This window comes from Ipomoea nil, unplaced genomic scaffold, assembly GCF_001879475.1.
Source record: "Ipomoea nil cultivar Tokyo-kokei standard unplaced genomic scaffold, Asagao_1.1 scaffold1564, whole genome shotgun sequence".
NCBI classification, from domain to species: domain Eukaryota; kingdom Viridiplantae; phylum Streptophyta; class Magnoliopsida; order Solanales; family Convolvulaceae; genus Ipomoea; species Ipomoea nil.
The window spans coordinates 1125919-1198007 of NW_017617992.1; the positions used below are offsets into that span (position 1 = coordinate 1125919).

Genomic DNA, 72089 nt, shown 5'->3' on the forward strand with positions numbered 1-72089 from the left:
ACCCGGATGATTAAGATTAACTGTGAATAGTAAACGGGTTAGTCGGATAAGATAGATAGATAGAGCAAATTATGTAAGTGCGGTATGTAGAGAGGCAATTTATAGTGGTTCGGGAGTGGCGTAATCTTCCTAGTCCACTTTACTCCATTCACTTCTAGGAGTAATTCACTATTTTCCACACACAGTTACAATAGTGAATAAGTGCTACACAGGCACTTCATCCGGATGTCTTGCACACAGCTACACCCAACTCCATGTGTCTCGCACACAGCTACACTCAACTTCGAGTATTTTGCACACAGCTATACTCAACGCCAACCAAGTGTCTTGCACACGTACAGCTACACTTAGCAACTACGAGTGTTTTGCACACAGCTACACTCACTAGATTATTTTGCACACAGCTATACACTTTTTACAATTACAAATACAAGAGTAATTGTATCTCTCTCCAACTAGATTTGAGACTATTCAGACTAAGTCTCTAAGAATATATGAGCACTTGCACTTTTGAATTTGCACTTGTTTTTCCGTGTGTATTGCACCTCTACTTGTATCTTCAAGTCTTCATGGCTTTTTATAGGCAATCAAATATATCCGTTGGAGTGGGATAATTTGATATTTGAATTTTGAATCTTCATAGCCTGATATTGTTGACAATAGTAGATCTTCAATTTTGATTTGATTGTTAACTTGCCTGACAAAATAATATTTTATTACAACTTGATTTTCTAGTTGTTTCTTAAAATATTACTTTTGTTGTCAATTTGAATATCCAACGAATCTTTGAAATAAATTCATTTGATAGAATTTATTTCTAGGATAAGTTTTTATATTCATGTCTTCATAAATATTTTTCCGTTCTGATCAAATATCTTCAGGAAATTTTGGATTCTTGTGGCATGTGGGCTGATCCAAAATAAATTCCTTCGAATTTATTCGTTTTCTGAACATCTTGCTTCTTTGCCACATTGTGCTCCTTTGACTTGGGCACTTCTTGCTTGTTTGACTTGAACATTGTGCTCTTCTGATTTGGTCACATTGTGCTTGTTCACATTGTGCTCCTTTGGAGACATCGTGCTCCTTTCACACAATGTGCTCCTTTTCAGACATTGTGCTCCTTTTGAGACATTGTGCTCCTTTGGCACATCTTGGTTGTACACATTGTGCTCCTTTGAAACATTGTGCTTGTCCGCCTCGTGCTCTTTTAGGAACACTGTGCTCCTTTAAGAACATTGTGCTTGTCCGAAAATTTGACTTGTAAAAAATAAGTCCTTGGGGGGAATCAATCTCGGGTGTAATCATTTTGAGTAAGGACTTCTACCATTTCACCGTTAAGCTCATCCAATCATTTCTTGCAACGCCATTCCTTTATGCTTCTTTCTCGGATGAATACTCGTAGGACCAAAATTAATTTCCCAAATTAATTTTGTTCTTCCTATGGTAGATTCCCTTTTGACTCAATATTCTTATTTATGATGCATATACTAAAAGACCTAAAAACTAAGGGGATCTAAAGTATCATCAAAACTTACAAAAATATTCCTATCAATATATATATATATATATATATATATATATATATATATATATATATATATATATATATATATATATATATAATCGCACTCAAGTGTGAATGCTTCGCCCAGGCGTGAAATAGGAATGGATTCTGTCCGTCCACGTGTCCAAATCTAATGGATGAGAAACACTAATTTTTTTAAAAAATGCGCTAGCATTTTCGTAAATAATTAAACATCGAAGTGCAAGTAAAATGTATTACAGTGCATGTAAAATGTATTTGTTGGTCCCAAAAGAGCTAAGGTGAAAGTCTGGAGGGGGGGGGGGGGGTGAATAGACTTTCAAACTTTTTCGCACAGCACAACAATTGCTAAGCCAGAGAGATAAACCAAAACTCTTAACTAGATTGTTAGAGTATGATGCACAGCGGAAATTAAATTAAGATAAAGTGTGTGTGAGATTGTGTGAGGATATATCTCGTGTAGAGCAATTAAGTGAAGAACAGTAAGTAAAGAAAACAGTAAAGAACACAAGACAATTATAGTGGTTCGCGAGGTGGTGTAATCCTCCTACTCCACTTTCTCTTATCTCCAAGAGCAATTCACTATATCCACCACTTCTTGGTTCCAAGATACAATGAATTTCCGTGTGTTAGCTATAGCAATATCTTATATATTGTTACATTTAATTATATTATTTATTAGTCTTTGTAATAGTTACAGTCTTCTGTGGCTTACCTAATAGATAGGACTTATTTGCGTAGAACTGTTCATCTATTTGTATTGTATTTCCGATCCTATTGGAATTGAATCGACAAACTGTTATCTCATCTGGTATCAGTTAGACCGGGTTTGGGTTTCTCTCTCCACCACCACAATCAATTCTCGTTCCTTTTCGTTTCTCTCGATCGACATCCGCCATGTCTGCCTCTTCTGAGCGCACGATGTCCGCCGATGGTACTCCATCTCCGTCCCCAGCCCAAAACCCCCTAAACAGTGCCCATCATTTTGTTTCCATGAAACTCACTTACCGTAACTTTTTATTCTAGCGAACCCAACTTGTGCCTTTTTTGAACGGTCAGGAACTCATGGGATATATAACCGGCAAATTCCCGTGCCCCCCGGTGGTGATCAATACCTCACCGGCGACTGGTCAATCCACCACCTCGACTACCACCATGGTTCCGAACCCAGCCTATAAGGCGTGGGTTAAGCAGGATCAAACTCTACTCTCTCTCCTCATCTCATCCCTCTTAGATGAGGTGATGCATCTTGCGGTCGGGCAGTCCACATCCAAAGCTGTCTGGGACTCCATCAATACTGCACTTGCGAGCTCCACCCGTGCGAGATGTCTAGGACTACTCGGGCAATTCCATGCCCTTCGGCAAGGTGGCAGCAGCACTGCTGAATATTTAGGGCGTGCCCAATTGCTGGTGGAGGACCTCGCGCATGCCGGCCGACCGATCAGCCTCGACGAGCAGAATATGTTTGTTCTCAAGGGGCTACGGCAGGAGTACCGAGCCATGGCATCTTCTCTGACCACTGCCGGCACTCCAGTCACAATCCCGCAAATCGCGGACTATCTCCGGGCACAGGAGTTTTTGCTTGCGGAGGATTATCCAGCCGCTTCCGATCATCATTCCGCTGCTCCGGCCGCTTTTTATGCAGGACGTGGCCGAAACTCCAGCCGCAATACTGGCGGGCATAATGCAGGCCGCGGCGTTTCCGGCAATCCGGGTCGCGGCAGAGGAGGTGCAGGCGGTCGTGGTCGCAATGGTGGTCGCGGCCCTCGGTGTCAGATATGCCGGGCGCAGGGGCATACAGCCTTGTATTGCTTCAAACGTTACGCACCGCAGCCCGCACCTCAGACCAATATTGCCGTTCCAGGAGATGACACGGCCGCATGTTCGACCGCCTCAGGGTGGTTCCCGGATACAGGGGCCACGATGCATGCTACACCCGATGCGTCTATGCTATCGCAATCTGATGAATATAATGGTGGAGATGTCCTGCGTGTTGGTAATGGCGCAGGTTTGACAATCTCACGAATTGGTCATGCCTCTATAGCATCTATGTCTAAAGTTTCTAAAACACTAAATTTATCAAACGTATTATGTGTTCCCCAGTTATCTATCCCGTTATTATCTGTTTATCATTTAACAAATGATAATCCTGTCTACTTTGAATTTCACAAAGATTGTTTCGTTGTGAAGGATTCAGTCACTCGGAAAGGTCCTACGGAAGGCGGGTTGTACAAGCTTCCTGTTCCTCCGTCACATTATGCCTTTCTCACGTCCCGTACCACTCCAGTCATTTGGCACCGCAGGTTGGGGCATCCACATACACATGCCCAAAATCAAGTCTTAAAGTTGTGCCTAGTTTCACCTAATAATACGAAGTCAGCTGAATTATGTACATCATGAGAGATTTCCTATAAATAGAGTTACATCTTCTAGTGCAAATGTGTTAGATTTAATTTTCACGGACATATGGTGTAACACCCCGAAATTTTTAAACTTTTGAAACTTATATAATAAAGGTAAATTCTCATTAAATCCCAAAACATAATAAAAGAGTACGGGGTGCTAGGCCACACCTGAGCTGGAGAACTCAGGTGCACAGGCTCACTAACTAAAATCCTTGACAATATCAATACATAAATATGGCACGCAGGCCGAAAGGGAAACTATGTACTCTACGCTTCGGATCTCTAGCGCGCTCCAGTGTCTACTCGTCAGTGCCTGAAAGCCAAATATATCTGTTCAGCGAGAGATGCTGGTAACCCACTCCAATGCGTTGAAATACAATACATATAGGCATACATATAGATATGAGAAAAACCATTTTGAAGCGTGAAGATATATCCTAAGAGACTCCAGCTTTAAAAACAGGGAATAGACTCGACGGACAGAGATAAGCACGGTCAACAGTCATAACCAAGCATATACAATTCACTAGCATAGGGAACAGACTCGACAGGTAGAGATAAGCACAACTAATAGTCATAACCAAGCATATACAGTTTGCTAGCATGTATCCTATGGTCACGCTTTCATACATTCATAACATCAAACCATCCATATCTCATCCCATAGCACACTTTGATGGTGCCACAGGACCAATCGCATGCCTATACATGAGGGTCAGCGCATATAGCTCTGACACGGCCCCGCAGCACCCTGCCTCGTATTGCAACACGAAGGGGTCGATCGCAACCGACCGATGAACCGCAGCTCATCATAATGTCTGATCGCAACCAAACAGTGGACCGCAACCCAAGAGTAGTCATCTGACCGCAGCCAGGAATATGAACCGCAGCTCATGTAAAACGTTTGATCTCAACCAAACAGTGGACCGCAGCCCGAGAGTGTAAATCTGACCACAACCAGCTTCTGAACCGCAGCTCAGAAAATAACCAATTTGATCGCAACCAAATTGGGGTAACATGCACACATAACACATAGCAAGCACATGCAACCCACATTATCATATTGGGAAAGGGGAGAAAACGTATAACGAAACCTATGCGTGGTCATCCACATAATAGGAATAATCCTAAGGGGTTCATACTTCTTTCACCTAGGCCAACGGGATACCAATTCAACTAGCATGCGATATATAAGACCCATTTATCCAACGAACGGTACCAGAAACATCAAACTAGACTTAGGCACGATAAACGGAGTCCGTTGGGACACCACGGGGGTCAGGGGAACATCAAACGGGGAAGCCGGGATCCTGAAGTGGGATTATTTCGAGCGGGTAGCCGGTGGGTGAAGGGTCACCCGCAGGCTGCCCGCTGGCGACAAGTCTCCGGGCAGCGGGTGCCCGGCGGGCAGTCGCCTGCCCGCTGCCGGCGACGTCAATTCTGGCCGCGGATAGGTGGCGGGTCCCCTACCCCCCCACTGACTCTCTTTCACAATAAACGCCCCGGGATCCATTGTGGAACCCGAAACCATGCTTAGACACTTTTAAGCGCAATCGATGACACCACGTAGACAATTAACGGATCAAAAGCAAGAAACATACGACACGTATCCTATCATGCTTCCTAAACATAATTAACACCCAAACATGCGAATTCCCACCCAATACATTAAGAATAACACCATATGTGTTTCACGATACATCATAGGGCTCTAATCATATTTAAATCATCAAGAACATAACTCATCTTTTAATATCAAGAAACATCAAGATTCATCAAGAATATCACACAATCATAAAGAATCCTCATCATCATCAAGATTACCAAGATCACACATAAAATCATATCACCAATTATCAAGATCATATCATCAATATTATAAACGATTCATCAAGACACAAGAATATAGAGGGAGGCCTAAGATGGAGATCATAGCTAAGAATATAGGTTTTGTTGAGACGTGGGTTACCTCTTAGCCTTAATTGATTTCCTTGGCTATGAAGGGTCTTTCTCTAAGTCTTTCTTCTTTCTTGATTTCTCCTAGGGGAATTCTTAGAACTCCTTGTGTGGTGAGAGATTATTGTGGTGTGGGTTCTAGGTGCCTCTTATGTCCCCTATTTATATACCTAAGAGTCCTAATTAGGGTATAATTACTATAGGCTTGCTAACTCTATTCCTTTTAGGGCTAGGGGTTGGGTTTAGAGATGAGGGCCCACGGACTATGGTGGGCCTTTTCCTAATTAATTATTGTAATTTAATTCTTTCTTTGGATAATTGGTTAAATGATTAATTGGTTTTAGGGGTCGTAACACGGGGTGTTACACTCTCCCCCCCTTACAAGGGGTTTCTTCCCCGAAGCCCGGCCTGTTAATCCATTCTTTCACCCCTGGACGTCCCATATTTTGGCCTCCTGGTTAGGAATGCGGCCCTATGTTTTGTCTTTGCTGGGGTAGACTGGACTTCATCTCCATGTAAATGAGCTCCCAAACTTCATATGATATTCCTCTGGTTTTACGTTGAGTGGGAATATCTGGGTCTCTGTTTTGGTGTAGAATGGCTTCTCTAATCAGCTCTGAAGTGGTCTTTGTATCTTTGGGATAAAAATATTCTATAATTTAATCCCGTACTAGTTAGACTAGTATTTTTCCTTGTGAGAATATTTTCACTGTAAGTTCTTCTTCATTTCTCATGTCTGGGTGTTCTCAGACTTCAAAGTGGCTTTGAACTTCCACCCAATTTGAATTTCTCCTTTGTAATTGACACCCAATTTCAATTCGCTTATAATTGGCACCCAAATTGAATTTCTCCTTTGTAATTGGCTCCCAATTGACTTTGACTTGCAATTGACTTCCAACTTCTCCTGACTTTGATTTGCAATTGACTTCCAACTTCTCCCGCTGCTTCAATTACTTCTTACTTTGACTTGCAATTGACTTCCAACTTCTCCTGGTGCTTCAATTACTTCTGACTTTGACTTGCAATTGACGACTTTGACTTGCAATTGACTTCCAACTTCTCCTGGTGCTTCAATTACATCTGACTTTGACTTGCAACTTCTCTTCCGGGATTTCTCAATTTGACTTTGACTTGCAACTTCTCGCTTCAATTACTTCTCAATTTGAATTGTTCTCCTGGTGCTTCAATTTCTCAATTTGAATTGTTCTCCTGGTGCTTCAATTACTTCTCAATTTGAATTGTATTGACCTTGACTTCAAAATCTTCCACCCAATTCTCCTATGTAATTTGCTCCTCAATTTCCACTTGTAATTGGCGCCTTCAAAATCTTCCACCCAATTCTCCTATGTAATTGGCGCCCAACCACCCAATTCAATTCTCCTATGTAATTGGCGCCCAACCACCCAATTCTCCTATGTAATTTGCTCCTCAATTCTCCTATGTAATTGGCGCCCAACTCCATCAGATTAATTAAATTTGGCTTCTCAAATTTTACCTTGTAAAATTGTTGATAATGAGATTTGAACTTGAGCCATTTTGCATAACATATTAAACATCATCCACTTCGTCCATACAACTATTGATTAAATCTCCAATCATCTTTGGTGTACTCCTTTCTTTCCATAGATGCTTGATCTCCAAGTTAATTTCATGCATTCTTCCAATCTTAATTTTCTTCAACGAAAATTCTTCTGGGATATCTTTTGAGTAGCATTGACGTGAATATTATATCATTCATCTTCTTCTTCAATTTGCCATTTTCTCCAGACAAATTCTTGATTTTAGGCTTGATATCTTCTTTTTCCATTTTCATGCATCTTCCTCTGTTTTTCTCTTTTGCAACTTAAATAATTTCCCGATCATGGTCTAAGACTCTACTAGACCTATAAAATAAAATTGGGGGTTCTACAAATACATATTTGGCATATCAAAACCATTACACTTTATTCCTAACAGTATTATAGGTGCAAGTAAAAATTTACACTGAGCATCAATACTTAGTTGCACCTATAGTTTTAAGTAGTTGCACCTATAATTCTAAGTAGTTGCACACATAGTTATAAGTAGTTGCACCTAGGTGTATGAATGTTTGCGAGTGGTTTTCAGGGGTATTACTACCCGCTGAACTCAGATCAATGAATGTTAACAAGGTAAAATTACATGCAATTATAGGTCAAAGTAGGTGCATCTATAGTTATAAATAGTTGCACATATAGTTATAAGCACACCCAGGTGCATAAATGTTTGTGGAAAGTGAATGCTTTACAAGGCAAAATTACATGCACTTATAGGTGAAAGTAGGTGCACTTGTAAGTGATTTTACTTGCACTTCGATGTTTAATTATTTACGAAAATGCCACCGTGTTTTTTTTAAGTTATTAGATCTGGACACGTGTCGCGCGCTGATTCGTTCCCATATTCCTTCCTGGGCAATTATTCGCACCTGAGTGCTTCCCCATATATATATATATATATATATATATATATATATATATTCCCTATATATATATATATATATATATATATATATATATATATATATATAGGGAATATATATATATATATATATATATATATATATATATATATATTCCCTATATATATATATATATATATATATATATATATATATATATATATATATATATATAGGGTTGCGATCCATAATCTGGTTGCGATAAGATATACATAATAATAGGGATGCAGTCTACCGTTTGGTTGCGATCAAACGTTATGATATAAATGACCTGCAATTCATCGATTGGTTGCGATCAATCTCCTTGTGCTGCGGTACAAGCAGGGTGCTTCAGAGCCGTGTCAGAGCTATATGTGCTGACCCTCATGTATGGGCATGCGATTGGTCCTGCGGCACCACCATATGTGCATGCATGTCTTATTGTTGATTATGACTGAAATAGTAATTGGATGCTGATATGATTGATATTGGATAGTCTTGTGACCTTAGGATGCATGCTAGAATATTTGTGTGCATGATTTATTATATTAAATGTGCCTGCTATTGCTTGATTGAGTCTATCCTCGGTTTTAAATTAGAGTTTCATAAGTATATATATATTCCGGCTTCAAAATGATTTTCCTTATATATATCTACCTATATTGTACTTAACGCGTTGGAGTGGGTTGCCAGCATTATTCGCTGAACAGATATATTTGGCTTTCAGGCACAGATGAGTAGCTCCAGAGCGCGCTAGTCGGACCCGTGGACCTAGCTAGATTAGTTCTTTTATCGGCCTGCGTGCCTTGAAGTTGTACTAGATATTGATTTGAGGATTTCTGTTGTTTGGATAGTTTAGCCTGTGCATCTGAGTTCTCCAGCTCAGATGTGGCATAGCACCCCGACAATTATGTTTAGTTATGTTCTGTTTGGGATTTGATAATAGAATTGACTTTATTTCATAAGCGTTAAAAGTTTTAAAATTTAGGGGTGTTACATATAACCTGACCCATGCTCAACGGCAAGCAAGTCTAAGGTGGGTGTGTGCCTTTAGCATAGTCACCGTTATGGCTTGTACCTTTAGTACAATGACCGGGCACAAGTGGTGCCAACCGCCAACAATTCATTTCCACCAATCACAATCTCATCATTATCATCATTAATCACACCAGTCATTGCGCAATGACCACGATACTCATCATCATTCAATCAATCAACACATAATCACATATCTATCAAGACACAACAGCAGCAACACTTATTACACATAAAAATCCTAGAACAATGCCTAAAACATCAAACGAGACTCATACAGGAGAAACGTGATACAACGGGACACGGGGAAACAACAAATGGGGAAAACATCACGAACCACGACCGATTTCCAGCAGGTAGCTGGCGGGTGGGTGACCACCCGCCAACCACCCTCGGCGGTCACTATTTATTCCAGCGGGTGGCCGACGGGCAGACCAACGCCCGCCTGCTGCCCGCTGGAACAGTGATACGACAGCAGGTAGGTGGCAGGTGGTCAATCCCCCTACCTATCCCGCCACTGATACACATGCAACTTTTGGTCCCGGGATTTCTCGTGGAACCCGAAACCATTGCCAAACACAATCAAACACATAATGACAACACCACAGATACAATTAACGAAATTAAACCAAGAACCACACCAAATACGATTCCTAAACATTCCAGGACCAAACATTAATCATATAGCAGTTCAGGAGCATCCGGAACCTCAAGAACATCAAGAAATCCATATGCAAAGTCCTAAACACAAATCCTAGGCTAGACTTAACACCTGATCATGCATAATCCCACCCAAATATAGCAAGAACATCATAATGCAAGATTCACGATATAAACTTAGGGCTCTATACATAATCAAAATACAAGATCATTCATATAATCAATCATAGTATCAAGAACATCAAGATTATCACATAAACACAATATAATCCCTAGGCAAAGCTCTATCAAGACTCAAACACAGAATCATATATCAGAGGAGCCAATGAATAAGATATAGCGAGGAAAATAGGTTTTTTCGAGACATGGGTTACCTCTTAGCCCTAATCAATATAGTTGGCTACTAAGGTTCTTCCCTAAGATCTTCTTCTCGTGAGTTCCCTTACGTTTGGTGGTAGGGTGATTCCTCGATATGTTTCTCTCAGGGAATATCTTGTGTGGTAGAATTAAATGTGGTAGGGTTTCTAAATACTCCCTAAGTCTTTGTATATAGATTCAAGAGTCCCAACTAAGGTCTGAATGGTATGGTTCCACTTATCCTATTTCTTATAGGATTTAAGGATTTGGTTTAAGGATAAGGGTCCATGGTCCATTGTGGGCCACACTAATTAATTGAAGGGAATCCTAACCAATTTTAAACCCTTTTTTTTTTAATTATTGTTAACGGTATTGATTAAATGATTAGGCATGGATTAAAGGCCGTAACACGGGGTGTTAAAAATATCCTTGGCTACTAAGGTTCTTCTCCAAGATTCTCCTCCTATTGATCTCCTCAGGCTCGGTGGTGGGGAATTCCTTTGCTAGGTTACCTGAGGGAATATTTCGGGTGGCAGAGCTATTTGTACTAGGGTTTCTAAATGCTTTCTAATCCCCTATATATAGATTTAGGAATCCTAATCAGAGTCTGAATAGTAAAGACCTATATTTTATTCCTGACAAGTATATAGGATCTGAGTAGTAAAGGCCTACTATCTTTATTCCTAATAGGTCAAGGATTCCTAATTTGAATCTGAATAGTGGAAGGTCCACTCTCTTTATTTCTAAGAAGCTTAAGACTCTAGTTTAGGCAATGGTACACGATCCGTGGTGGACCACATTAATTAATTAAAGGGGATCCTAACCAAATTAAATCCTTTTTAATTACTATTAATGGAATTAATTAAATAATTAATCCATGATTAAACACCGTAACAAGGGGTGTTACAAAGTGTGTATACGGACTCTAATTGGGGTGGCTTCACTTACAGTGGGTAGTCCACTACCGCTTATCTATTGTATCTTGGAAATCCACTCGTCAAAAATCGGTTTCGCGCTCGTCTACAGAAGCCGTATATCGAGCCTTGGCGAATGCTGCTGCAGAAGTTTTGTGGGTTAAGAATCTGTTGCATGAGCTTCGGTTGCCGCTGTTTGAGCCTCCGGTTCTATTATGTAGCAACCTCATGGCTACGTATGTGTGTAAGAATCCGGTTTTTCATTCGCGTATGAAACACCTCGCGCTTGACTATTTTTTTGTTCGTGACCTGGTTTCTAATGGTTCACTGGTGGTTCGACACATTTCTTCGTCGGCTCAGCTTGCTGATTTTCTTACGAAGTCGTTCGCTGTTTCTTCTGTTCCGTTCCAAGATTGGAGTTTCCGATGCTTCCTCCATCACGCGGGGGCGTGTTAAGGATATATGTGGCTGACATCTTTTGTGTATGTTTTGTTCTAGTTGCATTCCTGTTATGTAGCAGTGTTAGACTAGTTGTTATGTGAACCTGCTAACTACTTGCTATCTTCTCTCCCTTGTATGCTATTTAAAGCTGATTATTTACATCAATAAGATCAGTTAAGTTCATAATCTATTAGACTCTATGTCCGATTCTATCTCAACATCCTCGCCCAACCAACCATTGTCAGCCTCGTCTATAGCATCATCTCCGAGAATGGGATGAGATGCCGTTGTTTTTGTGAACGATCGTTTGAGGATCTTGAGCCTTTTCCCAGCATGCGGTGCCTTTCTTGCATCTCTCTCCGTCACCGGAGAAGGCATTATCGACGGCTCACTTACCGTCGTGTCCATTAAAGGAAAAACCACAACCAGTGCATCCACTAGTAACTTAACAAAACAAATAAAGGAAACCAAGCGGGAGAGAAAGGAGCTCAGATTTAGTAAACTATAAATTACGGCACTATTGGTCCAAAAAAAATTGGGTTTTATTCACTACATGTTTATTTACATTTATAAGAGTCATTGGTTTTCAATAAACTGTACTCCGTATTACCTAATTATATCAATTTATAGACTTTGTCTATCCTGAAAATCTGGAAATGTATAATAAAGAAGAAAATTTGTGGTCGTGCACTCCCATCCCATAAGAGAGGTTGAGAATTCAAATCCCCTCTTGTATGGAAAAATCCACATGTAGGCTAGCACTTTGCCCGTTAACTGAGTCGGTCCGGTGTGAACAAGGATTACTCTAAGTATGGTATGGGCTTAAATGAGCCTCGTACAGCTATGGCATGCTCATGATACCTCGTGGCTTTCACAGTTCATGTCATATGCCTACGTCCGAGCGCAGACCGATTCTACTTTGGTCGTGGGGCAAGTATTGGGGGAATATGAGATTAATGGAGAGCGTTTACTCTCGTATCGTGATTTGGTGTTGAAAAAATTAAGTTTCTTCCGGGCGTACGCTGTCCGACATGTTCCGCGCCTAGATAACGCTGATGCAGATATACTTTCCATGTTAGCTCAAGACGCTCCAGAGAACATTTCCAAGATTACCCGGATTGTGGTGATTCCAACGCCCAGCATCAACCGGTTACCGATGGCCCCTGTCCAAGAAGAGGAAGAAACATAGATCACAGATATCTTCGGATATTTACAAGAGAATAGATTGTCGGATGACCCTCATAGGGCTCGGAAGGCCAAGCTTCGGGCACCTAGATTTCAGGTGTTGGACGGTCTCCTGTACCGTCGATCGTACGGGGGACCCTTGATGCGATGTTTGACTAAATTCGAAGATGAAATTGTCATGAACGAGTTACATTCTGGATTATATTCATCCCACCAGGGTGGTCGATCTTTGGCTCGTCGCATAATGGTCATCGGATATTATTGGCCGTCGATACAGCTAGACTGTGAGAAACTAGCGAAACACTATGAAGTCTGTCAATTATACGCTTGGATGCCTGGACGTCCTGCGACCTATTACCAACCGGTAAGCACGGCTATCCCGTTCGCCCGGTGGGGAATAGATATTGTGGGACCTTTCCCTCAATTATCCGGCCGTGTCGACACTTCATCATTATGGCTATTGATTATATTTCCAAGTGGATTGAAGTAGAGCCTTTAGCCACAATCACTTCACAACAATGTGCCAGATTCTTGTGGCGGAACGTGATCTCACGCTTTGGTGTCCCGGTTCAATTGGTAAAAGACAATAGACGACAGTTTGAGGGCAGTATTTTCAAAATTTCTTAGCAACTATTGGGACTACGTCCATACGGTCGTCTGTAGCTTATCCTCAAGGGAATGGCCAGGTCGAAATACGAACCGCACTATCCTTGAAGGATCGAAGAAAAAGTTACATTTTGTGGGCCGAAGCTGGTCGGATGAATTGCTATTTATCTTATGGACATACCGAACGACACCTAGGGAAGCCACCAAAGAGACTCTGTTTCCGCTAGTGTATAATGCTGAGGCCCGTCTCCCGATCGAGGCTTGGATCCCGACCGTGCAAGAAAGAGCGTATGACGTGGAGGAAAATAAGAGGCTCCTTATCACAGACCTTGATTGTGTGGAGGAGGAGAGAGAATTAGCCACCCGCGGGCTGAATATCCAAAGGTGAAAACAAGTCAAGATGTGCATGCTCGACCTCGATATTTCCAGGTTAGAGATTTTGTTTTGCACCGGACAGAGGAGAGCTAGCCCGGAAGGAGGAGAATTTGCACAAAATTGGGAAGGGCCATATGTCATTTCGGCAGTGGTTCGCCCGAGTACTTACCGACTGGAGACTACTACCGGGCGACCGATCGACCGAACGACCGAACGTGGAACTCTGAAAATTTGGTTTTATACCGGCATTAAGGATGTTGCCACTGTTGCGTCTATTTGCTTTTTGGGTTTAAGATGGGAGTGAGCATCAACCTGCGTGTTGATTTGCTCGTCTCAAAGTGTCATGTAAAACCGCTCGGGAGATTACGGCCAGTCTGCATACTGCACTACCAATCGGTTATATCTATGTATAATTTTTATTGTAATATCAGTCGGATTCATCCGCCTCCCGTTGGTATTTTATAATTTTTAGTCTTTAGTCTGATTGACCGCCCCAGAGATCGCTAAGTCGAACAACATAGATCATCTACATCGACCCAGTGTTGACCGATGAGGGTGATAACCCGAAGACCACAATGTCGCATAAACTTGACTCGGCCCCAACAGAGGAGGGCTAGCCCAACGACCACAAAGTCTCATAAACTTGGTCCGGTCTTACCCGGTTTGGACGACAGCCTAACGACCATAAATTCGAAAGCTCAACGTTCATATAACGCGGTCGGATAACAATCGCGTCGACTTGGTAATAAATTCGCAAAGGTTATCTTTGATCACTGTCACCCACACTCGTCCCTCTTACGGTTGACAGTGGGGGAGATGCGAGGAGCTAGTAAGCGCTTACAATTTAAAAGTAAAAACAAAAAAATAAAAAATAAACCAAGCGTTAATCAACATTTAAGCAAGAAATGAACCGGATAGTAAGTGTTCGGTTGTCTGCATTCCGTATGGGTTTGGTGTGCTCGGGGACCATAGTAAAAGGCGCTTCGTAAATAAAACCGTAAAAGTCGCTCGTAAGATTAACCGGTTCACTAAACGAGCGTGCTTAGTTTCGTTAAAGTAGACGAGCGTTAAAATAAACGTAAAGATTAGGAGGAAGCATCAAAATAAAATTTAAGTTAGAAAGAGTTGTGTGCTCAGTACAACGGGACCGAGCTCCCGATTCATAAGTCTTTACAAAAATAATTAACGCAAGAAAAATTAGTCAAACGCCCGGAGCATCCTTGTTAGCCGCATCGGTAGTACTAAAGGCTTGCCGATCAGACGGACCCTCCTTTTCTGACGCATAGGGTCGGAATACGGAGCAGGGCCGGGATCGAGAACGTCGTCCTGTAGATTGGCTAGCAAGGATTGAAGGTCTTCCCCTTCGAAAACCTCTTGCATAATTGTCTGAGCTTCTTTCGGAAGCGTAGGCCCAATCACCAAATGACCACACCAAGTCTTCCTCGAGCTCCTTCTTCATGAAAGCTCGAAAGAATTGCTCACCAGATCTAGCGTCATGGCATAGGAAAGCCGCCAGGCCATCCATGTTGCTCAGGCGGGTTTTCAGCTCATCTGCCTTCTTTTGAGCGACCCAGGCGTCTATCTCAGCCGCCGACTACGTTTCCTTTGCAGCTTTCAGTTCCTTTTTCAAGTCGGTGATTTCTTGATCTCGCCGACAGAGGACCTGCCTCATTCGCCAAGAGGGCACGGTAATGAAGATCGGTGAGTAGGCGGGTCAGCTGCGAAAACATATGTTAGATATACAGACCACAAGGTGTGACGACCGAAAGGAGTTAGAGGATGAGTAATTACGATCCTGGATTATGTCGTGAGCCCCGCGCTCGGCGACTTGGTTGGGCGTCCAACTCCTCAAGTTGTCGTCGATCGGCAATAAGGCGTTAATCTTCGACACGAACGAGCTCGCTGGACCCCCTCTCGTTATGGCCTCGATCAATGGAGTTTCAGGCGGAGGGCTCGCTCGACGGCGTCGCTTGAGCGGCAACACTTGCTCTTTGTCACTCCCCGCTGCTTTGTCTTTGCCCTTCTTGTTGGGGGCTTGGATGGGTTGTAGATCCGCCCCTGGGCTGCGGGGCAGGGTCACTTCGGATGCAGAGGCAGAAGTTCCGATGGGCCGGTCAATAGGAGCAGTCAGATTACTCACATCTGTCGTGGAGATTTGTAAAACGTTCGAAGTCTTCTTCCCGAGCACGGCTTTATCCCGGGGAGCTCGGTTTGAACCGGAGGCGGGGGTAGGAAAGCCTCGAGCCAGACCCATACCTGCAAAAATAAGCAACAAGAATTATTAATCAGGGAATGGTTAGTGTGACGAAATCCGGTAGTGTGGCGAAGAACAACCTTCGTCAATTGGGATGTTCGGTTGTGGAGGTATAACGGCCCTTGTAGTTGCGGGCCGCAGCCTATATTTCAGCTCCAGATCATACCGAGGGGGAGGGTGTAACACCCCGAATTTCCATACTAAATTAAACCTTAATCATGCAGATAACTAGCCATAAAAACATACACAGCAGAAGACTAAATATGGTATATATGGAAAACATAGGGAGCTATGCCACGCCCACCCAACGGTAAATGCACAGGCGTAAACATCTACACATAATACAACTATCCAAAACAAAGTCAACGACAAGAGATCTAAAGTCTAACATAGGCGCACAGGCCAAAACATCTCAAAGTTCAAGGGATCTATACTAACAGTCTCTAGACCGCGCTCTCGTCTACTCAGCACCTAAAAGAAACACATAAAATATGGGACGACGCCCAGTCAGCGAATAATGCTGGTAACCCACCAATACCTGTTAAGTATCATACATAGATAGGATATATATATATATATATATATATATATATATATATATATATATATATATGAGTTAATACCATCTGAGATCCTCTGAGTATAGTGGTTTTGCCATGTTTAGTCCTAAACTTTCAAATTGACCATATGTGGTCCTTCGACTTTCAAATTTAACCATTCGTGATCCAAGTTAACCACTCTTGGTCCTTCAACTATTAAATATCAAGAGGACCACAACTGGTTAAATTTCGAAACTTGAAGGACCATGGATAATTAACTTGGACCACGAATGGTTAAATTTCAAAGTCGAAGGACCACAGATGGTCAATTTGAAAGTTTAGGACTAAACGCGACAAAATCACTATACTCGGAGGACCTCAGATGGTATTAACTCATATATATATATATATATATATATATATATATATATATATATATATATATATATATATATATATATATATATATATATATAAATCATTTGCGAAACAAGATACAGTATATATAAGTTCAAATCCAAGAGTAGAAGTCAAACACAAGACTTTATGCACTCACAACGAAGATAAGGGAACACATCCCAAGACAATAAGAAGTAACAACGACTCACAAGAACGACTCAAGGCATAATCTACCATCACTCAGTAGATTAACACCCGACATGCACAACACAAGAGAATAAGGACACACACATTGGCAACACATGCCTTTGTGACAACACATGTCACAAATAGAGAAATACACAACAATGGCAACACATGCCTTCGTGACATCACTTATCACGAATTGATATGCCTTCCTTATGCTCGGTTCCAACCTTATGGCTACCCCCAACCTTATATATAGTTCCAACCTGTACCTCCAGGACCCCTGTACACCAAGTCCAACCTTATTCCCCCGAGGACCATCGTCCCCTCTCCGACAGTCTCTAACAATACCACCGATTTCACATGGCAACACATGCCTTGGTAACACATGTTACCCAAAAACAAATACGTGAACCTTACACAAAGGTCAAAAACTCCATAAACACGTCATCGCCACCACGAGGACCACTGTCATACCTTAGTGACTAATGTCCCATACTATTAATTGTGCAATCCAGGTACAGCCACACACACCACACTACAATAGGAATCAATCAACGGATCACAACGAAGATATGAAACCATACTCAATCAAGGAATGGATCACAATCCAACAACAACGATGATTAACACAAGTCATCACCAATAATAGGAAGGGACAAACCACACACCCGCTAGCATTTAAACGCCGAACTAGCATGCTTATCAAACGGGTAAACCAAATGTAGTTCCAAAGAACACACAAGACTCATCATAGTTCAACGAATCACAATGTTGAACACTTAACACGATTCAAGACACCAAAACCTACACGGATTCCTACCATATAGTTCTAGACATATGAAACATCAAGAAGACGCTCAAATAGTCCCACAAAAGAACATCGGGAACTCAAAAGACCAAATACCGAGTCAAAAGAATCACGGGGAACAAATCCCCGCCCAAGCCACATATGTACCCTGCGGGTGGGCCCACGGGTGGACCCCTACCCGTGGTTCCGCCCGTTAGAAAACACTCCCACACACCTTTTAACCCGCGGGTGGGGCGGCGGGTGGATCCCTACCCGCCATTCCGCCCGCGGGTACATACCCTGTACAAAAATAATCCCTTCAGGGATTTCAAAACCAAGCTCAAATTCAAGTCCAAACATGCCAAATCTCACCAAATACAACAAAATGACTTGAATCAAAGGAATATCCAAGAAATGGCATACATGAACCTTAATAACAAGCTCTCGATATGCATTTTTAAAAGACAATGCATAAACACTCACATTTCATAGCAAAATCACATGTAGAATCCAATAAATCATCATATAGGTAAGCAAAATAGATTATGTAGAGCATGGGTTACCTCTTGAAGAACACACCAAAACATCATAAAGAACACATTTCACTTCCAACACTTCTCAAGCTCCTAACAATGTCCCCTTTTCACACCCACTTCAAGAACACACCAAAACATCATAAAGATTTCACCTTTAGAAAAAGATACCTTAGAAAACACTAAAAACACAAAGAAGCTTAGACTTTACCCTCCTAGATGATCAAAAGTAGGAAAGGTGGAATCTTGAAGACAAACTTGGAAGACCTTGGTAGCCCTAGATTTAGCTTGGAGAGAAAGCTAACTAGCTTTTTAGAGAGAATGGAGAGCTTATGATTTTGGAGAGTGTTTGAGAGAAATGAAATGTGTCACTTAGGTTAGCTTGGAAGACTATTGCAAGGGAAATGTCTTATTTACCCTTACTAAGATGAAATGTGTAAGGGAACAAGGGAACTATTCACAAAGCTTTAGGTACAACACTTGACTTTGGGTTGACTAGTCAATTACCAGTTCCCAACTATTGAATTTCAGGAATTTAAGGAATTAAATTATCAATTGGTTGAGGATTAATTACTTAATTAATCCTTTAATTGAATTTTGGATTACGGGGTGTCACATCCTCTCCCCATTCAAAGAAGCTTCATCCCTGAAGCTTGGGTTCGATGAATTAAAACAGACGGTGAAATAAAACAACATTGTGACAAGAGTGTCAAGAATGTCCTTTTTGGATTAAAACTCAAAAGGTTCAAAAGGCATAAAAAAAACAAGTAAGAAGTTACATCGGTGCAAGGATTGAAGGATATAACCAACGGAGATAATGAGCATATCAAACTCTAAACCAACCACAACCATCAACTTCTAACCCACACTCAAGATCTCAACAACTAGCTCAAAGCACCAACTACAAAACTAACTACTCAACCAAACAACAGGCATGAACAAGCACACAAGGCAACAACAGCAACTAGCAAACGGTAACAACAACTAAAAGATAACAACAGGCTAACGAAAGGCGAACGGGAGTACCACAACACTGTGCTAGAATGACTCACTCTCTGATTCGTCGGTGCTCTCCTCGGACTCCTCGTCATCACCTCCTCTTCGAGTTGAGCTGGCCTCAATCTGATCTAACCTCTGGTGGACGGCAACAAACTGCGTCTTCATGAAAGCGAAGCTTTCTTCGATCATCTGATTCTGTTGACGTACCAAGGTGACCACACGCTCCTCATGCGTCATAGAATCATGATCCCTTTTGGTTCGGGTGTGACACCCCAAAAATCCACATTTCAATCCATGAATTAATTGAGTAATTAATTCTATATCTTTTGAGGAATTGATTCCTAAAATCCTGATTTTTAATACTCAAGGACTAGTATTTGACTAGTCAATCTTTAAGTTGTGTTGTACCATGTGCTTTGAGAGGAGCTCCCTTGTTCCTTACACTTTCTAAAGCTTAGTAAGGGTATTCTTGTCTTTTCACCAAGAGTTAGTATTGTAACCTAACCTAGAAGACTTCTTCATTTCATTCCTTACAATTCATAAAAAAAATATCTCTACCTTCTCTCTAGAAAAGAAGTGTAGCTTATTCTCCAAGCCAAGTTGAGACCCTTGTCAAGATTCCAAGTTTTGCTTCCAAGATTCAACCTTTCACATATTTGGGATTTGTTCCCCGTGATTCGGTTGTCTCGGTATTTGATCTTTTGACTTCCCGTTGTTCATTTGTGGAACTATTTGAGCGTCTTCTTGATGTTTTGTAGGTCTAGAACTATATGGTAGGTATCCATGTAGGACTTTGGTGTCTTGAATCATGCTAAGTGTTCAACATTGTGCTTCGTTGAACCATGTGGTGTCTTGTGTGTTCCTCGGAACTATCTTGAGTTTCCCCGTTGTTAAGCATGCTAGTTTATTGTCTTAATGCTAGCGTGTGTGCTGTTCGTACCTTCCGCGTGGTTGATGTTAACTTGTGTTATACATCGTTGTTGTCGTTGGGTGGTGACCCATTCCTTGATTGGGTATGGTTTCATACCTTCATTGTAATCCGTTGCTTGACTCGTGTGAGTGGTGGTGCGTGTGTGGCTTTACCTGGATTGCACGATTAGTGGTATGGGACGCTAGTCACCAAGGTATTGCAGCGGTCCTCGTGGTGTCCGTGACGTGATTATGGAGTTGTGTTCCTTCGAGAAAGGTTCACGTGATTGGGAGATAACATGTGTTATCTGGGCATGTGTTTCGCCATGTACGGTACCTTGTGTAATATGAATTGGTGGTCTTGTAACCGGGTTGTTTGTGGGGGACGACGGTCCCAGCAGGGAAAAGGTTGGACTAAGAAGTACAGGGGTCCTGGAGGGAATGGTTGGTATGAAGGTACAAGGTTGGGGGTAGCCATAAGGTTGGAACATGGCATAAGGAAGGCATATCAACTCGTGATGGGTGATGTCACGAGGGCTTGTGTAGCCGTTGTGGTGAGTTCTCTTTCTTGTGACGTGTGTAGTCACAAGGGCATGTGTTGCCATGGGTGAGTCTTATTCCTTTGTGTTGTGGTTAACCTTTGTGGTTTGGGATGTGTTCCCGGTGTTATATTTGAGAGTGATGAGTCTTGTGTTGTCTATTGATCTTGGCTTTGACTTATATACTTATGTATTCCGTTTCGAAAATGGTTTTATGACTTATATCTATCTATATATGATACTTAACGGTATTGGTGGGTTACCAGCATTATCGCTGACAGGGCGTCATCCCAATGTTTATCTTTGTATCTTTCAGGTGATGTTTAGTCGAGCGCGATGTCTAGAGCCTGGTAGCTTAGCACCTTTATCCCTGTTTTTATGGCTTGTGCGCCAATGTAGTTAGACTGATGTTTTGGGATAGATGTATACACTTGCAGATTGTTCGCCGTAGTGTTTACCGGGTTTGGTAGACGTGGCATAACACCCCGTTGGATTTCTTTTTATCCAGTTTCCTTTTTATCTTCTGCTGTGCTAGTTTTGTTGTTTAATCTGCATGTGTTAGGGCTTTTATTTGGGCCTTGTTTGGGGGGGGGGGTGTTTCAGTTGGTATCAGAGCCTAGATTTGAGCCTAGGAAGAGTTAGGTCTAGACATTCTAAGTGGTTAAGTGTGGTTTGAGACCCTTAAGCGACCTTAAGAATCTAAGTGTTAGGCTTAAGACTTTATGACGCGCTGTGAGGTTGTGAGTTCTTTTATCGTTTTCTGTTGTGCTTCCTGTGCTTGTTTTCCTTTTAGCTTTGGTTCTCTTTAGTTAAGGCACCGGGTAAGGGTGCGGGCCCTAAGTTTCCTCCCGTTATCATGCTGTTGCTGTAGAAGTCGGGGATGGCACCTTCGAGACGTTGTGCAAGGTCTTCAGAAGCAGTCACCAGTGAACAGTTAGCTCAAAGTCTCCATCAGCTGACGCAGATCACCCAGGCGCTAAGCAACGCCCTCCTCAACAACCACCCTCTTCAGAATGGGAATCGTGACATAGTACGCCGAGTTGCAAGTCTCCGTCCCCCGATCTTTCCCGGTGATGAAGATCCCGCAGTGCTGGACGAGTGGATCCAGATGTTTAACAAGATCTTCGAAGCGGTGGTTTTCCCAGAGGATCGCAAGGTGAAGTTGGATACATTTTACCTTCGGTAAGAAGCGGACTCGTGGTGGATGCTTGAAGGGCCAGTTTGTAGACAAGATCCGGAGTTCAGTTGGGAAGATCTGAAGGTTAAGTTACGTGAACGGTTCTATCCTGTTCGTGTCAAGGAAGCCTACCATTGTGCAACTGACCTCACCCGAGTTCAGCAAGTTCAAAAAGGTATCCGGAAGGTCAAGCCTAAGGGAAGGCGCTCTATTTGCAAGAAGTGTGGAAATGACCACCCCGGCGTGGACTGCCTTGGGAAACCGATAGAGTGCTTTGCTTGTGGCAAGAAAGGTCATCGGTCCTTTGAGTGTAGGACTAGGAGGAAGACTTCAACAGACTCAACAACAACCTCGGCAAGGCAAGATCAACAGTTGTGAGACAGATGCAAGTGGGATGCACCTCCCTTCGTCTTTGTGCCTTTCCTGCGTGTTTTCTTCGGGCGTTAACTTGTTTGAGTGTTACCTTGACCCTCGTAAATCTCTTCTTTCCTTTAGTCAAACCCAGTCACCTTTTTGCCAAGTAATCATTTTCTTTCGAACCGTGTTCTTGTTTTCTTTCCGAACCATCTTGTGCATGGTGGCGGTGACATCAGCATATGAAGGAATCCGGCAAGGTCTAAGAGTTTAACCGTGTCCGAGTCAAAGTAGAAGTTGCCTAGAGTCGAGAATCCTTAACCTTTTTAAGCCGTCTTTCTATCATCTTCTTGTCAAAACAGTTGTCTCTTTCCGAGAAATCTATCCTATCTCTTTGAGCGTCGTTCTTGTTTCCCTCTTAATTTGATTCTATACAAGATGACAACCTCGTTTTCCTAAGTTGTAATCTTGAAAATCTTGATTTCCTTTCTAATCTACGCTATCCTTGAGCCTAAATCTAGTACCTTTCGTTAGGAAATCCTTTCAATTCTTTCAAACCTCGTCCTTGTTCCTCTCTTGATTTGACTCTGTTCAAGGTTACGACCTCATCTTTCCTAAGTTGTGACTTTTAAAATCTTGATTCCCTTCCTAATTATTGCTATCCTTGAGCTCAAATCGGATACCCTCTGTGGGGAAATTCTTTTCAACTCTTTTTAACCCCGTTTTGATTCCTTATTCCTTGAGTTGTATCCTCATTTACAATTCTTTTCTTCTTAATCAACATGGTCCTTGAATTGTTGAACCTAAACTCTTACCTTGATCGTCCCTTTGAATCGAACCTCGTTCTTGTATTCCCCGTTTCTAATGATTCTGTGCAAGGTGGCAACCTTATTTCCTAAGTTGCAACTTTGATGACTTTGACCCAACTCCTAAGTAACGTGGTCCTTGAGTTTCTGACCCAAACTTTTCACTCTAATCCTTACCGTTGAACTGCATCTCTTCTTGTGAGTCTTCTTTCCCTGAGTTTCCTTTCTCCTTTGTTACCGTTCCTGTTTTGAACCTTTCATCCGGACCGGAGTTTTGAAGTTTCCAGCGTTGCTTTGTTGAGAGTTGGAAGTGGTGTGCTAATGCAAGTGTTAAGTTGGTAGTCTTCATCAAGTTAGCCCAAGAGCCGGAGAGAAGGACATCCAACTCGTGTTTTGGATCTAGCAGTTGAAGCTTTTGTCAGAAGTGTTGGATCAGGATCAAGCAGACGCCGAGCTCAAGTTAAGTAATGGGGGCACGTTGTTTCCTGGGGTTGAAGAAGTCAGCAGAGATCAGTTGAAGATGCAACCCTGGTTCCATGATCCCGAGTGATCTAGTTTAGAGTTCTTGTGGTGTCAGTTTCTGTTTGTGACTTGTTCCTTAGCTGGGCTGTCTCATTTTGAGTAGTTTGTTAGCTAGTTTGGAGCAAGAGTTAGGCTCGGTGTGAAGTTAGCTTTCCCTTCCGGTTAATCTTTTATCTATCACCTTATCTCTCTTTCTTGTCTTACCTTTGTGAACCCTCAACCTATCCCTAAGTCTTGTCTCTCGTTTTGTTAACCGAAGGTTTTGGCGTTGAACTTCATTGTGACCAAGCCTATCAATCTTACTACCTTGCTTTGAACCCTTGATTTCTCTAACTTTGGTTAGTGGCGAACACCTTTGTCGCTTAAAACCTCATTTGCCACCCATCTCTTAAGTTTTGTCACCCGTTTCGCAAACCAACCGTTTTGTTGGGTTAGCTCATTTTCTTTCCTTCGCTTGTTTTGTCCGTTCTGTCATTTTCACCTGTTGGTTGTGTTTTGCTGCTTGCTCAGTTGTGTGTTTAGTCGTTCTCTCTTGTTTTCCGTGGTTGTTAGCTTGTAGTTTGGGTAGTCGGTTTTGTTGTTTTGCCTTCGTGAAGACGCTGTTCGTTGCTGTGCACCATCGGCTGGATCAGATTGAAGCTAGTTCTAGCCGTAGAGTTGAAGACGAAGAAGCGTTTGAAGAGGCCAAGGAGTCGGAGAGTGAAGAGTTCTAGTTTGTGTTGTGGTAGTTCCGTTCGCCTTTTTCTTTGTTGTTTTCTCCTTAGCCGTTGTTAGCTTGGTGTTAGGTTGTTGTTTGCCTTGCGTGCTTGTTTGTTGTTGCTTGTTGCCTTGTTTTTTAGCTAGCTTTGTAGTTGGTGGTTGGAGTTAGTAGTCTAGTTCTCGGTTGTTGTCTAGAATTTGGTGGTTGTGTTGAGGCTAGAGTTCTTGATGCTCAATCTATCCGTTTGTTAAACTCTTGACCAATCCTTGAATTCGAAATGCCTTCTTTCTTGCCTTGGAATACTTCTTTGCCTTGGAATCCTTGTGAGTTCTTTTGGAGTTTTTGACCAAAAGAGTTATTCTTGAACTTTTTGTCACAATGTTGTTTCCTTTCACTGTTTACTTTTAATTCGCCGTACCCAAACTTTGGGGACGAAGCCTCTTTGAAGGGGGAGAGGATGTGACACCCCAAAAATCCACATTTCAATCCATGAATTAATTGAGTAATTAATTCTATATCTTTTGAGGAATGCTAGCGTGTGTGTTGTTCGTACCTTCCGTGTGGTTGATGTTAACTTGTGTTATACATCGTTGTTGTCGTTGGGTGGTGACCCATTCCTTGATTGAGTATGGTTTCATACCTTCGTTGTAATCCGTTGCTTGGCTCGTGTGAGTGGTGGTGCGTGTGTGTCTTTACCTGGATTGCACGATTAGTGGTATGGGACGCTAGTCACCAAGGTATTGCAGCGGTCCTCGTGGTGGCCGTGACGTGATTATGGAGTGGTGTTCCTTCGAGAAAGGTTCACGTGATTGGGGGATAACATGTGTTATCCGGGCATGTGTTTCGCCATGTACGGTACCTTGTGTACTATGAATTGGTGGTCTTGTAGGCGGGTTGTTGGTGGTGGACGACGGTCCCAGGAGGGAAAAGGTTGGACTAAGAATTACAGGGGTCCTGGAGGTAATGGTTGGCATGAAGGTACAAGGTTGGGGGTAGCCATAAGGTTGGAATAGGGCATAAGGAAGGCATATCAACTCGTGATGGGTGATGTGACGAGGGCTTGTGTAACCGTTGTGGTGAGTTCTCTTTCTTGTGACGTGTGTAGTCACAAGGGCATGTGTTGCCATGGGTGAGTCTTATTCCATTGTGTTGTGGTTAACCTTTGTGGTTTGGGATGTGTTCCCGGTGTTATCTTTGAGAGTGATGAGTCTTGTATTGTCTATTGATCTTGGCTTTTGACTTATAATGTATTCCGTTTCGAAAATGGTTTTATGACTTATATCTATCTATATATGATACTTAATGGTATTGGTGGGTTACCAGCATTATCGCTGACCAGGCGTCGTCCCAATGTGTATCTTTGTATCTTTCAGGTGATGTTTACACGAGCGCGATGTCTAGAGCCTAGTAGCTTAGCACCTTTATCCTTGTTTTTGTGGCCTGTGCGCCAATGTAGTTAGACTGATGTTTTGGGATAGATGTATACACTTGCAGATTGTTCGCCGTAGCGTTTACCGGGTTTGGTAGACGTGGCATAACACCCCGTTGGATTTCTTTTTATCCAGTTTTCGTTTTATCTTCCGCTGTGCTAGTTTTGTTGTTTAATCTGCATGTGTTAGGGATTTTATTTGGGCCTTGTTTGGGGGGGTGTTACATCGGGCTTTTCTTCTTCTTTGATTTTCTTCACTCTCGGAGTGACTTTCCTCGGCTTCGGTAGCCTCTGGCGCTTCCACTTCTTCTTCATGGCCTGCTTCCACATCATCCTCCACATCACCTCCCAAGCTCTGGACCACAACGTTCAACTTACTAGCAGGGATCTCGAGCTCTACTGCCAACTCAGCTCTTTCCTTGGAGATCTTCCTAGTAACATCTTCAAGCGTGATATAATCATCATTGTCCAACTGAAACAAGTTGCAACTTCGTAGATTGATGGCATCCAACACCATCTTTCCTACGGGCTTCGGCATACAACCATCAACACTTACACCCTTCTTGACAAGAATCCAGCTCAACACCATACCATACGGTAGGCTCTTTCGGTTGTGATCACGGCAGAAGACCATATGTTGCAACATCAAAGCCGGCATATTGAACTTTACCATGTTCTTAAGGCAAAAAGCAAAGGTGCACTCCAACTTTCCCAACAACCGACTTTTGTTGTTATTGGGCAACAAACAATCTGACACAAACATAACCAGAATCCTTTGCTCGGCGGACAACCACTTTTTCTCCGGTCTTGAAGCTTGAGTGAAACCACTCGTGCGACCTAACAAATAACTCAAATAGTCCCGGTACCCCATGGTATCCGTACTAATCCACGAGTTACCACTGTATTAAGCAACTCCCAAAGTAGATAAACTCAGAAGCGGAGCTAGCCTCTTTTCAAACAAAACCAATTTCACACCCCTCACTTTAGAGGTGATTTCAAGCTTACCACCATCCTTTGTCACAATCATGTGACGATAAAACTCTTTAACCAAACTTGGGTATGTCTTGGCCCTTATGGCGAGGAACTAGAGAAAGATTCTGTGTCGAAAGTTTTACCTTCAAGAACGAGATAATGGGCATCCATCCATTCTACCTTTCTTGCCAAACTTGATCTTCTAGGCATGATTATGAGATGACCCAAAGCTCAACAAAAGAAAACCAAAGCTTCCCACTCTTCTTCCTTCTCTTCTTCACTCTTGCGGCCCTCTCTCTCTCGCTGCACGGTTCCGACGAGGCAGGCCGACTGCAGCACGGTGGCTCCGGCGTCGGGCGGCGGCGACGGGGTGACAGTGACGAGAAGATGGCGACGGGGTGACAGTGACGGGAAGATGGCGACGGGGTGACGGCGGGGGTGGTGGAGGCAGAGGGCAGGGGGGGCTTCTCGGCTGGTTCACGGGTAGGGAGAGGGGAAAGAGAAGAAAATTTGGGGATTTAGGAATTTGGGGAAAATTTGGGAAAAGAAGATGATTTAATTTGGGAGTTTGGGTAAAGTGAGAATTTATGGTTTAGATGAAATTAAAATTGGATAGGTTTCAAGAAATATAATTAGCTTAAGTGGTTAAAGGGTTGGGTTGGGAAATGGTACACTTAGGTTTGAAACTTAAGGCTTGTGAATAAAAGTTTATTTGTTTTTTAGACTTCTCAAGAAGGGATTTTATAGATTTTTCTATTCCAAACTCAAAGAATGCTTGGAGAAATTTAGGTGACTCACAATAAGGAAAGGTTGCAAGGTTATGGAATTAACTCAAGCATGACTCATTTTAGGGATAAACAACTAACTTCTATAAAAAGGCTCGCACATAAAGCTAAAAGAATTATTCATCAAAGAAGGTTTACAACTACAATTAAAAGAATCATTCACCCGGGAAAAAACATGACAAAGATAACAAGGCAACTCAAACAGACAACGAAGGAACATGACAACACACAAGGGCAACAAGGAGCAAGATGCGTTCTAAAGACAAGGGTAGGCTAGAAAAAGATTACCTGCTAACTCTTCCTCAACTAAGCCCTCGGTCTCCGCCTGCGATCGCCCCATCACAAAGACTCTCCCCGATGCCCTGGCCCCGGCTGCTCCACGGCTTGAGCTACCTCCTGCTGCTCCTCCGGCTCCTGGGGGTAGCGGCAACGCCCTTTGATTGCCTTGCTGAGGGCACTCGGCGACTTTGTGTCCCTTCTCTCCACAACGGAAACATCGTGACACGAAGCCATTACAATCCTGGCCTGCATGCACCTTCCCACATCTACGGCAAAGAAACGTCCTAACTTGATTTCCATGCTCCGCGCGATTTGATCCTTGGGTTGGAGATGATACATTCTTGGCTTGAAAGCTCGGTCGCTGCTTCTTGTAGTTGGAAGAGCCACCACTCTAGGTCCCCTTTCTTGCAAGCTCATAAGACCCTCGTTGTAGCTGTTGAACACGATACAAATCTGCGGCACTCACATATGCATCCTTCAAAGAGCTCAGCCTACTCACTGTTAAGGCCTTTCGTGCCTCATAATTCAAGCCAGCAACGAACTTCTCAACTTTGGTGAGCTCGGTAGGCACAAGCATCCAGGCGAAGCGCGCAAGCTCTAGAAACTTCTAGTGGTACTCAACCACCGATAGACATCCTTGCTGAAGATGAAGGAATTCCTCATACATCGCGGATCGCACATGCGCCGGATAAAACCTCTCATGCACCCGATCTTTTAGGACAGACCAATCAAACTCAGGCTCCTCGAGAAAGGCTGGACCCTCGTCTATCCACCATAAATCGGCCTCATGACTGAAGTAGAACGTCGCAAGCTCTACTCTCCACTCCTCCGGACAACCAACAACCAAAAAGATCTTATCAAACGTTCTCATGCACTCTTCCAGGACGACGGGGTCTTCCTCACCAGTTAAGGTCGGTGGTCCGTGACCCGACACAAGATGCCCCATGTCCCTATGCCCGGCAGGCTGAGGAGGTGGCATGGGATGGTTGTTGTTCAACAACACCTCACTAAGAGTCTGCATAGTCTACGTCAACTGCTGTAGGTTCTGGGCGCTGCTCATTCGTCGGAGTCTCTGGTGTACGTGCATGTTGACGGGGAGGCATCGCAAAGCTTCTACAACAACAACACGATTACCAACAAGACAGCAAACAAGCAAACAACTATAAACAACGCTCAGCTCACCGAGCATCCTAAGAATCCTAAGCCTAAACAATTAGAATCTTATGGTCACCTTAAGGTCTCAAACCACACTTAGCCATTTAGAAGTCTAGACTCTATCATCCTATGCTCAAACCTAGGTTCTGATACCAACTGTAACACCCCCGATTTCCATACTAAATTAAACCTTAATCATGCAGATAACTAGCCACAAAAACATACACAGCAAAAGACTAAATATGGTATATATGGAAAACATAGGGTGCTACGCCACGCCCACCAAACGGTGAACGCACAGGCATAAACATCTGCACATAATCCAAATATCCAAAACAAAGTCAACGACAAGAGGCCTAAAGTCTAACATCGGCGCACAGGTCAAAACAACTCAAAGTTCAAGGGATATATACTAAAAGTCTCTAGACTGCGCTCTCGTCTACTCAGCACCTAAAAGAAACACATAAAATATGGGACGACGCCCGGTCAGCGAATAATGCTGGTAACCCACCAATACCTATTAAGTATCATACATAGATAGGATATATATATATATAATCATTTGCAAAACGGGATATAGTATATATAAGTTCAAATCCAAGAGTAGAAGTCAAACACAAGACTCGATGCACTCACAATGAAGATAAGGGAACACATCCCAAGACAACAAGAAGTAACAACAACTCACAAGAACGGCTCAAGGCGTAATCTACCATCACTCGGTAGATTAACACCCGACATGCACAACACAAGAGAATAAGGACACACACATTGGCAACACATGCCTTCATGACAACACATGTCACAAATAGAGAAATACACAACAATGGCAACACATGCCTTCGTGACATCACTCATCACGAATTGATATGCCTTCCTTATGCCCAGTTCCAACTTTATGGCTATCCCCAACCTTATATCTAGTTCCAACCTGTACCTCCGGGACCCCTGTACACCAAGTTCAACCTTATTCCCACGAGGACCGTCGTCCCCTCTCCGACAGTCTGTAACAATACCACCGATTTCATAGTACACGAGGGTACCGATCACACATGGCAACACATGCCTTGGTAGTAACACATGTTACCCAAAAACAAATACGTGAACCTTACACAAAGGTCACAAACTCCATAAACACGGCATGGCCACCACGAGGACCACTGTCGTACCTTGGTGACTAATGTCCCATACCATTAATCGTGTAATCCAGGTACAGCCACACATACCACACCAGAATAGGAATCAATCAACGTATCACAACGAAGATATGAAACCATACTCAGTCAAGGAATGGATCACAATCCAACAACAACGATGATTAACACAAGTCATCACCAACAATAGGAAGGGACAAACAACACACACTCAAGCATTTAAACGCCGAACTAGCATGCTTATCAAACGGGTAAACCAAATGTAGTTCCGAAGAACACACAAGACTCATCATAGTTCAACGAATCACAATGTTGAACACATAGCACGATTCAAGACACCAAAACATACATGGATTCCTACCATATAGTTCTAGACATACGAAACATCTAGAAGACGCTCAAATAATCCCACAGTCCCAAGAATCAAAGGAATTACTATTTTCAAATAACCTTTTGAATTCTTATTTTTGGACTTTGTAGTGTTGCATTCTGGGAGGTCCATCTCATATATACCCCCACAAAGCTTTTTATTTGCTGCAATCGAAATAAGGCTAGTGTTTTTGAAGATCCCTGTGGTTGGTACTGCTCCTTCAAAATCATTGTATGAAAGATTCAAATTCTGTAAAAGTTTGAAATCTTTCAAGAAAGCTGGGATTTGACCTGTCAAATGGTTGTGAGAAAGTTGTAAGAATTGCACAGCCCTCAAATTTGCCAAAGTTGATGGAATTGGGCCTTCAAGATTGTTATTCGTTAGATTCAGCATTTCCAAGGAAATACAATTACCAAGCTCCGGTGGAATAGGGCTTTGTAACACCTCTTAATTTCCATGCTATTTTAAAGACTTAAACATGCAGATATCTAAACCAAAACATCAAACACAGCGGAAGACTGAAAGAGGAATATATAAACCGGAAGAAAAGGGGTGTTATGCCACGCTCACCTAGAGGTGAACGCACAGGCTAACATATGCGTTGTTCAAAATCTAAACAGGCCACAAAACATAAGAGAGGAGCTACACTAGCTGGCACTAAATTGCGCTCTCGTCTAAACATCACCTGAAAGAAACACATAAAAGATGGGACGACGCCCAGTCAGTGAATAATGCTGGTAACCCACCAATACATGTGAAATATCATACATAGATAGGATATAAGTTTGTAAAGACATTTTCGAAACGGAATACATATATATAAGTTCAAAACCAAGAGTAATAATCAACACAAGACTCAAACACTCTCAACAAGAACACGGGAACGAATCCCAAGACTACAAGGAACAACAACGACTCACAAGAAGTCTCAAGGCATAATCTATCATCACACAATAGATTAACACCCGACATGCATAACTCAAAGGAATAAGGACACACCCAATGGCAACACATGCCAGGGCAACACATGCCTTTGTGACTACACACGTCACAAGAAGAGAACTCACAACAACGGCTACACAAGCCCTCGTGACATCACCCATCACGAGTTGATATGCCTTCCTAATGCCCGGTTCCAACCTTATGGCTACCCCCAACCTTATATCTAGTTCCAACCGTTACCTCCTGGGACCGTCGTCCCCCACCAACAAACCACCAACAAGACCACCAATTTCATAGTACACGAGGGTACCGATCACACACACGGCGAAACACGCCTCCCAAGAAATACGTGAACCTGACACACAGGTCACGACTCCATAATCATGTCATGGCCACCACGAGGACCACTACCGTACCTTGGTGATTAAGGCCCCAGAATCCGAAATCTTGCAATCCAGGTACAGCCACACACGCATCAAACCTCAATAGGAAGCAATCAACGGATTACAACGAATATATGAAAACATACTCAATCAAGGAATGGATCATAGTCCAACAACAACAACGATGAATAACACAAGTTATCATCAACAATCGGAAGGTACAAACAACACACACTCTAGCATTTAAACACCGAACTAGCATGCTTATCAAACGGGTAAACCAAACGTATTTCCGAAGAACACATAAGACCCATCATAGTTCAACGAATCACAATGTTGAACACTTAGCACGATTCAAGACACCAAAACCTACATGTATCCCTACCACATAGTTCTAGACATATGAAACATCAAGAAGACGCTCAAATAGTTCCACAAAAGAACATCGGGAAGTCAAAAAACCAAATACCGAGTCAAAAGAATCACGGGGGACAAATCCCCCAACAAACATACATTGTACCCCGCGGGTGGGCCCACGGGTAGGCCCCTACCCGTGGTTCTGCCCGCGGGTACAGGCCCACATCCAACTTGTACCCCGTGGGTGGGCGGCGGGTAGGCCCCTGCCTGCAGTTCTGCCCGCAGGTACGTTCATGTACACCAAATAATCCCTTCGGGGATTTTCAACTCCAAGCTCAAATTCAAGTCCAAAACATGTCAAATCTCACCAAATACAACAAAATGACTTGAATCAAAGGAATAGCCAAGCAATGGCATAAAAGAACCCTGAACAAGCTTTAGATATGCATTTTCACAAGACAATGCATAAACACTCACATTTCATAGCAAAATCACGTGTAGAATCCAAGAATCATCAAATAGGTAAGCGCATGGGTTACCTCTTGTAGACAAAAACCTTCACTTAACACTTCACCAAGCTCCTAATAAGGCTCACCTTCCAAACCCACTTCAAGAACACACCAAAAGATCATAAAGATTCTATCTTTAAGAAAATACACCTTAGAAAACACTAAAAACACAAGATGAACATAGATCTTACCCTCCTAGATGCCCAAATGTATGAAAGGTAGAATCTTGGAGACAACTCTTGAAGATTTGACAAAGCTTCAACTTGGCTTGGAAGAAAAGCTATCTACCTTTTTAGAGAGAAGGTAGAGCTAAAATTTGGAAAGTGTAAGGAGAGAAATGAGGGTGTTCTACTAGGTTAGCTTACAATACTAACACAAGGTGAAAAGTCAAGAATACCCTTACTAACATAAAGAGGTGTAAGGGAACAAGGGAACTCCTTACAAAACTTAAGGTACAACCTTGACTTTGGGGTTGACTAGTCAATTACTAGTCCCCGACTATTGTATTTTCAGGATTTTTAAGAATTAAATTACCAATTGAAATAGGATTAATTACTTAATTAATCCCTTAATCGAATTTGGATTTCGGGGTGTCACAGGCTTGACAAAGAATTATAGGACAAATCCATGTAGCCTAGATTTTTCAAATATCCAACCTCCCTTGGAATGGAACCTGCCAACTGGTTGTAAGAGAAATCCAAACTAATTGACAAAGATGAGAGGCTAAAAACTTCCTTTGGGATGTAACCACTAAGGTTGTTGTAAGAAAGATCTAAACAACTCTAGGTTTTGGCATTTTCCAAGACTTGCCAATATGTGAAGGCACTGACCCCCTGGGCTGAGGTGTGTCTTGGGGTTGAGGTGTGTCTTGGGGCCGAGGTGTCTTGGAGCCCCGGGCTCATTCCTTACTTCCTTGCTCTGTATTCCCGGGACGATTTGTTCCGGTCATAATATATTCATTACTACTAATATGTTATTAATGAGCTATAATCTTTCTTTGGTTATGTTTTTAAAATATATTAGTAGCTTACCAAACTTATTTTATTGTGTACTTTGTTTTATATTGATTCATATGTTACAAATTAAATTTTTAGATTAAAAATTGAAGTTAATCATAATGAATAGAAAGGCAAAGATCTCTTTGCACACGAGAGAGTATTTATACTACACAATTTTAACTAATGACATTGTGGTCTAGTGACACGAAGTGGTTTTTCAAGCCAAACCCCCCAACCGCCCCTCCCTAAATTGGGGGTAGTTGCATCTTCGAGTTGACCATGCCTGGGAGTGGACTGGGCCCGTGGGTCAACACGGCCAAGCTCGGTATGGCCAAGCCCACGCCCTGGGCTGAGGTGTGTCTTGGAGCCCCGGGCCCATTCCATACTTCCTTGCTCTGTATTCCCAGGTCGATTTGTTCCGGTCATAATATATTCATTACTACTAATAAGTTATTAATGAGCTATAATCTTTCTTTGGTTATGTTTTTAAAATAAATTAGTAGCTTCTAAACTTATTTTTTCATATTTATCGTTATTATTTTAAATAAATAACATCATTTACTCCTCTCAATTAAAACGCCTTTTCTTTACCCCCTATTTTCTTATTCATCGTTCTTTATTTCTTCATCGCCAAACATCCTCCTTCTTCTTCATTGAAACAAAAGGCTTGTCTGTAGCATTTGTATAAAAGGCTTATCGGTAACATTTGTATAAAAGGCTTATCTGTAAGCTTTGTATTCATTCTTTCTATTAGTCAGAAATAAAAACCTCGGTTCCCTTTCTTCTCCGATCCATGAAAACCAGTCGCTTCCATTTGCAGTGTGTGTTGATATCCAACAAAATTCTACTATCATATACGTTACAACACAAAAAAATATTAATTGAATGTTTGATTTTCGGAATAAAATTTTAACGGGGCAAAATACAATTCCTATTCTAAGCTTATTCCAACCAAATGTACTCTAGTAATTGAGGAGATGGAACTTTAGGCGTTTGTTCCTTGATAGAAACAGACACGCATAGAATTTTATTTAACTGACAACATTATTTTCCTAACCAAGACTACAAGCTATGGACTTCTTTGCTTTACTTAATTCACTCACAACATCATGAATGTTCATTCTATCTGCTGGAGATTCCATAGAACAAGCAACCCCTATTGTGATCATTGAAACTAAGCACACTTGAAACTTGTCATCTCTTTCTTGAACAATTTTTGGATGTGCAATCTCCATTCCTATGTCTGGTAAAGCAGCCTTAGCATAGCTATGGAGGTTTAAGCCATCTTTGAACAATTCATCTGTCGGTCTCCTCCTAGTGAGCATTTTCAACATTAGTATGCCTAAGCTATATACATCACCTGCTTCCAAAGGCATATTCTGCTCAAAAAATGAAAATTTTAAATCTAAATATAAAAAGAGGAGAAAATTTTAAGCATTCATGTCATTTATAATACATATAACTCATACTTACCAGGTGGTGCATAACCAATAGTTCCCCGTACACCGTTGAAACTGTGATTTTCTGAACAACATTGAATCTTTTGTTATACAAATCTTGCCAATCCAAAATCACTTACATGTGCTGTCATGCTTTCATCAAGGAGAACATTGCTTGGCTTGGGATCACAATGGATTATTGCAAGTTCACAATCGTTATGAAGGTAATCCAAAGTGCTGGCCACATAAATGACAATGTTTAACCTCTGAGAAAAACTTAACCTCCTATCTCTTCAATCTCGGAAATCTCCTGGGAGCTAAAATGCAACCAGTTCTCAAGGTTCTGATTGTCCATGTACTCGTAAACTAATGCCTTGAAATCATTTCCTTGAAGATCAAATCCTGAGCAAGCAGTTAACACCATGACAAGATTGCGGTGTCTGGTGTTTTTCAATATCTCACACTCAGCAACAAAACTTCGGGAAGCTCCATGACGGAAAAGATCAATTACCTTGACTGCATAGGTAGTTCCATCATGATCAAAACATCCTTTATGTACAGCTCCAAAACCCCCAACTCCAAGTAAATTTTCTTCAGAGAACCCATTAGTGCACTTGAAGTGGGAATGATATGACACTCTTAAGATTGGGTTTTCTATCAAATTATGAGAGGATCCTTTTCTTTGTCTTCTTAACCATCTATGACAGAGAATAAACACTACAACAGTTAGCCCAGCAATCCCAAGAATCAGAGGAATTACTATTTTCAAATAACCTTTTGAATTCTTCTTTTTGGACTTTGTAGTGTTGCATTCAGGTAGGTTCAGCTCAGGTATACCCCCACAAAGCTTTTTATTTGCTGCAATCGAAATAGGGCGAGTGTTGTTGAAGATCCCTGTGGTTGGTACTGCTCCTTCAAAATCATTGTATGAAAGATTCAAATTCTGTAAAAGTTTGAAATCTTTCAAGAAAGTTGGGATTTGACCTGTCAAATGGTTGTGAGAAAGTTGTAAGAATTGCACAGCCCTCAAATTTTCCAAAGTTGATGGAATTGGGCCTTCAAGATTGTTATTCGTTACATTCAGCATTTCCAAGGAAATACAATTACCAAGCTCCAGTGGAATAGGGCTTGACAAAGAATTATAGGACAAATCCAAGTAGCCTAGATTTTTCAAATATCCAACCTCCCTTGGAATGGAACCTGCCAACTGGTTGTAAGAGAGATCCAAACTAATTGACAAAGATGAGAGGCTAAAAACTTCCTTTGGGATGTAACCACAAAGGTTGTTGTAAGAAAGATCTAACAACTCTAGGTTTTGGCATTTTCCAAGACTTGTGGGAATAATATCATGAAGGTAGTTTCCTCCAAAACTAAGTTCTAATAAAAGGGTTAGATTTCCTAATGAATACGGAATTTTTCCAAAAAAAAAAATGTTTCTAGATAAGCGTAACACTCTTAGATTAGTAAGGAATCCAATCTCAGGTGGAATTTCTCCACTGATTTTGTTTTAAGTCAATCGTAATGTCTGCAAGCTGATGAGATTAGAAATCCCTATTGCGATGTTTCCAGAAACCTGATTGTTCTCAAGGGAAAGAAATTTAAGGTTTCTTGAGTAGTTAGTGAATGATGTAGGTAAGAAACCTCCAAATGTATTATCATCAAGGAACAACACCTCTAATCTGGTTGCATTGGTCAATGAAGAAAGGAAGTTCAAGTCAAAAACATTCCCTTCCCCAAGATAATTTTCTCCGGTGAAGAACCTTTGTAGGTTTTGCAACTTCTCAAGGATAGGAACTTTTCCAGTCAGAAGGTTTCCACTAACACCGAAAGTCTGCAAATTTGTTGCATTTTATAATGTAACAGGAATACCTGTGACACCCCGAAATCCAAATTCAATTAATGGATTAATTGAGTAATTAATCCGATTTCAATTGGTGAATTAATTCCTAAAATCCTGAAAATTCAATACTTGGGGACTAGTGATTGACTAGTCAACCCCAAAGTCAAAGTTGTACCTTGAGCTTTGAAGGGAGTTCCCTTGTTCCTTACACTTCCTAATGTTAGTAAGGGCATTCTTGACCTTTCACATGGTGTTAGTATTGTAACCTAACCTAGTAGACCATCTTCATTCTATCCCTTACACTTTTTAAAGATCTAGCTCTACCTTCTCTCTAAAAGGGTGAGTAGCTTTTCTTCCAAGCCAAGTTGGGACCTTGCCAAGACTTCAAGAGTTGCTTCCAAGATTCAACCTTGCTTATATTTGGGCATCTAGGAGGGTAAGATCTAAGTTCATCTTGTGTTTTTGGTTTCATCTAAGGTGTCTTTTCTTAAAGGTAGGATCTTTATGATCTTTTGGTTTGATCTTGAAGTGGGTTTGGAAGGTGAGCCTTGAGAAGAGCTTGTTAAGGTGTAAAGTGAAGTCTTTTAGTCTACAAGAGGTAACCCATGCTCTACAAAATCTATTTTGCTTACCTATATGTGATTTCTTGGATTCTACTTGTGTTTTGCTATGAAATGTGAGTGTTTATGCATTATCTTGTGAAAATGCATATCTAGAGCTTGTGTTTAGGGTTCATTTGTGCAATTGCTTGGCATTTCCTTTGATTCAAGTCATTTTGTTGTATTGGGTGAGATTTGGCATGTTTTGGACTTGAATTTGAGCTTGGAGTTGAAAATCCCCGAAGGGATTATTTGTTGTACAGGGGTGTACCCGCGGGCGGAACGGCGGGTAGGAGTCCAACCCGCCGCCTACCCGCGGGGTACACATTTCGGGTGACCTGTACCCGCGGGCAGAACCGCAGGTAGGGGCCTACCCGTGGGCCTACCCGCGGGTACGTGATATGGTAATGGTGGGGATTTGTTCCCCGTGATTCTTTTTTGACTCGGTATTTGCTCTTTTGACTTCCCAATGTTCTTTTGTGGAACCATTTGAGTGTCTTCTTGATGTTTCGTATGTCTAGAACTATGAGGTAGGTATCCATGTATGTGACATCCCGAAAATCCACATTTCAATCCATGAATTAATTGAGTAATTAATTCTATATCTTTTGAGGAATTGATTCCTAAAATCCTAATTTTTAATACTCAAGGACTAGTATTTGACTAGTCAATCTTTAAGTTGTGTTGTACCTTGTGCTTTAAGAGGAGTTCCCTTGTTCCTTACACTTTCTAAAGCTAGGGTATTCTTGTCTTTTTACAAAGAGTTAGTATTGTAACCTAACCTAGAAGACTTCTTCATTTCATTCCATATAATTCCTAGAAAAATATCTCTACCTTCTCTCTAGAAAAGAAGTGTAGCTTATTCTCCAAGCCAAATTGAGACCCTTGTCAAGATTCCAAGTTTTGCTTCCAAGATTCAACCTTTCACCTATTTGGGCATCTATGAGGGTAAGATCTAAGCTTGTCTTATCTTTTTGGTTCCATCTTAGTTGTCTTTTTCTTAAAGGTAGGATCTTTATGATCTTTTGGTTTGATCTTGAAGTGGGTTTGAGAAGTAAGGCTTGTGGGGAGCTTCTGGTGGTGTTAAGTGAAGTCTTAGGTCTACAAGAGGTAACCCATGCTCTACAAAACCTATTTTGCTTACCTATATGTGATTTCTTGGATTCTACTTGTGTTTTGCTATGAAATGTGAGGGTTTATGCATTTATCTTGTGATATGGCATGTCTAGAGCTTATGTTTAGGGTTCCTTTGTGCCATTGTTTGGCATTTTCCATGGTTCAAGTCATTGTGTTGTGTTGGGAGAGATTTGGCATGTTTTGGACTTGAATTTGTGTTTGGAGAAGAAAATCCTCGAAGGGATTTGTTGTGGAACAGGAATGTTCCCGCAGGCGGAACGGCGGGCGGGGCACAACCCGTGGGTACAGACCTCGTGGGATGGTATTCCCGCGGACGGAACCACGGGTGGGGCACTACCCGTGGGTCCACCCACGGGTACATGGTTGTGGTTATGTTGGGATTTATTCCCCGTGATTCGGTTGTCTCGGTATTTGATCTTTTGACTTCCCGTTGTTCATTTGTGGAACTATTTGAGCGTCTTCTTGATGTTTCGTAGGTCTAGAACTATATGGTAGGTATCCATGTAGGACTTTGGTGTCTTTAATCATGCTAAGTGTTCAACATTGTGCTTCGTTGAACCAAGTGGTGTCTTGTGTGTTCCTCGAAACTATCTTGAGTTTCCCCGTTGTTAAGCATGCTAGTTTATTGTTTTAATGCTAGCGTGTGTGTTGTTCGTACCTTCCGTGTGGTTGATGTTAACTTGTGTTATACATCGTTGTTGTCGTTGGGTGGGGACCCATTCCATGATTGAGTATGGTTTCATACCTTCGCTGTAATGCGTTGCTTGACTCGTGTGAGTTGTGGTGCGTGTGTGGCTTTACCTGGATTGCACGATTAGTGGTATGGGACGCTAGTCACCAAGGTATTGCAGCGGTCCTCGTGGTGGCCGTGACGTGATTATGGAGTTGTGTTCCTTCGAGAAAGGTTCACGTGATTGGGGGATAACATGTGTTATCCGGGCATGTGTTTCGCCATGTACGGTACCTTGTGTACTATGAATTGGTGGTCTTGTAGGCGAGTTGTTGGTAGGGGACGACGGTCCCAGGAGGGAAAAGGCTGGACTAAGAAGTACAGGGTCCTGGAGGTAATGGTTGGTATGAAGGTACACGGTTGGGGGTAGCCATAAGGTTGGAACAGGGCATACGGAAGGCATATCAACTTGTGATGGGTGATGTCACGAGGGCTTGTGTAGCCGTTGTGGTGAGTTCTCTTTCTTGTGACGTGTGTAGTCACAAGGGCATGTGTTGCCATGGGTGAGTCTTATTCCTTTGTGTTGTGGTTAACCTTTGTGGTTTGGGATGTGTTCCCGGTGTTATCTTTGAGAGTGATGAGTCTTGTGTTGTCTATTGATCTTGGCTTTTGACTTATATACTTATGTATTCCGTTTTGAAAATGGTTTTATGACTTATATCTATATATATATGATACTTAACGGTATTGGTGGGTTACTAGCATTATCACTGACCGGGTGTCGTCCTAATGTTTATCTTTGTATCTTTCAGGTGATGTTTAGACGAGCGCGATGTCTAGAGCCTGGTAGCTTAGCACCTTTATCCTTGTTTTTGTGGCATGTGCGCCAATGTAGTTAGCCTGATGTTTTGGGATAGATGTATACACTTGCAGATTGTTCGCCGTAGCGTTTACCGGGTTTGGTAGACGTGGCATAACACCCCGTTGGATTTCTTTTTATCCAGTTTCCGTTGTATCTTCCGCTGTGCTAGTTTTGTTCTTTAATCTGCATGTGTTAGGGCTTTTATTTGGGCCTTGTTTGGGGGGTGTTACAGTTGGTATCAGAGCCTAGGTTTGAGCCTAGGAAGAGTTAAGTCTAGACTTTCTAAGTGGTTAAGTGTGTTTTGAGACCTCTAAGCGACCTTAAGAAGTTAAGTGTTAGGCTTAGGACTCTAGGTTGCGTGGTGAGCTGTGTTTTGTTTTCTGTTCTTTGTTTGTTGCTTCGCTTATCGTGTTGTTGTTGTAGAAGCTGCGATGCCTCCTCATCCTCGTGCTCGCACCCCAGAGACCCCGACCAACGAGTAGCTCACTCAGAATCTTCATCAGTTGACCCAGACCATGCAGACGCTCATTGAAGCTCTGTTGAACAACAATCATGCTGTGCCGCCTCCTCCTCCTGCTGGGCACCGTGACGTAGGACGTTTAGTGTCGGGTCATCAGCCGCCAACCTTCGCTGGCGAGGAAGACCCTGTAGTCCAAGAAGAGTAGCTACGGGTGTTTGATAAGATCTACACCGTGGTAGGCTGCCCTGAAGAAAGGAGAGTAGAACTGGCAACATTCTACTTCTGCCAAGAAGCGGACTTGTGGTGGATCCACGAGGGCCCGGCTCTTCTTGAGGAACCAGAGTTTGGTTGGACAGCTCTTAAGGACCGGATGCGTGAAAGGTTCTATCCTGCACATGTGCGCGCGGCCATGTTTGATGAGTTCCTTCACCTGCAGCAAGGATCTAAGTCTGTGGTGGAGTACCACAAGAAGTTCCTGGAGCTGGCACGCTTTGCAAGGATGCTTGTGCCAACGGAACTTGCTAAGGTTGAGCATTTCGTTGCCGGTCTGAACTATGAGGCACGAAAAGCGTTGGCGGTGAGTATGCCAAGTTCCCTTAAGGATGCGTATCTGAGTGCCACAGATCTGTATCACATCCAGCAGCTTCAGAAGAGTTCGTTTGAGCTAGCCAGGAAGAGAGTTGAGAGCGGAGTTTCTTCTGCCTTCAAGAAGCCCCGACCGAGTCTTCCAGCCAGAGCTGTGTCATCTTTTTCTCAAGGACCTATCAGAATGGAGCATCGGGATCAAGCTAAGTCGACTGTTTGTCGAAGATGTGGGAAGATGCACGTAGGTCAAGGTTGTCAAGGCCAGGCGTTTAGGTGTTTCTGTTGTGGAGTTACTGGTCACAAGATCGCGGAGTGTCCCTTGTTAGCTGGCCAGAGAGCGTTACCGCCACCCCCAGGAGTCAGAGGAGCCTCGGGAGTTGGTTCGAGCCGTGGAGTAGTTGGAGCAAGGCTACCCAGAAGAGTCTTCGTGATGGCGCGTTCGCAGGCGGAGTCGGAGGGTTTGGTGGAAGAAGAGTTGGCAGGTAACCCTTGTCTTCCCGAGAGTGTGGTGTTCTTTATTGCCTTGAGTGTTACCTTATGTTTCGTACTTGTCTTTTGCTTGGCATTCCTTGGCATGCTTCTCTTGTTAAGTAATTCGTTGGATGCTTAGTGTAGACTCTCTTCTTACTAAGTGACTTCTTTAGTTGGCATCTAAATCTTGTTGTGAAGTAGCCATCTATCATTGAGATATCTTGTGCTTAGATCAATTCTTCAATCCCTACACTTGGTTGTTCTTACAACAATTCTTTGTGAGCTTCCTAAATTTTCCAAGTATTCTTTGAATTTGGAAATAGCAAAATTCTTGCCAAAATTCTTTCTTGTGGATTCTAAAAACTAAGCTTAAAGTTTAATTGTAGCCTTTAAGTTTTAAACCCAAGCCAATTTCTTTTCAACCCAACTTCTAAATCACTTGAGCTAATTATCTTTCTTAGAACCTATCCAATTTTAATTCCTTCTAAACCATCAATTTCCACTTTGTTCAAAATCCCCAAATTTAATCATCTTTTCCCCAATTTCTCCCAAATCCTTAAATTCCCAAAATTTTCTCTCCTTCTTCCTTCCCTTTCTCCCTACCCGTGAATACCCTAAACCCCATCCCCAACCCGTAGCTCCACCACCACCAACCCGTCGCCCCACCATCGCCGGGCCACCGCCACACCGCCGACGCTACAGCCGCCACCGCCGTCGCCGACCTGCTATTGCCGTGACGCCGAGAGCAGCGCAAGAGAGAGAGAGAGAGAGAGAGAGAGAGAGAGAGAGAGAGAGTGAGAGGTAGTGTGGGTGTGAAGAGGAAGTTGTGGGCTTTGCTTGTTGAGCTTTGGATCATCTCCTACCATGCCTAGAAGGTCAAGTTTTGCTAGGAAAGCGGAATGGGTGGATGCCCACTACCTTGTGCTTGAAGGTAAAGCTTTTGATCCGGAATCTTTTTCAAGTTCCTTGTTGGATTTGCTTAGGTTTCAAGGTTTGTTGGATGGGTTTCTCGCCATAAGAGCCGAGACGTACCCTAGTTTGGTGAAAGAGTTTTATCGTCACATGGTTGTGACGAAGGAAGGTGAAAGGCTTGATATCACCTCTAAGGTGAGAGGTGTGAAAGTTGTGCTTTCTGAGAAGAGGTTGGCTCAGTTGTTGAGTCTGTCTGCTACCGGAGTGGCTCAGTACAGTGGTCATTCTTGGATTAGTACGGATACCATGGGGTATCGTGACTATTTGAGCTACTTGTTGGGCCGTACGAGTGGTTTCACTCAAGCCTCCAGGCCGGAAAAGAAGTGGTTGTCTGCGGAGCAAAAGATCTTGGTGATGTTGGTGTTGGATTGTTTGTTGCCTAATAACAACAAGAGCAGTTTGTTGGGTAAGTTGGAGTGCACCTTTGCTTTCTGTCTAAAGAACATGGTTAAGTTCAACCTGCCTGCTTTGATGATGCAACACATGGTGTTTTGCCGGGATCACAATCGGAAGAGCTTACCTTATGGGATGGTGCTGAGTTGGATCTTGGTTAGGAAGGGTGTTAGTGTGGATGGTTGTCTCCCGAAGGCCGTGGGAAAGATGGTGTTGGATGCCGCCAATCTCCGGAGTTGTAATCTGTTCCAGTTGGATGTTGGTGAGTACATCACGCTTGAGGAGGTTGCGAGGAAAGCATCTGGTGAACGGGCGGAGTTAGCTGCCGAGCTTGGAATCCCTGCCGGGAAGATGAGCCTCGCAGTCTAGAGTTTGGGCGGTGACGAAGAAGTTGAGGAGGAAGCAGACCAAGAAGAGGAAGTGGGAGCACCGGAGACCGCCGAAGCTGAATAAAGTGAATCAGATAGTGAGGAAAACCGGAGAAGGAGTGAAGCTCGCACGAAGAGAGGGCATGATGTCGTGGCGCATGAGGAGCGCGTTGCCACCTTGCTTCGTCAGCAGAACAGCATGATCGCCGAGGGTTTCGCGTTTTTGAAGGCGCAGTTCGTCGCAGTGCATCAGAGGTTGGACCAGTTTGAAGCTAGTTCTAGCCGTAGAGTTGAAGACGAAGAAGAGTCTGAAGAGGCCGAGGAGTCGGAGAGTGAAGAGTTCTAGTTTGTGTTGTGGTAGTTCCGTTCGCCTTTTTCTTTGTTGTTTTCTCCTTAGCCGTTGTTAGCTTGTTGTTAGGTTGTTGTCTTCCTTGCGTGCTTGTTTGTTGTTGCTTGTTGCCTTGTTGTTTAGCTAGCTTGTTAGTTGGTGGTTGGAGTTAGTAGTCTAGTTCTCGGTTGTTGTCTAGAAGTTGGTGGTTGTGTTGAGGCTAGAGTTCTTGATGCTCAATCTATCTGTTTGTTAGACTCTTGATCAATCCTTGAATTTGAAATGCCTTCTTCTTTGCTTTGGAATCCTTGTGAGTTCTTTTGGAGTTTTTGACCAAAAGAGTTATTCTTGAACTTCTTGTCACAACGTTGTTTCCTTCCACCGTTTGTTTCTAACTCGTCGTACCCAAGCTTCGGGGACGAAGCTTCTTTGAAGGGGGAGAGGATGTGACATCCCGAAAATCCACATTTCAATCCATGAATTAATTGAGTAATTAATTCTATATCTTTTGAGGAATTGATTCCTAAAATCCTGATTTTTAATACTCAAGGACTAGTATTTGACTAGTCAATCTTTAAGTTGTGTTGTACCTTGTGCTTTGAGAGGAGTTCCCTTGTTCCTTACACTTTCTAAAGCTTAGTAAGGGTATTCATGTCTTTTCACCAAGAGTTAGTATTGTAACCTAACCTAGAAGACTTCTTCATTTCATTCCTTACAATTCCTAGAAAAATATCTCTACCTTCTCTCTAGAAAAGAAGTGTAGCTTATTCTCCAAGCCAAGTTGAGACCCTTGTCAAGATTCCAAGTTTTGCTTCCAAGATTCAACCTTTCACCTATTTGGGCATCTAGGAGGGTAAGATCTAAGCTTGTCTTATCTTTTTGGTTCCATCTTAGTTGTCTTTTTCTTAAAGGTAGGATCTTTATGATATTTTGGTTTGATCTTGAAGTGGGTTTGAGAAGTAAGCCTTGTGGGGAGCTTGTAATGGTGTTAAGTGAAGTCTTTGGTCTACAAGAGGTAACCCATGCTCTACAAAACCTATTTTGCTTACCTATATGTGATTTCTTGGATTCTACTTGTGTTTTGCTATGAAATGTGAGGGTTTATGCATTTATCTTGTGATATGGCATATCTAGAGCTTGTGTATAGGGTTCCTTTGTGCCATTGCTTGGCATTTTCCATGGTTCAAGTCATTTTGTTGTGTTGGGAGAGATTTGGCATGTTTTGGATTTGAATTTGTGTTTGGAGAAGAAATCCCCGAAGGGATTTGTTGTGGAACAGGAATGTTCCCACGGGCGGAACGGCGGGCGGGGCACCACCCGCCGGCCTACCCGCGGGTATAGGCCTCGTGGGATAGTGTTCCCACAGGCGGAACCACGGGTGGGGCACTACCCATGGGTCCATCCGGTATTCTCGGTATTTGATCTTTTGACTTCCCGTTGTTCATTTGTGGAACTATTTGAGCGTCTTCTTGATGTTTCGTAGGTCTAGAACTATATGGTAGGTATCCATGTAGGACTTTGGTGTCTTGAATCGTGCTAAGTGTTCAACATTGTGCTTCGTGGAACCAAGTGGTGTCTTGTGTGTTCCTCGGAACTATCTTGAGTTCCCCATTGTTAAGCATGCTAGTTTATTGTCTTAATGCTAGCGTGTGTGTTGTTCGTACCTTCCGTGTGGTTGATGTTAACTTGTGTTATACATCGTTGTTGTCGTTGGGTGGTGACCCATTCCTTGATTAAGTATGGTTTCATACCTTCGTTGTTATCCGTTGCTTGACTCGTGTGAGTTGTGGTGCGTGGGTGGCTTTACCTGGATTGCACGATTAGTGGTATGGGACGCTAGTCACCAACGTATTGCACTGGTCCTCGTGGTGGCCGTGACGTGATTATGGAGTTGTGTTCCTTCAAGAAAGGTTCACGTGATTGGGGGATAACATGTGTTATCCGGGCATGTGTTTCGCCATGTACGGTACCTTGTGTACTATGAATTGGTGGTCTTGTAGGCGGGTTGTTGGTGGGGGACGACGGTCCCAAGAGGGAAAAGGTTGGACTAAGAGGTACAGGGGTCCTGGAGGTAATGGTTGGCATGAAGGTGCAAGGTTGGGGGTAGCCATAAGGTTGGAACAGGGCATAAGGAAGGCATATCAACTTGTGATGGGTGATGTCACAAGGGTTTTTGTAGCCGTTGTGGTGAGTTCTCTTTCTTGTGACGTGTGTAGTCACAAGGGCATGTGTTGCCATGGGTGAGTCTTATTCCTTTGTGTTGTGGTTAACCTTTGTGGTTTGGGATGTGTTCCCGGTGTTATCTTTGAGAGTGATGAGTCTTGTGTTGTCTATTGATCTTGGCTTTTGACTTATATACTTATGTATTCCGTTTCGAAAATGGTTTTATGACTTATATCTATCTATATATGATACTTAACGGTATTGGTGGGTTACCAGCATTATCGCTGACCGAGCGTCGTCCCATTGTTTATCTTTGTATCTTTCAGGTGATGTTTAGACGAGCGCGATGTCTAGAGCCTGGTAACTTAGCACCTTTATCCCTTTTTTTGTGGCTTGTGCGCCAATGTAGTTAGACTGATGTTTTGGGATAGATGTATACACTTGCAGATTGTTCGTCGTAGCGTTTACCGGGTTTGGTAGACGTGGCATAACACCCCGTTGGATTTCTTTTTATCCAGTTTCTGTTTTATCTTCCGTTGTGCTAGTTTTGTTGTTTAATCTGCATGTGTTAGGGCTTTTATTTGGGCCTTGTTTGGGGGGTGTTACAATGTACGTCTTTGGTGTTTTGTATCGTGCTAAGTGTTCAACATTGTGTTTCTTTGAACCGTGATGAGTCTTGTGTGTTCGTCGGAACTACTTTTGGTTTACCCGTTTGATAAGCATGCTAGTTTGGTGTCTATATGCTAGCGTGTGTGTTGTTTGTACCTTCCGATTGGTTGATGGCAACTTGTGTTATTCATCGTTGTTGTTGTTGGGTTGTGACCCATTCCTTGATCGAGTATGTTTCATATCTTCGTTGTGATCCGTTGATTGATTACTGTGGAGGTGTGATGTGTGTGTGGTAGTACCTGGATTGCACGATTTCGGTTTATGGGGCCTTAATCACCAAGGTACGGCAGCGGTCCTCGTGGTGGCCGTGATGCGATTATGGAGTTCGTGGCCTTTGTGTAAGGTTCACGTGATTCTTGGGAGGCATGTGTTGCCGTTTGTGTGATCGGTACCCCCGTGTACTATGAAATCGGTGGTTTTGTTGGAGGGACTGTTGGAGGGGGAACGACGTTTCCCAGGGGAATAAGGTTGGACTTGGTGTACAGGGGTCCTGGAGGTAACGGTTGGAACTAGACAAAAGGTTGGGGTTAGCCATAAGGTTGGAACAGGGCATAAGGAAGGCATATCAATTCGTGATGAGTGATGTCACGAGGGCTTGTGTAGCCGTGGTTATGTGTTCTCTTCTTGTGACGTGTGTAGTCACAAAGGCATGTTTTGCCTAGGCATGTGTTGCCATTTGTCGTGTCTTTATCCTTGAGTTGTTTCTATCCTTTGTGGTCTTGGGATGTGTTCCCGTGTTATTGTTGAGAGTGTTGAGTCTTGTGTTGGTTATGACTCTTGGTTTTACACTTATATATATGTATTCCGTTTCGAAAATGGTTTTACAACTTATACCTTACTTATGTATGTTATTTCACATGTATTTGTGGGTTACTAGCATTATTCGCTGACCGGGCGTCGTCCCATGTTTTATTGTGTTCTTTCAGGTGATGTCTAGGCGAGTGTGTTGTCTAGCACCTGTTAGCATAGCTTCCCATTGGTTTTATGGCCTGTGTGCCGATCTAGTTGTAGACTTGTGAAACTTTGGATAGTTGTAACCATGCAGATATTGCCGTAGCGTTCATTGTTTGTTGGTGAACATGGCATAACACCCCATGACTTGGATTTATATTTATCCATTTATCTTTTAAGTCTTCCGCTGTGTTAGTTGCTTGTTGTGTTATCTGCATGTGTTAAGGCTTTTTAAATAGCATGGAAATTAGGGGGTGTTACAGTTGGTATCAGAGCCTAGGTTTGAGCCTAGGAAGAGTTAAGTCTAGACTTTCTAAGTGGTTAAGTGTGGTTTGAGACCCTTAAGCGACCTTAAGAATCTAAGTGCTTAGGACTTTAGGACGCGCGGTGAAGTTGTGAGTTCTTCTGTCATTTTCTGTTGTGTTATCTGTGCTTTGTTTCCTTTTAGTTTTGGTTCTCTTTAGTTAAGGCACCAGGTAAGGGTGCGGGTCTTAAGTTTCCTCCCGTTATCACGCTGTTGCTGTAGAAGTCAAGGATGACATCTTCGAGACGTCGTGCAAGGTCTTCAGAAGCAGTCACCAATGAGAAGTTTGTTCAAAGCCTGCATCAGCTGGTACAGATCACCCAGACGCTGAGCAACACCCTCATCAACAACCACCACCCTCTTCAGAATGGGAATCGTGACGTAGTACCCCAAGTCGCAAGTCTCCATCCCCCAATCTTCGCCGGTGAAAAAGATCCCGCAGTGCTGGACGAGTGGATCCGGATGTTTGACAAGATCTTCGAAGTGGTGGTTTTCCCGAAGGATCGCAAGGTGAAGTTGGCTACGTTCTACCTTCGGCAAGAAGCGGACTCGTGGTGGATGCTTGAAAGGCTAGTTTGTAGACAAGATCCAGAGTTCAGTTGGGAAGACCTGAAGGTTAAGTTACGCGAGCGGTTCTATCCTGCTCAAGCCAAGGAAGCCTACCGTTGTGTCGCTGACCTTTACCGAGTACAGCAAGTCCAGAGAGGAATCTGGGAGAACCGTAAGAGGAAGTTGGAAGAAAGTGTTTCACCTGTGGTTAGGGTTTGATGGTTACTAATGCCGAATCAACAAGAAGCTTTCAAAGAGATGGTTCTAAGAGAGGTAAGGCTCCCCAGCTAATCCGGAACAACCAGGCTAAGGGAAGGCGCTCCGTTTGCAAGAAGTGTGGAAGTGACCACCCCAGCGTGGACTGTTTTGGGAAAGCAGTAGAGTGTTTTGCTTGTGGCAAGAAGGGTCACCGGTCCTTTGAGTGCAGGATTAAGAGGAAGACTTCAGTGGGCTCAAGACCAGTTGATAGTGTGAGACCCCGGACGGGAAGTAAGCCTCGGAGTGGAAGCAACAATGGGCTAAGTGGATGTAGCAACCAAGACCTGTGTACGAAGCCGGGACCTCAGCAAGGCAAGATCCACATTCGTGAGGCAAGTGCAAGTGGGAACCGTTGAAGTAAGCTCTTGTACCCTTTTGTTGCACCTTCCTTCGTTTTTATGCCTTTCCTGCGTGTTAGCTTCGAGCGTTAGCTTGTTCTAAAGTCACCCTTGACCCTCGGTAATATTTTCTCTTCTTTCCTTTAGACAAACCCTATCACCCTTTTCGCCAAGTAACCTTTCTCTTCCGAGCCTTGTCCTTGTGTTCTTTCTAAACCACCTTGTGCAAGGCAGCGTTGACATCAGCTTATGGAGAAATCTGGCAAAGTCTAAGAGTTAAGCCACGTCTGAGCCGAAGTTTCGCCGGAAGTCGTGAACCCTTTCACCTCTTGAAACCAACCCTTTTCTCTTACACTTGTCTAATCCCTAACCCTCTTTAAGCCGTTTTTGTCTTTTTACCTTAACGGAACCAAAAGCCTTTTTATTGGAAAATCCTTCCTACCTTTTCAAACCTCGTTCTTGTTCTCTTCTTGATTTGATTCTGTTCAAGGTTACAACCTCATCTTTCCTAAGTTGTGACTTTGAAAAATCTTGATTCCCTTTCTAATCAATGTTATCCTTGAACCTAGACCTAGAATTCTTCCGTGAGGAAATCCTTATCTATTCTTTTTAAACCTCGTTCTTGTATTTCTCGTTTCAAACGTTTCTGTGCAAGGTGGCAACCTTATTTCCTAAGTTGCAACTTTGGTGACTTTGATCCTGATCCTAATTAACGTCGTCCTCAAGTCTGGAACCTAAACGCTCATCCTCTTTTCTTTTCCAACCATCGTGTCCTTGAGTTTAATATCTAGACCCTTCATCATTCTCAACTCCCTTAAGTCTCGTTTTGATTCCTTACTCCTTGAGTTGTAGCCTTGTTTACAATTCTCCTTTTCTTAACCAACATGGTTCTCGAATTGTCAAACCTAAACCCTTCACTCTAATCTTTCCCGTTGAACCGAACCTCTTCTTGTGAGCCTCTTTTCCCTGAGTTACCTTTCTCCTTTGTTACCGTTCCTGTTTTGGACCTTACCTCCGAACAGAAGCTTTGAAGTTTTCAAGCATTCCCTTGAAGCGAGTAGCGGGTTGTGTGCTAGAGCAAGTGTTAAGTCGGTAGCCTACATCAAGTTAGCCCAAGAGCCGAGGGAAGGACATCCAACTTGTGTTTTGGATCTAGCAGTTGTAGCCTTGTCTGGAAGTGACGGATCGAGTTTAAGCAGCTGCCGAGCTCAAGTTAAGTAGTGGGGGTACCTTGTTTCCTTTGGTTGAAGAAGCCAGCAAAGATCAGTTGAAGATGCAACCCTGGTTCTTTGATCCCGAGTGATCTAGCTTAAGGTTCTTGTGGTGCCAGTTTCTGTTTGTGGCTTGTTCCTTAGCTGAGCCGTCTCGTTTTGAGTAGATCGTTGGCTAGTTTTGAGTAGGAGTTAGGCTCGGTGTGAAGTTAGCTTTCCTTTCCGGTAAATCTTTTATCTATCACCTTACCTTTCTTTCTTGTCTTGCCTTTGTGAACCCTCAACCTATCTCTAAGTCTTGTCTCTTGTTTTGTTAACCGGCGGTTTTGGTGTTGAACTTCGTTGTGACCAAACCTATCTATCTTACCACCTTACTTTGAACCCTTGGTTCCTCTAACTTTGGTTAGTGGCGAACACCTTTGTTGTTTAAAACCTCGTTTTCAACCCATCTCTTAAGCTTTGTCATCCGTTTCGTAAGCCGACCGTTTTCATTGTGGAACCTTGTTGCATCCCTTGCTTGTTTTGTTAGAAGGTTTGTTAGTAGTTGTTTGCTCAGTTGTGCGTTTAGTCGTTCTCTCTTGGTTGTCGTAGTTGTTAGCTTGTAGTTTGGGTAGTTGGTTTAGTTGCTTCGCTTTTTGAAGACGCAGTTTGTTGCCGTGCACCAAAGGCTAGATCAGATTGAAGCCAGCTCAAGCCGTAAAAAAGATGATGAAGAATCCGAGGAGTTGGAGAGAGAGTCCTTCTAGAGTGAAGCTGTGGCTACCGTGTTCGTCTTTTCTTAGTAGTTGTATCTCCTTAGCCGTTGTTGCCGTTGCGGTCGTATGTTGCTTGCCTTGCGTGCTTGTTTTTGCTTATTGCCTTGTTGTTTAGTTAGCTTGGTAGTAGTAGTTGGTGCTTTGTGTTGGTTGTCTTGTCCTTAGTGGTTGGCTAGAAGTTGGTGTTTGTGTTAAGATTAGAGTTCGTGATGCTCCAAAACATCCGTTTGTTAATTCTTGCTAATCCTTGGTTTGTTATGCCTCCTTTCTTGTATAGAAACTCTTGTGAAATCTTTTGAGTTTTGACCAAAAGAATTCGTTCTTGAACCTCTTGTCACAACGTTGTTTCCTTTCACCGTTTGTTCTAATTCGTCGTACCCAAGCTTCGGGGACGAAGCTTCTTTGAAGGGGGAGAGGATGTGAAACCCCGAAATTCAAATTCAATTAATGGATTAATTGAGTAATTAATCCTATTTCAATTGGTGAATTAATTCCTAAAATCCTGAAAATTCAATACTTGGGGACTAGTGATTGACTAGTCAACCCCAAAGTCAAAGTTGCACCTTGAGCTTTGAAGGGAGTTCCCTTGTTCCTTACACTTCCTAATGTTAGTAAGGGCATTCTTGACCTTTCACATGGTGTTAGTATTGTAACCTAACCTAGTAGATCATCTTCATTCTATCCCTTACACTTTCTAAAGATCTAGCTCTACCTTCTCTCTAAAAAGGTGAGTAGCTTTTCTTCCAAGCCAAGTTGGGACCTTGCCAAGACTTCAAGAGTTGCTTCCAAGATTCAACCTTTCTTTTGTTTGGGCATCTAGGAGGGCAAGATCTAAGTTCATCTTGTGTTTTTGGTTTCATCTTAGGTGTCTTTTCTTAAAGGTAGGATCTTTATGATCTTTTGGTTTGATCTTGAAGTGGGTTTGGAAGGTGAGCCTTGAGAAGAGCTTGTTAAGGTGTAAAGTGAAGTCTTTTAGTCTACAAGAGGTAACCCATGCTCTACAAAATCTATTTTGCTTACCTATATGTGATTTCTTGGATTCTACTTGTGTTTTGCTATGAAATGTGAGTGTTTATGCATTATCTTGTGAAAATGCATATCTAGAGCTTGTGTTTAGCGTTCATTTGTGTCATTGCTTGGCATTTCCTTTGATTCAAGTCATTTTGTTGTATTGGGTGAGATTTGGCATGTTTTGCACTTGAATTTGAGCTTGGAGTTGAAAATCCCCGAAGGGATTATTTGTGGTACAGGGGTGTACCCACGGGCGGAACGGCGGGTAGGGGTCCAACCTGCCGCCCACCCGCGGGGTACACATTTCGGGTGACCTGTCCCCGCGGGCGGAACCGCGGGTAGGGGCCTACCCGTGGGCCTACCCGCGGGTACGTGATATGGTGATGGTGGGGATTTGTTCCACGTCATTCTTTTGACTCGGTATTTGGTCTTTTGACTTCCCAATGTTCTTTAGTGGAACCATTTGAGTGTCTTCTTGATGTTTCGTATGTCTATAACTATGTGGTAGGTATCCATGTAGGTCTTTGGTGTTTTGTATCGTGCTAAGTGTTCAACATTGTGTTTTATTGAACCGTGATGAGTCTTGTATGTTCCTCGGAACTACTTTTAGTTTACCCGTTTGATAAGCATGCTAGTTTGGTGTCTAAATGCTAGCGTGTGTGTTGTTTGTACCTTCCGATTGATTGATGGTAACTTGTGTTATTCATCGTTGTTGTTGTTGGGCTGTCACCCATTCCTTGATCGAGTATGTTTCATATCTTCGTTGTGATTCGTTGAGTGACTCCTGTTGAGGTTTGATGTGTGTGTGGTTGTACCTGGATTGCACGATTTCGGTTTGTGGGGCCTTAATCACCAAGGTACGGAAGCGGTCCTCGTGGTGGCCGTGATGCGATTATGGAGTTTGTGGCCTTTGTGTAAGGTTCACGTGGTTCTTGGGAGGCATGTATTGTCGTGTGTGTGATCGGTACCCTCGTGTACTATGAAATCGTGGTTTTGTTGGAGGGACTGTTGGAGGGGGAACGACGGTTCCCGGGGGAATAAGGTTGGACTTGGTGTACAGGGGTCCTGGAGGTAAAGGTTGGAACTAGACATAAGGTTGGGGGTAGCCATAAGGTTGGAACAGGGCATAATGAAGGCATATCAACTCGTGATGAGTGATGTCACGAGGGTTTGTGTTGTCGTGGTTATGTGTTCTCTTCTTGTGACGTGTGTAGTCAAAAAGGCATGTGTTGCCTAGGGATGTGTTGCCATTTGTCGTGTCTTTATCTTTGAGTTGTTGCTATCCTTTGTGGTCTTGGGATGTGTTCCCGTGTTATTGTTGAGAGTGTTGAGTCTTGTGTTGGTTATGACTCTTGGTTTTACACTTATATATGTATATATATATATATATATATATATATATATATATATATATATATATATATATATATATATATATATATCGTTTCGAAAATGGTTTTACAACTTATACTTTACTTATGTATGTTATTTCACATGTATTGGTGGGTTACCAGCATTATTCGTTGACCGGGCGTCGTCTCATGTTTTATTGTGTTCTTTCAGGTGATGTCTAGGCGAGTGCGCTGTCTAGTACCTGTTAGCATAGCTTCCCGTTGGTTTTATGGCCTGTGTGCCGATCTAGTTGTAGACTTGTGAAACTTTGGATAGTTGTAACCATGCAGATATTGTCGTAGCGTTCATTGTTTGTTGGTGAACGTGGCATAACACCCCATGACTTGGATTTATGTTTATCCAATTATCTTTTAAGTCTTCCGTTGTGTTAGTTGCTTGTTGTGTTATCTGCATGTGTTAAGGCTTTTTAAATAGCATGGAAATTAGGGGGTGTTACAATACCTCCAATGAAATTGTTCTCAACAATAGAAAAAAAAAAAAAGAAAATGCGGGGAAGAGTGACAAAAAGGTTAGGGTGCAAAGTCCCACCTATGTGATTTCTAGCTACTTCAATAACCAACATTGATGAATGGTTGAATATGTGAAGGCACTGATCCCACAAGCTTCAGAGACTCAAGGATTATGGATGTGACTCTCTGGTGGCGACGGGAGCAAGAAACACCAGACCATTCACAAAAATGGTTGGTTTCATTCCATGAGGCCATCACACCAAATGGATCATCTTTGATCATTTTTTTGAATTCAAGAAGGGAAATAAGATCAGTCTCGTTGCCTCGTTGCTTGGATTCAGAGAAAATCATGGGAAGCCCAAGGATGAAGAAGTTCAAAAAATAGAGGAAAACAACAAGCTTAGTTGAAATGAAATTGGATAAGGTTGGGAAAGCCATGATCTGTGTGGTGTGGTGTGGTGTGGTGGAGGAAGATGGTACTACATATATAAGAATGGTTGGAAGGGCAGTACATAAATTGCACAAGACAGCTATTTTGTAAGCTTCTGATCTGCAGTTTAGAAAAGTAAAGAAAGATCCGCACGGACTTAGCTCAATGATTTAGTAGGTAGTATTTGAGGTAAGAGACCAAGGTTCGAACCTTGGCGGCGGCAGTGTGGAAATTATGTTCAAAGTGGGCAGATTCCTTGTGCGCACCGGCATTTGGCCATGCCTTCTAACCTATTGAGCCACCATGATTTACATCCTTTCACATGCTCTGTCGGGTCGGAGTGTGGGGGGCCTTTAGGGTTGGGGATTCAGCCTTTTGGGGTAAGAAAGAGAAGCGAAAATGTCTTTTTGTTTAGATCAGGAGAGCAGACCCTAATTAGTTATGTAGATTGCATTCAATATGCTATTTAAATGCATTATTAAAATCAGTTACGGAGTATTTATGTTTATTATTCGGTATTATAGAATTTTCTGATATTATTTAGGATTAATTATTCTTCCAAAAGGCTGAACCCCAACCCTAAGGGCCCCCCACACTCCGACTCGACAGAACATTTTGAAGGATGTAAATCATGGTGACTCAACTGAACATGAACACATTATTACTAAGCGCCAATTATTACTAAGCGCCAAGTTTGAATGTTATTTGCGTTGAATTTAGTTGGCAAATTTGACACGATGAAAATGGCCTTTGTGAAATGGATTGTTTTAATGTGTTCATTTTCAAAAACAAACTCTAAGAGGGTGTTTGGTTGGAGGCGGGGAATTATGTGGGAAAGGAATTGTAATTTTATGAGAGTTGAATTATTGGGAATAAAGTGAAAATTTAAATTTCAGTGTTTGGTTGACAGGAATAGAATTACTGGGAATTTCAATTCCAATGTTTGGTATACATGGGAATAAGTAGTATATAGTCCAAAATGTTCATTGTTGTTGTTAAAAGAAAAGATCAGACATTCATTTTAGGTTAAAAAAGAGAAGGGTAATTTTGTCTCATCAGTATTTTTTTTCGTCATAAAATCCCAGGAATTAAAATACCAGGGGGAGACATAGGATTTTAATTCCATGAAAATGGGGGAATTGCAATTCCCTCCAACCAAACTACGGAATTTAATAGCCTTTGGAATTATGTGGGAATTAAGTGGGAAGAGAATTTAAAATCCCTCCAACCAAACGCCCTGTAATTCTGTAAAGTTAGTTTGTATTATAACTTTGATATTTAATTAAAAAAAGGTATGCAAAAATAATAATAAATAATGGATAATGTAATGAATATAATCAATTGATGAATTTGAATTATGTAAAGAATTTTTATACTGGAGAAAAATAAAGACAATATAAATAATAAAATTATTTCTCTTATTTAATTTATTGATAATGAATAATTTGTTTTGAATAATTAAAGGCATTGTAAACACATAATTCTAAATTAAAGAAATGCATATGTATTATTTTTTATTATAGCTACTGAATTATTTATAATTTAATAAGAGTAAAATAGAGTACTAATTATGTCAACTTTGATTGGGATGAGGTTCGAACCTAAGATCTTTTTTTTTTTTAATCAATGAGTAAGTTAATAGAGAATATAATTTTTAAGGAAATTTTGATTGTGATATGGTTCGAACCTAAGACCTTTCATATTGAAATCATATAATTAAGGATAACTTTGGAAATCTCAAGAAAAGAGAATTTTGATTGTGATGTGGTTCGAACCTAAGACCTTTCATATTGACATCATATAAGAGAAAATTTCAATTTTGGTCCACTGACTATTGGGGTTGTGTTAATTGCAACACTTGACTTTCAAAAATGATAATTTAGTACCTTGACTATGCAATTTCTTTCAATTTTGGTCACTCCGGCCAAATTACCGGTCAAATCTCACCGAAAATGTTTAATAGATCAAATAATGAGGTCTTTTTTGATCATTTTACTTTTTCCCTTTCTTCCCTGGCGAGCAACTCCATTTCCGGCGAGTTTCATACATAGAAGACCAAACATTTGAGTCATCCTTATCCTTCTTTTCTTTCTTTTAATAGGTCTAGCATCATCAGACCAAACATTATGACAACTAAGACCAAACATCCTTATCAGACCAAACACCTGAGAAACGTCGGCTGGCTATGATTTACCTTGGAGCGGAGATGAGTAAGCCGAGAAGGGTAAGGTTGAGCAGGTGGGATCAAAGCTGGCTCACTGAAGAGCAGATTCAGAATACTCCATCTTCACATCTCGACTTGTTACAGTAGTTGGCTTTGAAATCATATGAATGTTAAGAAATCTGCTTCAATTCCACCATGAAAGGCTACGCTATTTTTGTATTTTGAATATTTTTAGTGACTATCATGTAAAAAGAATCGTAGGTTGTCGGCGAGCTCAAACGGAAGTTGCGTGAGGCAGGTATTCTCCGGTTGTTCGTCGCCGGAAATGGGGTAGATCATGAAGAAAGGAAATGAGTAAAATGACTAAAATACCCTCATTATTTGACTTATTAAATATTTCCGGTGAGATTTGGCCGGCGTGACCAAAATTGATAGAAATTGCATAGTCAAGGTACTAAATTATCATTTTTGAAAGTCAAGTGTTGCAATTAACACAACCCCAATAGTCAGTGTACCAAAATTGAAATTTTCTCCATCATATAATTAAGGATAACTTTAGAAATCTAAAGAAAAATTAAAATCTAAACAATTAATTTGATTTAATAATTTCACAGTCGTTTTTTATACCAATTATTATATGCTTAACTCCTTTTGGCTCTTATTAGTATATATAGTATAGTAAATATAGATACCAACCGTCTACTCTCTAAGATTATTATGTTTGTCTAAGTTTGAACTGATATTGGATTATTGGTAACAGACAGAAGAATATAATTAGGATTTAGGCATCAGTGCATCATATCACTGTTCTTTGTAAAACACAGTGCACTGCCCATACTGCCCTCGGATCCCCATTTGCCTAACTCTGACCTTGGCGTTGACGTTGACGTTGACACCCACACGATGTAGATTCCTTTTGTTCTTGAATTATGTATTAAATATTAATTAATCAATAAATACTTCTCAACCTTACAAAAATTACATAATTGTAACCCCTCACGTTTTTTTTTTTTTAAGGAAAAAGTATTAAATAACCCCTCAAATTCTATCCAAAAGTACAATTAAGCCCTCCAACATTAAAAAGTTAATTTAATTAAACACTTAAACTTGTCAAAATAGACCAAATAAACCATATTTACCGGTAACCAATAGGTTACCAGTTATTCACCGCCCGAAAAGCTCAAATTATGGTCACTTTGCCGGAAAGACGACCATCACCTTCGTCGGGCGTTCTTCTCCATTGTCGGTCAATCGATCATTCTTCTCCAATGCAAAAAACGACTCGACGATTATCTTCTCCACAACCATCGTCTTCTCCATTCGGACAGGTCGTTTTCTCCAATGGAGAAGACGAACAGACGGTCGTCTTCTCCACTAGAGAAGACGACCAGTCCGGTAGTCTTCTCAATTGGAGAAGACGACCAATCTGGTCGTCGAGCAGATGGTTGTATTCTCCATCGGAGAAGAAAACCGTACGCCGGTATCATGACGTTTGTTCGATGACTGCCGGAATATTGGACAGTAATTTATTGACCAGTTATTTCAGGTGAACAATCAGTCATTTGGATTTTAATGTATCAAAATGACAAGCTTGAATGTTTAATTGAACTTTTTTTTAATGTTTGAAGACTTAATTACACTTTTGGATAAAATTTGAGAGCTTATTTGAACTTTTTCTTCTTTTTTTTTTTTAATTATTATTTCAAATCTTAACTTACAACAAATTGTTGTGAGTGAATTTGTATAAGTGATAAATGTAAAAGAGTGTAGCAAAATCGTAATTAATTAGTCTATGTTAATACAAAATGTGGATTCATATTCATTATAATTATTCATGTACTAGAAGAACCCTTCTCAGAAACTACTTAGTATTCAGTATTCACATAATCAAGTTTAATTGAAATTATTTACAATTTAATTGTTTTTAATATTTTAATTTTAAGTTGCATTTGGAAGTCCGATGAAAGTCAATATTTGAATTTTGTTTTTTAAAGAAAAAACACTCATTTTAGCAGAAATGTCTTCTAAGATTTTTATTTTACGGATATTTTCCGGACTCTTCTCTTGCTGTGACTTTCCCTCGATGTGTCAAATAAGTAAAAGCCAACCCACCATATGTAATAGATTTTTTTTTTTTTAAAGTCAACCAAAAAACAAATCTAGATTTCAATCGAACACTAAAAATTTGAATTATTTTATGAAAATTAAGCTATTTAAAAAAAAAAAAAAGAAGTATTTTTTAAGTTTTCAAATGAACCCCTAAAGTGATAATATTTATTTAGTATGATCAAATAAGTATGTTTAATTGTATTGAGTACTATCAATACTAGTGCCAATAGTTAAGTTAAGAATCTTTAGTGTTGTTACATAAGGAAACTAACATCCAAAAACTACCTACTATGTAAATAAATAAATAAATAAACAAATTAAATAAATAAATAGAGGCAAAACCTGAATTAAAAAAATGTAAAGAAAGTTGGTAGGAAGGAGACGAGGAGTTGAACAAGGCATGCATGCATCCTTCTTGATCAAGTCTTTTACGCAGACTGATTATGTTTGCACTCGGAAAAGAGTGATTAAGTGGATGGTATATGCTAATTTTTTATTTTTAAATTTAATCTGATCTGTTAAATTTGGACACGTAGACTACTGGACGGCTACGATTATTGGTCCTAACTGTAGGAGACACTTTTAAACCTGTATCGTACTCATATTAATCCCCATTCGCACCGGGCCAGCCCAATTAAAGGACAAAGTGCTGGTCAGATTGATTTTTCCATACAAGGGAGATTCGAACTCTAGATCTCTCTTAAGGGAACGGCCACTCACGCCAACCAAGCTGGTTTCTTTAATTTTTTTAGGGAACGGCCACTCACGCCAACCAAGCTGGTTTCTTTAATTTTTTTTTTTTACATCATAATCACAATTAATCAAATATAATATCATATCAAACAAAATTAATCTAATCACTTACATAATTGTTTGAAAAAGTATTTTCCACTTGCATGGACAATTCCAATAATGAATCCGAGTGGATTTCACGTTAATTTTTTTTCTTTCTCCTGGTTCATACTCGATCATTCTTTACCGCAGCAGACCGTTATTCAATAGTATTCCAACCCACAGTTGCTCCACCTTGCAGCGTCTAGGATTTTTTTTTTTTTTTTTTTTTTTTTTTTTGACCTTCTAGGACCCAAGACCGTTATTCAATGGTATTCCAACCTACTAGGACCTCCCAGTGTTATTATTCTGACCAACGCTTAGGATGGGAATCGAACCTAGGCCTTCCACTTGAAGGTCAATACCGAGTACTATCGAACCACAAGGGAGATGGTGATTTCACGTAAATTAAGATTCTGTATACTCCTTCAATTCGAGTACGTATAATTTGTCAGCAAGTTATATATATCATTTTAGGTAAGAGTTTTTTCCACTTTTGGTCCTATGACTTTAGTGCCTCCGTCAATTTAGGTTCACAACTTTCATTCCTGACATAAGTAGTGCTTGACTTTGATTTTTTTCCACTTTTAGTCCTTCCGGTCATCTGAGTGACTACTTTTAATCGGAATAAATAAATTGTCATTTATATTTAGATTTAAGAGGGGTAAATAAGTCCTTTACCATCTCTTAAAAAATAAACAAAAGAAAAATAAAAATAAAATTAAGCTATGTAAAATGTCAATTTTAGCCCGGTTAAAAATGGATTAAAAAAAAAATTCCGGTGGAATTTTGACAGAAAAGTGGCCGGAAGGACCATTTTTGCAAAAAAATCAATAGTCGTGGACTAAAAAATTGCAAGGTTCAAAAGTCGTGGATCAATTCTGCTAGTGCCACTATAATCGTGGGACCAAAAGTGCAAAAAACTCAATATATAATCATCTTTTGTAGACAAAGACTATTGCATGGCCACAAATGGGCAACCGTGATTTCCTAACATCTCTATATTACGGCAATTTATATCCTACACCACGGCGCGCGTTACATTGTGTGCCCAGATGCAAAACGACGTCGTTTTATTTATTTTTTTTTTTTATTTTTTTGAAATTTTCCGCCCCAGTGAATGACAGATATTTTTTCTTTAAAAAAAAAACCCTTGTTCAAGAATGTACATAATGTTATACTAGAATACACATAATTGTATACATAAATGTACATAATTATATATCAAAATATACATACTCTTTTTCAAAGATAATACACATAATCTAACATAATACATAATAAACATAAACTTTTAACATAATACACATCAACTCTTAACATAATACACACAAATTTTCTGATTTGAATGTACATAATTGTATAAAAAGAATGTACATAATTGTATAAAAAATGTACATAACTGTATGAACAAATATACATAATTGTATGAACAAATATACATAATTGTGTGAACAAATATACATAATTGTGTGAACAAATATACATAATCACAGCAACTTCCTACCGCGCATCCCAAAACGACGTCATTTTGGAAGGCGCGCGACGCATAGTGCTACGCGTGCCGTGGTGTAGGGTATAACGATTGCTATATTACCTACTACGCCGTTTGTGTGTAAAAATAGTTGTGTTCAAACTTCAATTCTTCAAATAATTGAAATATATGTTGTGAGGGTAATCACGGCTAAGTTATTCATGTTACTGACTTAGTAATCACGATATTATAAGTTCAACTCTAAGTGAGAGCGGTCTATTGGTTGTGATTTTCTCTCGTCACAAAAAACAATATGTTGTCATTTTATATTGGAAAAACGGCGCTTTTGGCCCCTCAATTGTTTTACTTTTAGAAATTTAACCCCTGTCAATTGATTTGAACAAATCTAACCCTTTAATTGTTCATTTTTTTTTATTAATACTGGAAGGGGGCAACCCAAGAAAATACAAAGCTTAGCTAGTAATAGTACACGCACGCCATCTAGGCAACCCAGTTATATCATTCTCTAATACTCCTAGAACTTCTTCCGGTGGTCTCCAGAGGGTGTGAAAGCCGGTGGGGCATTTGGCAGCAAACTTTGCTAAGGCATCTGCTACATGGTTCTGATCTCGGAGAATAGGCTCTACTTGCCAAGCTTCTAGTCTGGGAATCTCTTTCTTACAAGCTTTTAATATGTTGTGAGCTGTAATCCTTGGCTTGTTGTTGCTGTTCATGTACGTTGATATTTCTTGTGCGTCACACTCGAACAATGCTTTGGAGAATCCCATTGATACCGCTAGCTGGACATCTTTCAAAAGTGCCCAAGCCTCTGCTTCCAATGGAGAGAAATTGCCAATACTGAACATGAAGCCACATTTCCACTCTCCAGAAGAATCTCTGATTAGGCCCCCACAGTTGGTTTTGTCGGAGGCCGGATTGACAGAGCCGTCCACGTTAACTTTGATAAAATCTTGTGGAGGTTTTACCCAGCACAACTGTTTCCAGTTGGATTGATCTAGTTGGGGGATATTCCTTTTGCCCTTCCAAAGGCTCTGGAGATCTCGTCAAACTACGATTTGATCCATGATACCTTGGCAATTAGAGGATTGGTTGAGTTGTTGAATATTGCTTCGTTTCTCCATTTCCAAATCCACCACCCTGTTATTGTGAAGAGTGCACTGCTGTCATATGGGTATCTACCATTTCCTTTGTTCATCAATCCTTTCTCCAGCCATCTTTCAAAAGGTAACGCTGCATCCCTTGTAAACTCATTAGGCAACACATATTTCCAAACATCCCACGCTTTAGGGCAAGATCTTAGTTCGTGTTCAACATCTTCCACCGTGTTCTGGCAGTACCAAAATTTTTCGTCAAGAGAGATTCTCCGCTCAACTCTTGAGCTATTAGTCATGATCTTTCTATAAGGAAATGAACTGATATATATTGATGAAGAAGCTAACAGGTATAAATAGTATATACAGGAGAACAAGTAGCTAAGAAGTTGTAACCACTACTCTAATATACCTATTCTAAAGGAATATAATTTGAATAAGTATAAACAGAAAACATCAACCACATATATTCTTAACATGCCCCCGCAAGATTGAGGATCCGTCGGAGACTCCAATCTTGGACCGAAACTGGATAAACAAGCGACGACCAAGGGGCTCGGTTAAAAGATCAGCCAGCTGCGCAGATGAGGGAAAATGTTGTACAACCAGCACACCAGCCGGAACCAAACCACGAAACGGGAGTGGAAAACCAGAGGCTTAACGAAACGGATTTGCGTCTCGTGGACATCCAGGAAATGCGATTGTCGCCCAGATACACCAAATATGCGGTGGTAGAACGGCCATCAGTGGTGCAACCTCCCCAATCAGAGTCAGTGAACACTCGTAGAGACAATGGCTGACCTGCCCGTAGAAACAGGCCATGGCAAACTGTACCTTTGAGATAGCGAAGAAGCCATTTTGCAACCTGCCAGTGATGATCCGTAGGCAGCCTGGGATTGGGACGACGCTCTCGGGTAGACCGGCGCAAATTATTTTGTGTTTGGGAACCTTCGGAGGTGGTGACGGGCAAGGACCCAGACTGGTTGGTATGACGACTATGTTCTGGAACAGCGGAAGACGAACAACCAGGGGGTGACGAACTAGACGCAGCTGAAGGTAAACCAGTGGGGATGTCCAAACTATTCTCGCCGGATTGTGTTGGAACATGAGTTTGAACATTCACTGGTGCAGGTTGCGGGTAGTCAGCTACGCTAGAGAGAGACCTAGCCGGGGAAGACACGGAAGGCAGAGTAGGAGTCGGAGTGGGTGTAGGAACAACTCCAAGCTGGGTGGACACAGGAGACGACCTGAGCAAAATATTGCTCATCTCCGAACCCTGCGAATCAGACAATGGTGTGACAGACGCTGGTTGCAAATCCCTATAAGGAAACACATGAGGTACAAAGCGAACATGCCTAGATATAAAAAACGACTAGATGTGGGGTCCCAACATTTATAACTTGATTGCGTGTTGGAGTACCCAAGGAAAACACAAGGCCGAGACTTCGGCTCTAATTTCTTAGTGTTATACGGTCTCAACCACGGAAGATATAAGCAGCCAAACGATTGTAGTTTAGTGTAAGTAGGGGATTGATTACCTGTCTCGACTAACCTTTTGAACTGAGGAAAAATGGTAAAAACATCTGAATTGTGCTTTGAGGGATACAACCAGACATATTTAGAAAAGTGATCAACAAAGACAACGTAATAAAGAAAACCATCAACAGACTTGTCTTTCGTTCCCCATACATCAGTGTAAAGTAACTGTAAGGGTTTTGTGCTAACGAGAGTGCTCTTAGAAACCGGCAATTTGTGACTCTGGTGTACACTGCAAGACCAACAACGAAACTGACGTAGAGAGGCAGCAGAAACTGGAATTGTGCAGTGTTGCAACACGAGTTGTAACACCGTATTTGATGGATGTCCCAACCGGTGGTGCCATTCAGACACAGATGACAGGTGCGTGGCACCCATTTGAGGCTCATAAGAGAGAGTATTGTAGTACACACCATTAGCGTTCGGCCCCCGTAACAATGCCATCCCGGTTAGAAGACCCTTCACGACAAAATGAGACGCAAAGAGCTCAACAGACACACGGTTAGCTTTGCAAAGTTACGAAATAGAAACTAAACTTTTGTGTAGCTGTGGAGCGTGCAAGACATTTTCTAGACTAAGGGCAGAAGAAGGGGTGGGAATTGTGGCATGACCAATGTGAGATATGTGTACAGAGTTACCGTCACCCAAGCGTATTTGGTCCGAACCATTGTACTTGGAGAATGACCGCAAAGGAGCAGTAGTAGGAGTGATATTGGCAGTAGCCAATACGGTTTGGCGTGCTCGGTCATCGGCTTGTAACTGACGTTCATGATCAATGAGAACATCGGCTAGTTCCGCTAAGGAAATAGGCTTCTGTCGGACGCAAACAGCGGAGAAGATTGAATTATATTCATCCCCGAGCTGCATTAGAATGTACACGACAAGGTCTTCATCAGAGACCGGGGACTGCGCCAACGCGAGTGCATCAGCGATGGATCGCATGTCATTCAAAAATACAGTAATCGACCGAGTACCTCTCGGATTTTGAGTGAGCTTGGGTTTGAGGGAAAATATACGACCTCGAGACGCACTAGCATAAGTAGTGGCTAGGCGTTGCCAAGCATCATAGGCTGTCGAAGCCGAAGACACAAGAGGTTGAACCGAGTCAGAACAACTCTCTAAGAGTGCACTGACGATGATTTGGTCTTGACGAACCCAAAGTAAATAATCTGGGTTTGTGGCTGTTTGAGCCGAACCAGAAAACTTAGGCGGTTCTTGGATAGAACCATCAACATAGCCATGGAGGTTGAAGCCAATGAGTGTAGAGTGAACCTGGCGCCTCCAGATTGGAAAATTTGTTGAGGTAAGTGTAATGGGAAAATGATATGTGGCAGAAAGGTAAACGATATCAGTAGTGGCAGCCATTTGATAAGGGGTGAAAGAAAAAGGAAAAAAAAAAACCTTCGTAAGAGGTTCTGGCTCTTGATACCATATAAGGAAATGAACTGATATATATTGATGAAGAAGCTAACAGGTATAAATAGTACATACAGGAGAACAAGTAGCTAAGAAGTTGTAACCACTACTCTAATATACCTATTCTAAAGGAATATAATTTGAATAAGTATAAACAGAAAACATCAACCACATATATTCTTAACACTTTCCATGAGCAACAAGCCACATGAAGGTCCGAATGCGGTTGGGAACTTTCAGTTTCCAGATACTGTTCCACTTGGCTGCCTCTATCTGCTCCTCTTCGCCTAGAGCTATATCATACGCAGAGCTAATGGTAAATCGCCCTGACTCCTCCTTGCTCCAACCGATGTAGTCGCACGTCTGCTGGTCATCGTCAACATGTAGGGAGCTATTCTATTTAAGCTCTCAGTTGGAAGTAAATGATCAAACTGATTCCATAGCCGGCTAACCGGGATTGAACTCTTTCTAGACCCTAGAGAAGGATTCATTTTTTATTCTCCCATGAAAAGAGGGAATGCCCAAGTATCTGCCCATGCTTGGGACTATTGCAATTCCAGTCACCTCCGCTAACCTCTATTGTACGTCAACCTCTGTATTCCTTGAGAAAAATAGCTCCGGTTTATGCAAGCTTATCTTCTCACCTGAGCAGGCGCAGAATATTTCGAGGCATCGCTTCATTTCCAGTGTTTGTTGCTCTGTGGCTTCTCCGAATAACACTAAGTCATCTGCAAAAAAGAGATGCGAGACATGAGGACCCTGTCTAGTTATTTTTATTCCCTTCCAACGACCTTCATTTACAGCAGATTGGATTATATGGCCTAGCCTTTCTATGCATAAAACAAAGATTAAGGGTGAAATATAATCTCCCTGGCGAATCCCCCTCCTTGGTTTGAACCATTCTGCTTTTTGTCCATTCCATAGGACTGCCATCCTTGAAGATGAGACACATTCCATAATGTTCCTCCTCCAATCCTGATTGAGACCAATATCCTGAAGTGTGTCATCGATGAAATTCCAAGCAAGCCTATCGTATGCTTTTTCCAAGTCTATCTTCATTATCATCCACCCTTTTTTTCCTTTCTTATTGTTCATGGAATTGAGCACTTCTTGGTACACGAGAATATTATCTGAAATGTGTCTGTCAGGAACAAAGCTAGTTTGGTGGGGGCCAACCAGCTTCCTTGTAATGTTCCTCAGTTTTGAAGCCATAATCTTGGTTATTAATTTGTATGAGAGCGTTGCATAAACTTATTGGTTGAAATTTTTGGAAATTTTAATTTTTTTTTAATTTTTTATTTCATGTACTTATTTATAATAAAAAATATTTTTAATTTTGAATAAATAAATTATATAAATTATTAAAAACAATTCTAGTTATATAACATGAGGGACCAAATGTGCTACATTATGAACAATTAAAGGGTTAAATTTGTTCAAATTAATTGACAGAGGCTAAATTTCCAAAAGTAAAACAATTGAGGGGCTAAAATCGTCGTTTTCCCTTTTATATTTTTCTTTATCAAAATCATTTTGTAATGTCCATATGACATTACATTATTTATAATAAAAAAAATTTAATAATTTTTTAGTGTTTATAAATTTCTCGTAAAAACATTCTTGAATTAATAAACAATAATAAAATATTTATAAATAAAACCTAATATAACAATGAAAATAATGGTGAATATTATGATGTGATTTTAGACTTTAGTGAGAAGATATAGATTGTTATAAATTCCAAAGGATTTAATTAATACTCAAAATTGGCTGTGACTATTTCATAATTCTCAATTAGTCTTTAAGTATCAATTCCCTCAAAATTGATTCTCAATTAAACAAAATTATACTCATTCTAGTCATTCGTTGATTAAATTCTCATTCTAGTCATTCGTTGATTAAATTAAATAAATTTTAACATAATCAATGGTTCATTTTGGGTGAATTGGTAATCGAATATATAAAAATTTAAAAATAAGAATAAATTGCACTTTTTATCTTGTGACTATTAGGGTACTGATAATTTGAGTACGTGACTTTCAAAACTCTCAATTTAGTCCTTTTAACTATGCAATTATTAGCAGATTTGGTCCTGCCGGCCAATTTTGGCCGGAAAAAACAAACCCATTTTAAATTAAATATAAGTGGGGGCAAAACGGTCATTTCAGTCCTTCACCTCAATCTCCGATAAAATCACAGACACAAGCCTTCCTTCCGCACCGTATTCTCCGACATGTCTCATCGCCAGAAGCAACAAACGCAGCCATCGTTGCCGACTCCATCTATTTGGTAGCTTAGCTTCACTGCTCTCCATTCGAATCCGTAGAAGTCGGCGTCTTCCATATCGACGAAAGTTAAATTCACTCCGTAGAAGATCTGCGACAACTGCGGCGCCGAGCCCGTCGCCTTCTGCTGTTCCACCGAGAACCTCGTCCTTTGCCAGGAATACGATTGGGACACCCACAGCAGTTGCGTTGTCTTCGCCGCACACGATCGGAGCCCCGTCGAGGCGTTCTCCGGCTGCCCGCTCGTCGCGGAGTTCTCCAGCATTTGGGGCTTGGAAATTGAGGGAAAAAAATCAACGGGTCCAAATCCCAGCTAGACCGGGTTGCTGGACCCCTGGAAGCCCAAAGAAATCTCCCCTTCAGTTCTGTTACAAGACTTAATGGTCCCTAGTAACAACAACTCGGTGGTATACTCCAATCCAGACGGCGGTTGTGAGCCCAACAAGAAGCAGAGCCCGAGCTGCAGGAAGTACAAACCGGTGATACTAAAACAACTGGTGGAGCTGTTTAAGCGGGAAGCGCTGGACAGTGGCAGTGGAGGAGGAGAGGATATCGTGCCAAGAACGCCAAATGGGGGCGACAGTGGTTGGCAGGGTAATGTGGCGGAGGGCGGCGATGGGGCCGTGGCGACGCTAAATCAGCACTTCCAAGATCCAGGAGGTGGAATTCTGGCCATGAGGTAAAGGGAGGAGAAGAAAGTGACATGAAATGACCATTTTGCCCCATGAATAAACAATTTAAAAATTTTTACATTTTTCCGGCAAAATTTGGCCGGCGATTTGGCCGACAAGGCCAAATCTGCTAATAATTGCATAAGGACTAAATTGAGAGTTTTGAAAGTCACGTACTCAAATTATCAGTACCCTAATAGTCACAGAACCAAAAGTGCAATTTATTCTAAAAATAATGACATACTTGAATATAATGACATTTTTAGGTATTATCATGATTTACTTTAAAGATGAGAAAAAAAAAAGTGTGGGCACAAAATAGTTCTATTGTGAATTCATTGATAAGATGTTGTGCAATCACACCATGGTGGTTTGGTCACATCAAAAGATATCATGCAAAGGGTTATGATATTTGGTTCACATTAAATGACTAGTTGGTTTGGTCACATCAAAAGAATCATGCCAATTCAAGGGTTACGACATTTGGTTCACATTAAATGTCTAGTTACTAATAAGTATAGCATACACTACAAGAAAAATGCACATAGACAACACTAGAAAGACAATAGTTTTTAACAAAAGTGTTGTTTTTTGTATAAAAGACAACAGTTAATTTGGTCCAAATTCGTTATCTTTGACGCAACACTTTTGTCAAAGACAATGAGTTTTACTTAACCGTTGTTATAAGTGTGTTGTCTTTGTGCAATTTGAGAAAAGACAACAATATAACGATAACGGTTTTTAATAACTATTGTCTATGCGCATTTATTTTTTTTAAGAAAATGATTTTATTTAACCGTTGTCATTTGTGTGTTGTCTTTAATAGCACTTGAATACACAACACTACAACAACAACAGTTTGATAAAATTCTGAGAATGATATGTAAACTTGTTCAATTGGAGCCGGTGGGATGTCAACATTGTCAATTCTTTGAAAAATGGTCATTGTAGGCACCTCTTTTGGGTGGGACAGCTAGCCTGACCTGGAGATTTAAAACTGCTCCATACCCAAAGGCAAGGATCGAACCCTTGACCTTGACTTGCCTATAATTGTATCATTATCGAAATACATAAAAATAAATATTAATACCAGAATGACCTAAATCATTCCAATAATGTACCATTATAAAAATACATTAAAAAAATATTAATATCATAATTCATAATGACCTAAATCATTCCAATAATGCAAAAGATAATTAAAATTTTTAAATATTGAGTCTTGTTCTAAATAATAATAATAATAAAAAAAGATTAATTAAATGAAAAAGAAAAAAAAAAGAAAAAAAAAAAGAAAAAAACTTAACCTAAATTTGTTTTTTTTTTAAATACAAAAAAATGATTTTCTAGGTTCTTGATTTATAATCTTTGATGCTCATCTTTGAATACTATGTATTTAGTCGGGCAAATTATTTGACCAAAGTTTATGTTAAATTTTATATTATATTTTTTTTTAACATATTCGTAATATATGTTTAACAATTATGCGAACTTTGATTGGGATAAATTTGAACCTGACACTTTTTTTTATAGAAATTAATGGGTAAATTAAGAATAATAATTATTAACTGAGTATTTCATTACTAAAGTTTATTCTAATGGAATGCAGGGTTATTTAAGGAAAGAAAATAATACAATAGAAGGTAAATAAGGAAAATTATAAAAATACTAAAATTAAAATAATATGAAGGGAAAATAGCACTTTTTCCCCCCGAGTTATATGGTTATAGCATATTTCCCTCCTAAGTTATTCATGTAAGCACATTAGCTCCCTCAATTATTTTAAAAGTGGCAGTTTCTCCCCCTGATATATTAAATTGACATTTCTACCCTAAAAGCAAACATTTTATTTATTTTTCTTCTCCAACAAATTATTGCTTATACGTAGGGATGATCACGGTTCGATTCGAACTAAACCAGACACTATAGCAATCGAATTGAAAGTTTCCATTTATGATTCCCAATATTTGGATTTCATTTTATTAAAATTATGAATCGAAAAAATTGGATCCTGATCCATGAACCGGCATTTCCGGATCCGGTTCGCGATTTTGAACCGCCTTTATTTTAAAATTTTATTTTTTATTTTTAAAATAGTATAAATTCAACAATAAATGTATTTTATTATTATTTTTTTTAGTTCGGAACATGAACCGGCCATTCCAGTTCGTGATTTTAATAAACTCTAAATATCAAGTTTCAATTCTAAATTGTAATTGGAATATTTCAGTTTAGTTGCTATAAGTGTCTGTTCGGTTTGAACCGAATTGTGGCCATAATTTATTGAAAAAAGAAAAATAAATAAAATATTTATTTTAAGAGAAAATGTCCATTTAATATTTCGGGCGGGGGGGGGGGGGGTGGGGGAATAATCACTTGAATAATTCAAGGGGAAAAAATGCTATAAGTATATATAACTCAAGGGGAAAAAGTGTTATTTTCCCTAATATGAACTATTCATTTCAACAAACAATTACACTAACATTTTTTTTTCGGTTAATGACTTAACTTTATTAGCTCTTATTAGATTTGGAAATTTTTTGATTAATGGCTTAATTTTATTAGTTCTTATTAGATTTGTAGATTTATAGATATTAGAAGTGAGAAAAATAAAATTCTAAAAAAAGCAACATTATTAATTTTCTAATCATCGGCAATTTTAAGTATTTATAGATATTAGAAGTGAGAAAAATAAAATTCTAAAAAAAGCAACATTATTAAATTTCTATTCCTCGGATATTTTAAGTTTAAGAAATGTATACATTTGCAGTGAACGTGGATCGAACACGTGACCTTCAAATCTTCAGTCTGACACTCTCCCAACTGAGCTATCCCCGCTTGTCGATGTATTGGACTCCAATTTTTATATTACCGCTTTGATCTTATTGCAGATATTTACATTAATTCCAACTATTTCAGTTATATGTAGTAAATTAATTATAATAGATGCTAAATTTTGTTGGTACTTACAAATGTTATGGAGTATATGTTAACTAATACTAATAATGAAACATTAGAAATTACAATATTAGGCATTATTATTATTATTATTATTAGAGTAGGCAAAAACTTATGTGAGACCGCCACACGGATCTTTGTTCATGAATTGTAATACTTATACTAGCAAATGTAATACTAAATCATGAATAAAATGTTTATTACTTATAGGGAAAAGGGTCAAATAAGTCCCTAAACATTACTCAAGAAGTCAATTAAGCCCTCCAACTTTCAAAAGTTGCAATTAACCCCACGAACATGTCATTTTGGAGCAATAAGACCCACAAACCTATTGGTGACCTGATATTACAGGTCACTTAGGATTTCGGCCAACTCGGGCAAACCTCCGACGATCGTACGATAATTTCCGACAACAATGTCAAATGCGGACGACCGTGAAAAGGGACCACAAAACTTTCTGATTCTCTTATCTTCGCAATTGCATAATGAACCTATCTATCGTATGAAGAAAGTTCTAAACAACCGCCAAGAAACTCACCTGATAACTCCTCCGGCACGACGACGCAACTCTTCCTTTTCCGTTCAGCTCTGTTCATCCCACCTGACAAAATTTTAACAAATAAAAATTCTCAGAAATCAAAGATTCACCCAAAAAAAATAAATAACACTATGTATATTTAATCCCCCAAAAAATGCTGAGACTTCGCCACTGCTTTGGTCCAAGAAGAAAACTGCAATAAATGGCAAGAACCCATCTTTATACAACCATTGGTATACACTACAGATACCATCAAAGAAACAGAAGAACCCACCTTGGAAATCTAGCTTGCGTTTTTGTTTCATGGTGGCCGATGAAGCTGGAATAACATACGCACAAATAAGTTCCAAGAAAGCAGGGGATCCCATAAAGAAGAACAAATGCAGTAATGATCCAAG

At 41.1% G+C, this 72089-nt stretch overlaps 2 protein-coding genes, 1 non-coding gene and 1 pseudogene across 4 annotated transcripts; 1 reads left to right on the forward strand and 3 right to left on the reverse strand.

The window, feature by feature from the left end:
• Nucleotides 1-34872: 34872 nt before the first annotated feature.
• On the reverse strand, nt 34873-54299 carry LOC109189809 (putative receptor-like protein kinase At3g47110). Of its 2 annotated transcripts, XR_002055639.1 has the most exons (3): nt 54160-54299; nt 35446-37280; nt 34873-35351 (listed from the first exon to the last, which is right to left on the reverse strand). XR_002055639.1 is itself a non-coding variant. In XM_019340438.1 (2 exons), the coding sequence occupies exon 2, from the start codon at nt 36496-36498 to the stop codon at nt 35689-35691; it is 810 nt and encodes a 269-aa protein (XP_019195983.1). In that variant the 5' UTR covers nt 36499-37280; nt 54160-54299; the 3' UTR covers nt 34873-35688. The 2 variants fall into 2 exon arrangements, 1 of the variants encoding a protein (XP_019195983.1); XM_019340438.1 differs by having other exon boundaries at nt 34873-37280.
• Nucleotides 35025-35563, reverse strand: LOC109189830 (putative receptor-like protein kinase At3g47110). The gene is made up of 3 exons (XM_019340457.1): nt 35552-35563; nt 35446-35496; nt 35025-35351 (listed from the first exon to the last, which is right to left on the reverse strand). Exons 1-3 carry the CDS (start codon nt 35561-35563, stop codon nt 35025-35027), a joined length of 390 nt encoding a protein of 129 aa, XP_019196002.1.
• Nucleotides 54300-66910: 12611 nt separating the features above from the next.
• On the forward strand, nt 66911-68207 carry LOC109189831 (annotated as a pseudogene).
• A 2753-nt stretch (nt 68208-70960) lies between these two features.
• On the reverse strand, nt 70961-71033 carry TRNAF-GAA. The gene has a single exon. It is a non-coding gene; the product is annotated as a tRNA-Phe (tRNA).
• Between the last annotated feature and the right edge of the window lie 1056 nt (nt 71034-72089).

Coding starts and splice junctions, on each gene's coding strand:
- LOC109189830 (XM_019340457.1), bottom strand. Junction 35,352..35,445: donor TATTGGTTATGCACCACCTG/GTAAGTATGAGT, acceptor TTTTTTGAGCAG/AATATGCCTTTGGAAGCAGG.
- LOC109189809 (XM_019340438.1), bottom strand. CDS start 36,498: ATGCTGAATGTAACGAATAACAATCTTGAAGGCCCAATTCCATCAACT.